General features: G+C 46.2%; 3 long non-coding RNA genes across 3 annotated transcripts; 2 read left to right on the top strand and 1 right to left on the bottom strand.

Annotated features, from left to right (window-relative positions):
* Positions 1-20,164: 20,164 nt before the first annotated feature.
* LOC146062649 (uncharacterized) lies at positions 20,165-26,424 on the bottom strand. The gene is made up of 5 exons (XR_014471445.1): positions 26,206-26,424; positions 26,042-26,107; positions 24,921-25,028; positions 24,567-24,632; positions 20,165-20,250 (listed from the first exon to the last, which is right to left on the bottom strand). It is a non-coding gene; the product is annotated as an uncharacterized LOC146062649 (long non-coding RNA).
* Positions 23,875-24,962, top strand: LOC146062650 (uncharacterized). Its single transcript, XR_014471446.1, has 3 exons — positions 23,875-24,077; positions 24,576-24,644; positions 24,941-24,962. It is a non-coding gene; the product is annotated as an uncharacterized LOC146062650 (long non-coding RNA).
* Positions 26,425-33,615: 7,191 nt separating the features above from the next.
* On the top strand, positions 33,616-66,162 carry LOC146062648 (uncharacterized). The gene is made up of 2 exons (XR_014471444.1): positions 33,616-33,768; positions 65,860-66,162. It is a non-coding gene; the product is annotated as an uncharacterized LOC146062648 (long non-coding RNA).
* Positions 66,163-72,089: the final 5,927 nt, after the last annotated feature.

Below are 72,089 nucleotides of genomic sequence, written 5' to 3'. Positions count from 1 at the left end.
TGCACCCAGCAAAATGACAGCACTCAAAAATGCCCAGTAATTGCTGGGTGGCCGGTGTGAAAGGGTTTGCACTCTGCAGTCTGAGGGGTTTTTTTGTGTATGTGGATCTGGCTTTATGTGGGTGGGCCAATTGATGCTCCACCCACATTGTAGCTTCCCTCTCAGTGTCCAATGTGAAGAGTGATAAAATCGATGTTTTCTTCCCAAAAAAGTAGGCTTGGGCTGGCCCTGGCATGCACACATAATGGTCCCACTAGTGCCGCTTACACGTATAATGCCCACTGAGGGGCCACTTGCACACATAATGCCCTGCCGCTTGCATACATAATGCCCCCTGGGGTGCCACTTATACATAGAATTCCCCCTGAGGTGTTGCTTACATGCATAATGCCCACTGAGGTGCCACTTATACATAGAATTCCACCTGAGGTGTTGCTTACATGCATAATGCCCAATGTGGTGCAGATTACTCACATAATGCCCCCTAAAGTGACATTTTTATACACACGGTTCTGATTATACCAGTGGTTCCCAAACTGTGTGCTGTGGCAGGTGCCTCAGGACACTTGTAGGGGTGCCTCAGGTTGGTGGTCCAGGAACAATTCTAATTATATACAGTATGGTCAATGTAAGAGGCAAAACCAGTGCTGGTGGCTGCCAATCATAAAATATGTATATAAACAGAAGCAAATCTTATCCATCCCCATATAACTGACCATAAAGGTGACATTTAAACACAAGTTACTTAATTTAATATTTGTTTCAGAATCTTTCAAAAAGAAATGTTTGGCCTAGGGGTGCCTTGACAAAATTTTGATGCTCTAGAGCTGGGGTAGCCAACCTTAGTCCTCGAGAGCTACCAACAGTGTATGTTTCGCAGGTCTCCTCACAAGGGGCCTTATTCTGGTCGGTGCGGTCGGATGCGTATATGCGGACAGGACCGAGTGTCCTGAGCCCCGCCTTCCGTACAGACCGCTCACTGCGTCAGAATGCGGTAAGCCGCTGACCGCACGGAGCATGAGTGGATTTCTCATGTGTACACCTCCTCCATCTCTGGGAACCTCCCCCATCATTCGATGGTCACAGACCATGGAATGCAGGACCGAGTGGTCAGGCAGCACCGAGTGCTCCAGACCACTCGGGCATTTCTCCATGCAAAAGCAGGGATATGGGCGGGCAGCTGACATCCGGCTATGTCATATGTCCGCCCCCCACACGTGCGTCACGGCCGCATTACCATATGTACGCCCAGCGTTTTCATGGGAACGCCCATGAAACTCTAAGCGTACACATATGGTAATGAGCCAAAACAGCCCTTCACGCCCCTCTCCGGAGTGTAGAAAATTCATGCGGTATTTGGACGTGCCTGCCGTTCGCACATGCGCAGATATGCCTCTGCACATGCGCAAACACCAAACATCGGCGGACCGACCGCACGCGGACAGAACCGCACCAACCAGAATAAGGCCCAGAATCACAAGTGAGCTAATTAGCTCCATCTGTGTATCTTTTAAAATGTGTCAGTATTTAATGAGTGCAGCTGTGCAGCAGCTAGGTTGTCTGGAAAATGTGAACTGTTGGTAGCTCTCGAGGGCTAGGGTTGGCTACCACTGCTCTAGGGTGCCGTGGTTCAAAAAAGTTTGGGAACCACTGGTTTATACATAGAATCCCCCAGAGGTGCTGCTTGAACACAAAATGCCCCCGCTAGTGCTGCTTACACACATTATGCTCCCTATAGGCAACATCCCACCTTCAATAGAACTCCCATCGTAGTAAATTTACTCCCTGCCCTCCTTAACTGCGTCTGTCAGTATACGAGCTCTGATTGGCTGGTGGCCACAGCCACGTTTGAAATGCCCGCCGGCCACTGGAGGGGTGGCAGTAATGTGTCATTCTCTGTATAGAAGTGGCCATCCAAGGGGCAGTAGCTAAGCTTGTGCTATAAGTGACTTTTGAGTCAGCTCACAGTCAGCTGCGTACTGGTGTTCTGTAGCGCAAATTGCCAGTGGGGGTGTGCAGACACTGTGAGTGGTGTCACCCCAATGAAGGGTTACACACACCCGCACCCTCCTATGTACACCACTGTCGGGAGGTAAATAGTAGCTATGGACTACATGCAAAAGCAACCAGTATTTACCCTGCATGCAAATAAAGTAAATGTATATGCACACTTTGCATTGCAACATGGTTAAGCCCTGGGGCACAGTTACTGTTGCTTTACTTCCAATTTAGAATCAGGCCCTAAAGGGGTAAATTTAGTAATGGTTCTAAAAATTTAAAGAAAGGATGTTGCCCGTAGCACCTGATCAGATTCTGTCTACTAGTTTCTATGATAAATGATAGACAGAATTTGATTGGTTGCTACTGTATGTGTAACATCACCTCTTTTCAATTTTAGAAGCATACTGTATCCCTTCGAGTGAAGTCAACAGGTGTGGTTCTTCTGCAGCAGGATTTAAAACATAGGTGCCTACTTTCTGGCTGCCATCTCCGGGAGAGCGCAGCCAGTACAGGGAGGCAGGGGGGGGGGCAATGATGGGGTGGGAAAGGGGTGGGGTCTGGGTGATCGCGCCTTCATGGCCACGCCCCCCGATGTGCAATGCCATTAATTTACGCATCATTTTCTCCAAAAAACTCCACCGTCGAAGGGGTGGGAAGGTGGAGATTGCTCGCATTCTGGGAGGGGGACTCAAGTCCCTTCCGGGAGGGTAGGCAACCCTGATTTAAAACTGTATTTGTGGAAAACAGGCATGATTTAGTCCATATAAAAATGTTGGTTTAAAAAAATCCCACTGCAAAATAATCACAATAAATATATAATGCACTTTTGCATAGACCCTATGGCTTCACCCACTCCCAAGTCTTTGAGAAATATTGCCATCTCTATTTTAAATATGTATTTTTCAAAAGTATAAAAAGTAGTTTTTTTTTCCCGTTTCTTTCTTAGCATCCATGTATTACTTGTAAAAATAAGCAGTACTGTTTCTGATATTGTGATATACTGTATAGTGTAGTAGTAATGACTAGTATGCAGTAGGACATCATTTAGTGTCATTACAAGGGGATAATTGTATGCATGTCACTGAGCGGAAAGTGCAGCTAAGCAAGATATTTTCTACTCACAAAAGCAAACAGCAATTACCTTTCTGTAATTGCACATTTCTGAAGTAGATTATTTCACTTTCACATGTTGATAAATCAGTTTAATAAAATACAAACCAGAGAAGTGTTTATGAAAGAGAAGGTGATGGTTGGTTCCTGCAGGTCTCTTAAGGCCCCCATACATTAGGCCGACTTGTCCTTAGGACAAGTCGGACCCAATTCTCCTGTGAGCCGCCCGGCAGCTCCCCGGGAGGCTCACATACAATTTGGCACTTGATGAGCCAGTTTTTACATGTGATAAATCGCTTGCGATTTATCACATGTAAAACAAATGGGGAGCTGCAGGGCGGTGAGGAGCAGTGGGGCGGGCAGCGACAGTAGTGGGGGCGGGCGGCGGCAGTAGCGGGGGCGGGCGGCGGCTCTCAAATGAGTTTCCGGCGGGTGCCGGGTGCGGCGAGTGATGCTGACCTGGCCGGGCATGCTGTGATCACAAATAGCAGCGCTGCTGCTACGGGACGGGACACACAGTGGCGGCTATTAGATTTTCAAAATACCTGTCAAATGACCGGCCGTTCTGTAAAATGGCTGAGAGTGCTCTCAGCCAATGACGTTCTGCCCACGCCATCTTCACTCCAGTCTAATAGTGGGTTGGGAGAGAGTGTGTTGTTGGTGCTGCTGCTGGGGCTTAAACTTGAGCTTGACCTTGAACACAATATTTTATTCGCTCGGGCTGTCTCTCTCTGTACTCTGTTCTCCTCTCTGCTTAGGGTGGGATCACCCTAGCAAGGAGGACAGTCCAACTGTGTACTTGTAGTACTACTGTCTCCTCTGTGCTGGGGCCTACCTCTGGTGCTGTGCTGTAATATTATATATTATATTAATAATTCATTATATTATATATAGTCCACTGGTGCTGCCTGCACTGAATCTGCCAGTATTATTTACTTAGTCCACTGTTGCCACTGGCAGTGCTACTGCCTAAGAGTAACTACCTAGTACATACTAGGCTGCTATATATAATTTAACTAAAAAATAATACCTGTGCTGCGTGTGACTGTAAAAAATTATTCCATGCTGCTGGTGCACTGACGTGTGCCACTGAGTGCCACTGCCAAGCAGTACCTAATAATAAAATTGATTATTATAAATTCTGCTGGTGCATAATAGTCTGCTGCTGGTGCTGTGTAACTACCTTTTGTGGTGGCCACGGGCAGTGCTACTGCCTACCTACCTAGTAGTTTTGTTTCTCTACCTACTAGGCTGCTATATTATTAATACTTAATTAATTTAATTATATATAGTCCACTGGTGCTGCCTGCACTAAATACTGTGAATAGAGGTTGCCAGTATTATTTACTCAGTCCACTGTTGCCACTGGCAGTGCTACTGCCTAAGTGTACCTACCTAGCACAACTACATACTAGACTGCTATATATAATTTAATTAAAAAAAAATACTTGTGCTGCCTGGGACTGTAAAAAATAATTCCATGCTGCTGGTGCACTGACGTGTGCCACTGAGTGCCAAGCAGTACCTAATAATAAAATTAATTATTATAAATTCTGCTGGTGCACATATACTAGTATTGCTGACATATCTACCTGTCTTGTGCCTAGTACTGTCTTATCTACCTGTCTGGTGCCTAGTACTGCCTTACCTACCTGTCTGGTGCCTAGTACTGCCGTATCTACCTGTCTGGTGCCTAGTACTGCTGTATCTTCCTGTCTGGTCTGGGGCCCACTGCCTAATACTGCCGTATATACCGTCTGGTGCCTAGTACTGCCATATCTACCTGTCTGGTGCCTAGTACTGCTGTATTATCTACCTGTCTGGTCTGGGGCCCACTGCCTAATACTGCCGTATCTACCTGTCTGGTGCCTAGTACTGCCTGGTCTGGGGCTCACTGCCTAGTACTGCCTTATATATCTGTCTTGTGTCTAGTACTGCCGTATCTACCTGTCTGGTGCCTAGTACTGCCGTATCTACCGCTGCAGTGCCACTCTTACATGAGCCACGTGTTTGTGCCGCACACTTGTGTGGCTTAGCATAGTTATCCAGCTACCTCGGTGCAACCTTTTGCCCTAAAAACAATATTGTGAGGTGTTCAGAATAGAGTGGAAATGAATGTTATTGAGGTTAATATAGCATAGGAGCAAAAAATACACAAAATTCTGAGATTTTAGCAGTTTTTATGCTTTTTAAAAAAAAAAAACAACCCAAAACCAAAAAAATCCAAACACAAAACGTTTAGGGGGTGTTTTGGCAAAACCCATAAGAACCTAAAACCTCAAGGTAATCGGAACCCAAAACACGAAAAGTGTCCGGTGCACATCCCTAGAAATTACCAGAATGGTCGAAACTGACAGGCAGTTCTTACAAGCATGTGTGTTAAGTCCCAGTGCAAATCACACCAGCCAGTGTCTGGTTACTCAGGCACTTGGTCAGGTCCACATCCAGGGTCCACCTACTCCAACAACGCGTTTCGACTCACACCTGAGTCTTTTTCAAGGTTAGGATAATACTTCCTCATCCTCGGCACCTTTTATGCCTGTAAAATCATTGTAAAGTACCGCAGCTGTGCGCTGTGTACACATAGACTACACTCCCCACAATCCCCTGTCCTGGAAGTACCCCCGATCACGTGGTTAGAACCGCGTGAGTTCATTGGTTGCGCTCTGGCGCATCATTTTCAGCTCTAGTCACTATTCAGCTAGGACGGACTGCATTGCCCAGAGTTCTCCTGTGTGTACATTTGTGGTCACATGACCAGCTTTATCCTATGGATGTTGTTTCTCCTTTGCTCTATTATTTACTGTTTCTCTGCTGTTCCCGGTTGCTATGGCAATCATCCATCCGGCGGATGGATTAATCTTGGTGCATTCAGTTTTAAATTTGACTGCATTACATCCTAATATATAAAAGGTGAAAATCGCAATATCAATGACACTTATGGTGTGTACACACTTGTACAATCATGACTATATTACAATTTAGACTATCTGCATACAATATATACAGTTTAGACTATCTGCATACAATTTAGACTATATAGTGCAGATCTGCACTATATAGTCTATGCAGCCAAGACTTTCTGGGGAGCACGCTTTGGGATCGCATCGGGAGCGCAAGGGTTAAAACCAGTGCGATCTGCATGAGATCCAGATGAGATTTTGCCTATATAGTCAAAATCTCATGCACATAATACAAGTGTGTACACACCATTAAACTTAGATGTTTAGAATCGCATTCTATGCAAAACATTTGATATACAACATTTAATATACAACACTTGATATAAAACAGTTTGATGTAAATAAGTTTATAAATAGAGAACAAAATAACCTGTTATAAAAACCATTTCAATTTGTAATCAATGTTTAACCCTTTCATTTCCATCCTCGCTAATTGGCCCCCCAAATCTCATTTTCTCCAATGGCCCTTTACCCATCTTAAACCACAAAACTTTGTAATTGCTGATACATTGCTTTGGTGGCATTTTTTAAAATGGTCTGATAGGGCGTGTGTGCAGAGGCCTTTTGGTACTTGTTTCCCATTTCCACATCTGCTCTGTTTTTCCCCATTGTTGCTCCACTTTCCACCTTCTTTGCAGGTTGATTCCAACTCTAGTATCATATAGCAGTAGGGTTGTGACCTCTCCTGGATTTCCTGGATTCTTCCTGAATTGGTGGCAACCCTCCAGGACATTTTTGCAGTCTCCCGGATTCAGGGAGTCTCCTGGAATCCGGGTGACTGTAAAAGCCTTCACAGCCTCCCAACTGAGTGTGCACACTGTCAGGGACATAGGGAGGGTGTTTCAGAGGAGCGTGAGCTCCAGGTGCCAGAAAGGCCACAGGGCATGCACAGTGTGTCTCCAGCACTTGCGAGTTGCTGCCCATCACACAGCTTTCTTTGCCTACAGAAATATTTAAATGAGACTGCGGGAGAGGAGGGGATGGAGGAGCACTGTGCAGCCAACATCTTAGGATGCTGCAGCAGCGCTTCCTCCCAAGTTGAGCCACAGAGGAGAGATAAGCCGGCTGCTACTTTGTGGAGGATGTATGAGGTATCTCTGTGAAGGAGATGTCAGTAGGGCAAATGTGTTATTAACTGTAACAATGGGGACTTTGTCTGTATTAGAGGCCATGCCCACTTTCACAAAGAGGCCACGCCTTTTTTACAACAGGTGGGGGGATCTCCAGGAATCGAAAAAGCCTGAGGTGGCAACCCTATATGGCGGTCACTGATGCTCTGTATTATATGGTCGACACAAAGTTTTTCTTGTTATAGCTCCACTTTTACGTGATTGACGTTAGTCACTAGCTTTGACCTCCATGCAGATAGCCACACTCTGGACATAGTCCGTACTCCCTATTTAGACCACATCCATACATCACTGGTCACATCACAGCATCACTAGTCACAACTGTAGCGCTTGTCACACCTCCTGCTGAGGTACACAATAGGCCTTTCATAAAATTCAGCTCCATGCCCATGTGGACCTTAAGGTGCATACACACTGGGCGGTTCATCACCAATATTGTTAACGATATTGGCAGTGCCGCCAGGAGAACGATATAGCACTAAGCGATATTGTTAATGTATTGTTCAGGGACGTCACTGGGTCTCAATGCTGACCATGCAGTCATTTCACGTCACGTCAAATTGAGCTGCATGCACAGATCATGAGGGTGACATTAATGACCAGGGAAGGTTTGTGGTTGTTTGTAGCATACACACTGGGTGATATTTTAAACTCAGAAGGGCCAAAATGAGCAATATTGTTTAAATAATCACCCAGTGTGTACGTACCTTTAATCTGGCACCGATTGGGGGGAAAAAACGTGTTTTTTTTTTCTTTTAAATGTTTTCTTTTTTTTCAAACCATTATATGAAAACAAAAACTAGTGCTAAAAAAATAGTGCTAGTAATACTGTAAAAATTCGCTATATATTAGAAACCTTGATTCTTTCTAACATTAGCAAGCCAACATTATTAGGCTTTCATATGATTTATTTTGACATCTTTGAATAAACCTTTTGAAAGCTTATTATTCATTTTATATCAGAATATATGAAGATAGACTAAACATATTAAAACATACAATGTACACTAGGAGATAGATGAAATTGAAAATAGGAATAAGCTAATGTGAAGCATTACAGTGCACACACATAGCAAGATTTTATGTGCAATCCAATCTGTCACCCAATTTCCCTTTAAATCCAGGCCAATATCCTGGCCAAAAGATATTATATGTGTATATATATATATATATATATATATATATATATACATATACACACATACATACATACACACACACACACACACACACAGTGATTGTGTAAATGATCAGGGGATTCGTTGGGTCATTTTACGACTGCACATCATAACACATCATTAGCACATTGCTCATCATGACTACACACAGACCGATGTGTGCTTGATCTTGCAAGACAGGTCGTTATCTTTCTGCATGCTGAATTGTTATCTTGCCCACACATGGAAAGATTTTAGACGATACAGTAGGTCCTCCAATTGGTCAAAAACAGACATAATTTAAAAAAAATCTATCCGTGTGTGGGCTCCTCTAGTCTACTTACTACCTATCATCAATTGAACCTGGATTTATATGATTTTCCCTAAATTCTAACAATGAATAATAAGCTAACAATAACAATTGATGGTATGCAGTAACCCTGATTTAAATGGAAGGGTAATAATTGTAGCAATGGTGCCCCCAAGCATTATATCAACAGAGAAATAAATTCAGAAACTATGGGTGCTGGCATTAGCATAAGGTAATACATCACACTGAAGGGGTAACTGAGACGGCCGTGAATTCACAGTGGCCAGCATATAGTTAAGCTGCCACCCTCTAGAGTGAAATGTCGCATTGGGAATTATTTTGCTTGCTGTGGGAATGGCTACAAATCTATTCACAGCTGAGCTAATATGTCCAAAATCCATCGTAACAGGTCACACTCCATCGCAGGCGCAGAGTAGCCAGAGACTTGCTTGGCGGTGCGATGGCATAGCCGGCCTGGAGCTGATGTCACACACCCACCCCTAGAACATTTAGGCTTGCCTGGGATTTTCCCGGACACGCTTAGTGTTTTATCTGGCACGCCTGCATTTTTCTTAGCACTCCCATTAAATGGACGGTTTCCACCCCCCCCCCCCACACTTCATGTCAATCACTTAACAAACAGCTTGTGAATAGAAAAAGTAGCAGGATTTCACTGCAGGACAGCCTTGTGCTATGGGCCATATGCATGTGCAGTGTATCAATAATCGGAAGATGCGCAAATTTGCAAGCCTTGTGATCAGGTCTGAATTACCCCCTAAAGCTGGGTACACATTATAGAGAAAACAAATAGCGTTTTCTGTGTTTCTCAGAGGAGATTTTCAGTTACATATGCACAGGCACCTTGCATCCACCTGATTCTAAGTCAGATGCAAAGTGACTGTGTTAGCGTGATGCTGCAGAAGCCTGATTTATTACCTTGTGCTAATGCCAGCATCCATAGAGCTAATTTGAGAATCTGTGGGGCTTTGAGTAGGAGCAGGGCCGGCAACAAAAAAACATGGGCCCTGTACACTGATATGTCCTGGGGGCCCCCACCCCCTGCTTATATATATTGCCACCTGTAGTGCTCACTCACCACTTCTATCTGTGCCCCAGGCGGGGCGGGAGGGTGCGCGCCCCGCCGCACACCCGCTCCATGGGGGGTGGGCCGGCAGGCTCCACGGGGGGATGTGTGGCTACCCAGTCACCTGCTCCCCGATGCGCCCTGCTGCTCAATAGGGTGGGAAGGGGTTGGATGCGGCCACTAATCTCCTCAGGGAGGGGGACGGGACGGCATGGCCACTACCTGCCACCTCCAGAGGATGAGAGGGATGGATACGCTGCCGATCAGCGGTGTCCTGAGAGCGGTGTTGCCGGCACCTGACGGAGTTCTCCAAGTGGGGTTACGCCTGCTCATCGGATCCTGGTGTCTGGGTCCTGAGAGCGGGGTTTCTGAGTCTGATGGGGTCCTGGGATGCAGCAATGCCACCCTCCACAGCGATGTACCTGGGTGGCGGGGAAACTGTCCACCCGGGGAAGGGGAGTGAGCTGGGGCTGCAGAATGTTCCTTGTTGTACTTTGTTGTATCTCGTTCGGCCGCAGTGTCTGTGCTTCTGGTCCTGTCGGCTGTTAGAGCAGGCTGATAGCGACTTCCGAATTAAATACTCAAGGCTGTAGCCTTGCTCTGGGGCCCCTCAGATCGGTGGGACACGTCACAGCTGTCCCCCTTGACCCCCCCTGTCGCCGGGCCTGAGTAGGAGGCCTCTCTACCCAATGTTTTTCATCAACAGCTGCACCCAAAATCTTTAGTAATGGTATTTGCACCAGCATACTCAAAATGCAAGAGGTCTGTCTTACACAGGCTTCCCTTATTTATACATGAAGCTCGGAATAGCGCGGAACTCAAACTACACACCCACAACATGACACTCCCACCAGAAAGAACAGCTCTGTGCAATCAAACTGTCCCTGTCCAATTCCTCCACAAATCACCCATTTCATACAAATACAGATTGAGCCAAGTGCCATCTGAATCATAGAGGGGTGGAGATGAGCAAAAATGTCTATAATTTGCATCAGTGTAAAATTATTTAACAGTTTACACCTAAATTTAGGGCATATGTACTACCAACAATATCAGTAAAACCATCAGCCTCATGCTGGCTACAAAGAACAGGGTGAAACAGAAGTCCCATTTCCATCCATAAACTATGACTGAGGAAGATGACTTACACAAGAACTCTGTGCGATGCCATGGTTACCATTCACGTATTACCTAGAAACACCCATTTTACAGACATAATCCTATGCGGGCAGATGGATAAAGCGCATGCACCAGAGCTTATTTATTTCTTTGACACATGTACTGAGATCGGCTAGATTTCATGCTCGCTACAACTTGCATTTTAGGCCCAAAGTTGAAATTGACCCTCATGGTATAGGATATAATTCATTTTATTTATTAACAGTTTCTTATATAGCGCACACATATTCCGCAGCGCGTTACAGAGAATATTTGACCATTCACATCAGTCCCTGCCCCAGTGGAGCTTACAATCTATATTCCCTACCACATGTACACGCACACACAGACATTCTAGGGTTCCTTTTTTGGGAGCCAATTATCCTAACAGTATATTTTTGGATTGTGGGAGGAAAACGGAGCACCTGGAGGAAACCCACGCAAGTATGGGGAGCATATACAAACTCCACACAGTAAGGGCCATGGTGGTAATTGAACCCATGACCTCAGCTGTGAGGCAGTAATGCTAACCATTACACCATCCATGCTGTCCATATACTTACATTCTTTATTTAGGGGAAAGATGGCGAATAGATGATATTTAGACCAAATATTGGGTATAATTCGGAGGGCACATACAGTATGGAGGTAATTACCATTCTGTTTTTTTATTTTATTTTGCAAAACACTGTATTGACTTCTTTATTACGTTAGGAATAAAGCATACCCCGCTACTATATACAGAATTGCTTCATACTTTTGTATTCAGTGCACTACAATCTCTTGGCTGGAATTGAAGGCTTAGGAATCAAATTGCTTCTCGCCTCTTGGGCTTACTGACTTAAGTCCAATAATTTGGCACAATGCTTCAGGCATCATGATATCACGGCTTCAAGTGAGGCTGATCATTGTTATTACTGCAAGGATCTTAAAATCCATCTAGGCAGCCCTTATACTCTCTGAACAAGTACCTACTACCACATCCTTGTTATACCAATATTAAGTGACTTCATTTGCAAATAAATTTATATGTATGGTATGTGAATTACATACCTCCCAACTTTGATGGAGGAGCAGGCGGGACAACGCTGATGCACGCCAAAGGCGCCCCGGAATTTTCGGGGGGCGTGGCCAAATTTCGGGGGCATGGCCTGTACTCGCGGCTCCCCCGCGAGGCCACGCCCCCATTTTGCCGCTATGGGGGCATGACCCAGAGGCTCTATGAGCCTCTAGCCATGCCTCCAGCCCCCTGGCTGCGGGAATAGACGCTGTGCGCATGCGCACAGCGTTTATTCCCCGCTGCTTAGCAGCCGACAGGGGGGACTCCCAACAGCCCCCCCTCACCGCGGGACACTCCCGGCCGCGGGAGGGTCAGCGGGACAGGCCCTGATAATCGGGACTGTCCCGCTGAAATCGGGACTGTTGGGAGGTATGGGATTATACAACATTATGATTTGCAGTCCTATCAATTAAAAGTATGTTAACTGCTGAATTTGTGCATCTGTTAGTGAGAGTACAGATTGCAATGCCTTTGATACAAATCCCAACTGTGACTTGATAAATCGGGTTTATTGTCTCCTGAACCATAAGCAGGGATGTATACAAGGCCATGCCACTTATAACATACGTTTATCTTTTTCCCCCTTTATGTTCTCATAAAATCTAGAAATGGTCAAAGTGACAACTGCAGCAATATTCTATGTCTTACATTACAGTCTGGAAAAGCAAATGCTACTGTAGGTTAGCATGGTGTTCTAAATTCTATTCCATTATGTGTACAGCATGTGAGGGTCATTTTACCGTGCTGTGGATCAAGTTATGTATAGATCCAGTAGGTGTTATATATGACACAGTTACTAATCGATGACTCATATCTGCAGTATGTTGTAGACATTTAATGAATAGATTTATTATGTCCATGGTATGTGGAGAAATAAAACATCATTTGTGTAAATCAGATGCCACTTTAACAACAATCTTATCTCTCTCAGATGTAATCTAAAGTCCCTCATGATGGACATTCAAAAAAAATGTTTCTATTTTTTGTAATTGATGTCAGTTTTTTCTCCCTTAACTCTTGAGTCCATGTCATATCAAAGCACTGCAGATGAAAGCAGACAGATTCTGTCAGCAAGGGTCTGTCTCATAATGACATAGAGGTTATTTAAATGCAGTCGTTCCTCAGAGGTAGTTGAACTGTGTGATCTGTGGGGATAATATTAAATGTGCCATCCACTAGCACATAATCAGCAGACAATACAGAGTTTATGCCTCCTAGAACATCATTATCTCAGTTTTTTTGCTGCAGAAGATCACTAAGGAATCATTTTATATTCTAGCTGCTTTTCAGAAGTCTGGTTGAATTTTATGGATTGAGACATTCAATATCATATAAACGTCTACCTCATAGCTAATTTAGCTTATCTATCTAATCAACAGTACCAGCTAAAATATCATCAAGATTCCGGTTTAAAATATACACTTCTATTTACCCTTTTTTTGTAAAGGAATGGGCTTAAAATCTAAACAGATCTGTCTGGGTATGGGTCATATAGGGTCGACTGTATGAAGAGCGACATGCCTTAGATCAGCCGCTAAATATCAACAGGGTCAGAAGGTCGACACAAGCAATAGGTCGACAATGGAAATGTCAACAGTCAAAAGGTTGACATGAGTTTTCGCATTTTTTGATGGAATTTCGACATAAGTCGACATGGATACTGTATCAGTGTACCACATCCCCTCATATGGCCCACAGCGCTGGCCATGCACCGGGTACACTATTGTATTCTCCCTCCACACCTTAGTATAAAATACCGTCTGTCAGCACAGGTCGACTCAAATAAATGTGAAAAACTCATATTGACCTTTTAACTGTCAACCTAATACTTGTATCAACCTGCCAAACCTGTCAACCTATGTCATGTGTCGACCTAAGCCCTGTCAACCTTTAGTGGTCGACCTGTGGTATTTCGACCTTCATTGTGTCGACCTAGCAATCGTATCCCATCTGTCCTAAGGGTAGGATCACACAGATGGGTTACTTTTGGGGTGATATGTTACGCTATTGCTGTTTACCCAGCGTGAAGTAATAATGACTCCTAGGGGGAGATTCTCTAAGCTAAAAATGCGGTAAAAACCCTGTTATCGTGGTTTTTACCGCATTTTTGGATATTGTAAGCATCCCCCGCCGAGTTACCGCGGCGGGGGGCATCGCCAGAAAAATCTGGCGATGCCCCATAGAAGCCAATCGGCTTCTACCGCAACCCTCCGCTGCCCCGCGCTGACCCCCCGCATCGCCCCCTCACCTGTGTCCGGGCAGCACAGCGCAGTGCTGCCCGGATCTGTGACCTCCTCCCTGCACTGATCCTCTTCCGGGTGGAGGGAGGAGGAGAGCCCTGTGCAGCAGTAGCAGCGCCGGGTGTGGGAGGGAGGGGAGAGCCGCCGGGACCTGCTGGGACCCGGCGACTCTCACCGCAAAGCAGGGCCGGCGCTGCCCACTCAGCAGAGCCTGCAAAGCAGGGAGGCGCTGGGCTGTAAAGGCGCTCTCTCCCTGCCCTGCAGCTCTGCCACTGTGTGCATTGATGTAAGGTGCTGCCAGCTGCTGCTGCGCCTGTCAGTGACAGTGTAGCGCAAGCAGCAGCACCGGCAGCAAAGGGGAGAGAGAACTTACGTTGTGATATACAGTACTACAGTAGCAGCAGCAGGGGATGTCCCTGAACCTTCCTCACTGGTGACTGCGGTGCCGAGCCCCTCCCCCTTCATGTCATCATCAGAGCCAGGACAGCATGTGCCAAGCTGTGATTGGAGGAGCTTGGCACATGCTGAATAGAAGAGAACCTGATTGGACTGGAGGAGTTCCTCTGATCCATGAGACACGGAGGATCTGACTGTCAGCATGGACCTGTCTGTGAGTGTTGTGCCCTGCCTCCACTGTCTATGCAGTTTTTCTCTCTCTCTCTCTCTACCTCTACCACCCCCTCCCTGTCCAGCATCTGTCCCCCTCAACTCTCTGCCCATCATCTGTCCCCCCTCTCCCTGCCCAGCATCTGTCCCCCTTCTTCCTGCCCACCATCTGTCCCCTTCTCCCTGCCCACCATTTGTCCCCCCACTCCATGCCCACCATCTGTCCCCCCACTCCATGCCCACCATCTGTTCCCCTCTCCCTGCCCACCATCTGTCCCCCTCTCCCTGCCCACCATCTATCCCCCCCACCCTGCCCACCATCTGTCCCCCCTCTCCCTGCCCACCATCTATCCCCCCTACCCTGCCCACCATCTGTCCCCCCTCTCCCTGCCCACCATCAATCCCCCCTACCCTGTCCACCATCTGTCCCCCCTACCCTGCCCACCATACGCCCCCCCCTTTCCCTGCCCACCGTCTGTCCCTTCTTTCCCTGCCCACCGTCTGTCCCCCCTTTCCCTGCCCACCGTCTGTCCCTTCTTTCCCTGCCCACCGTCTGTCCCTTCTTTCCCTGCCCACCGTCTGTCCCCCCTTTCCCTGCCCACCGTCTGTCCCCCCTTTCCCTGCCCACCGTCTGTCCCTTCTTTCCCTGCCCACCATCTGTCCCCCTTTCCCTGCCCACCATCTGTCCCTTCTTTCTCTGCCCACCAACTGACCCCCTTTCCCTGCTCAGTACCTGCCCACTCTCCCTGCCCACCAACTGTCCCCCTTTCCCTGCCCCTCTATCTCTGCTCAGAATATCTCCCCCTCTCTCTCTGCCCAGCATATCTCCCCCCTCTCTCTGCCCAGTGATCGCCCCTCTCTCCCTGCCCAGTATCTGCCCCCCACTCCCTGCCAAGTATCTTCCCCCCACTCCCTGTCAAGTATCTGCCCCTCCTTTCTCTGCCCAGCATATCTCCCACTCTCTGCCCAGCATATCTCCCCCCCTCTCCCTGTCCAGCATCTGTCCCCCCTCCCTGCTCAACATCTGACCCCCTTCTCCCTGCCCACCATCTGTCCCCTTCTCCCTGCCCACCATTTGTCCCCCCCACTCCATGCCCACCATCTGTCCCCTCTCCCTGCCCACCATCTGTCCCCCTCTCCCTGCCCACCATCTATCCCCCCTACCCTGCCCACCATCTGTCCCCCCTCTCCCTGCCCACCATCTATCCCCCCTACCCTGCCCACCATCTGTCTCCCCTCTCCCTGCCCACCATCTATCCCCCCTACCCTGCCCAACATCTGCCCCCCCTTTCCCTGCCCACCGTCTGTCCCCCCTACCCTGCCCACCATCTGCCCCCCTTTCCCTGCCCACCGTCTGTCCCCCCCTACCCTGCCCACCATCTGTCCCTTCTTTCCCTGCCCACCATCTGTCCCCCCTTTCCCTGTCCACCGTCTGTCCCTTCTTTCCCTGCCCACCATCTGTCCCCCCTTTCCCTGCCCACCGTCTGTCCCTTCTTTCCCTGCCCACCATCTGTCCCCCCTTTCCCTGCCCACCGTCTGTCCCTTCTTTCCCTGACCACCAACTGTCCCCCTTTCCCTGCTCAGTACCTGCCCAGTATCTGTCCCTCTATCTCTGCCCTGAATATCTCCCCCTCTCTCTCTGCCCAGTGATCTTACCCTCTCTCTCTGCCCAGTGATCTCCCCTCTCTCCCTGCCCAGTATCTGCCCCCCACTCCCTGCCAAGTATCTGCCCCCCACTCCCTGCCAAGTATCTGCCCCTCATTTCTCTGTCCAGCATATCTCCCCCTCTCTGCCCAGCATATCTCCCCCTCTCTCTCTGCCCAGCATTTGTACCCCCTCTCCCTGTCCATCATCTGGCCCCAATCCCTCTCTGCCCAGCATTTGCCCCCTCTCCCCACATCTGCACCCCCAATTTGCTTCTTTCCGGCATCTGCCCCCCTCTCCCCAGCATCTGTCCCCTTCTCCCTTCCCAGTATCTGTCCCCTCTCCATGCCCATCACATTTTCCCCCATCCCTTTCTGCCCATCTGTACCCCATCTTCCGGCCCATAATCTTTCCCCCCTATCAGTATATCCCCAGCACCTGTCCACATTTCCCCACCATCGGCCCCCTCTGCCAAGTATCTGCCCCCTGCACATCATCTCTTCCCCTCTCGCCACCCATCACATTTCCCTCCATCCCTCTCTGCCCAGCAACTGCCCCCCTCTACCCAGCATCTGTCCCCCCACTTTCTCCCCAGCATCTCTCCCCATATCTGTCCCACATCTCTCTGCCCAGCATATGGCTGCCCCTCCCCCTCTCTCTGCCGAGTATATGGCCCTCCTACCCTCTCTCTGCCCAGTATCTTTTATCATTTCTATTCTTTATCCATTTTCCAACAGCAGCCACTTTTCCTTTGTTCCCCTGACAACTTACTGTTCTACTTATATTTCCCCTTCTCACGGATCCCCTTTCTTATTCCTCTTATGCTCTCTTCACACCTTACATCACTACTATTGTGGGCATTATGTGTACAAGGTGCATTACCACTGTGGATTTTATGTGTAATAGGTGCTACTGTGGGCATTATGTATAAGGGGCATTATTGTAGGTGTTTTTAGTGGCACCACTGTGGGCATTGTGTTTAATAGGCACTACTTCTGTGGGCTTTGTGTACAAGGGATGCTACTACTGTATGTGGTGTATTATGAATCATGGGCACCATCTGCAGTGTAATGTAAATAAGATTGTGCTACTGTAAGGTGTAATTAAAGTGGGCTATGATCATTCCTTATGATACCAAACTATTTATTTGTGTGCGCTGTCCCTTTAGGAGAGGGAGGGCGCAAATATAGATTTTGCAGGAGGGCGCCGGACACCCTAGCACCGGCCCTGCCCAGGGGCGCTGGAACGTTTTTAGGTTGGGGGGGGCAAGATATAATCTCATTTTGGCGCCCCCTAAATTGCTATATGTTACCCCCGGGCACTATACACACTGGCAGCGGCATATACACGTGGGCATTATACACAGGGCAGCGGCATATATGCATGGGCATTATACACAGGGCAGCGGCATATATGCGTGGGCATTATACACAAGGCAGCGGCATTTACGCATGGGCAGGGGCGGATCCAGGAGAAAATTACAGGGGGGGCACCAAGATAGGGGAGGGGGGTGTTAGTGGTGCCAGTGTCGAGAAATAGAGAGAGAGATAGTGAACGAGATAGATAGATAGAGAGTAAAAACAGACCCTGGCATTTAAAGTACACAGGCCCACCTTGGCGTAAATAGTGAAGGATGTAGGTGTGTGAGTACTGAAGGCCAAAATTCACATAATGCTACACGTTTTGAGCCAAAATTCACATAATGTTACATGGATTAAGCCAAAACTTCAGCGCATGTTCCACAAACAGAGAAATTGCGCGCCGTATGCGCGCCAAAATTTTTGCACCATGATTCCCATTACACCTCAAGCCACACACCATAATGTCCATTACGTATTATGCAAAACTATCAGCTGGCCGAGTACACCTTGCAGCCAGCCCCTCACATGCCCGCCACTGGCATTAGGCAGGGAGTGCAGCACGGATGCGGGAGTCGGAAGATAAGAAGCATATGCCAGGTAACTGGGGGCAGTCGGCAGGATGGATGGGGGGTACCCTGTGTGCACAGAGGTAGGAGTGTTCGGGCACCCGGGTGATTGTGACTCAAGGAAAGGAGGGAGGACTCTTGTGACTCTAAGGAGATGTCATATCTGACTTCCAGAAACACCACAAACACACCTCAGTCATGGGTGGATTTTCATGTACACACTGTGAATGGTAGATGTATAGTACAGACGGGATATAACTGATGTCAAACTGAATAGTACTAAAAAACGTACTTACAGTTTAAATGATGGCACCAAGGTAAGTATGGTTGCAGGGGTGAAAGATGGCAGCGTTTGGAAGTGGATCATGCAGACAAGTCCCTTGCTTAGCCGCGGCTGGGACCCTCTCACTCTTCAGCCTGCACGCCAGCCACAGGCTGCAGCTTCATAGTCACAGACTGAACCGCTGCAGCCCAGCGCCGGTGGCTTTGACGGCTGCCACAGTGAGGAGAGCAGAGTCGCGGCTCCCGGCTATTTTAAATTCCGTGCTGCCGCGCCCGCAAGCCAATTGGGGCTTGCTCGTGGTCCAGCAGCCAATCAGGAGTGGTGACTCCTGATTGGCTGTCGGAGCGCGAGCAAGCTCCAATAGACTGGCGAACCCGGCATGCGGCCGCAGTAGCGAAAGTTTTAAAATACCAGGTCGGGTGCTAGGGCTGCTGCAGTAGGGATTCTCACTGTGAATACAGCCGGGCAGCTCACCGTTCTCTGCCCGGCTGTGAATTATTTCTTTCCGGCGGCAGCTCAAATAAAAAAAAATGTCAGAAATGACAGGGGGGGCTGCTTTAGCGCCTCAGTAATTTTGGGGGGGGGGCAAGCTGCCCCCTCGCCCCCCCGTTCCGGCGCCACTGGCCCTGCCGCAAAGGACAGCTCTTAACGCAAGAGCTGTCCTTTGCCTTAATTATCGCATATGTTACAGCATATGCGATAATTAAATATGCGATGGGCGACGAGGGGGGGCGGAGATTCTTAGAGAATCTCCCCCCTAAAGAGAAAACATCCAAATATAGATGAAATGGGCCGGGATGCCGGCCTCTGCATTCTGACCGGCAGCATCCTCACCATATGCACCGATGAAAGCACATAGCAAACAGATGAGAACATAGTAGGGATGGGATCATAAGTCATAAGATCATAAGTGGTGCAGCTCTATTCAGTTACAGTATAATGATTACACAGTGTATAATTCACAATTAAAAAACAAAAACAAAAAAACAATTAATATATTCTAAACACAATAATAATCCGGGTAATAATCATAATCATCTCAGTAGTATTTCTCCAATGGCCATAGATTGGTGTGGCAACAATTCCTTGTTGGTGTATAAGCAGTCCCTTGTGTGGGGTATAACTCCCCTCCTTAGATTTTTTAACGGACTCCACACACCTTTAGTAGTAGAGCCACGGCCAATTTTTCTGGAGAACCGGACCTCCTGATATAATGGTGTCCCAACAGCGGTTCAGGTGAATAAGCGGTGACCGGACTATGCAGGGCTCACATATGCATTTCTCCACCTGAAGGTGCATCGGCAGCTTCCTCAGATGACAGATGAGAACATATATGCCACGTGCAATATTTTCTTCAGCTCATGGTGACGTATTTACTACGTATTTACTACTTGCTTGTGTGAAGTGGGTTAATTCTGTTTCAACTGACTTTTTATTATCCATTAAGAAAACACACATAGTGGCTAGAAATATCTGTATCATGTATTTATTGTCAGACTCATCAAGACATTAATGACATAACTGCCGTACTCATTATGGCAACATGTGAATTTTTATGTCATCTCTATCCACTGTTTCTGTAATGCAAAGAAAAGACAAACACTTTAGGGTTATATCATATAAGACCAGGGCCGTTTCTAGAGGCGGACAAGCCGTGCAGCAGCCCGGGGCGCCGCACGGCTTGTCCACCTCTAATAAAGCTCCCCCCAGCGCTGCCTCCCTTCCTCCCCCCTCTACGGCTCGCCTCTCAGCGCTCACCGTCCACCGCCGGCGCCGCTGATTGATTTCCATGGGGAGGGGAGGGAGCGCATCGTGCGTCTCTCCTTCCCCTCTCTCACTGTGTCACTGGGCTGTCAGCCAATCAGGAGACAGCCCGCGATGTATGGATGGCTGACAGCTCAGTGAAGGGGAAGGAGAGACATGCGGTGCGCTCCCCTCCCCTCCCCAAGGAAGATGAACAAGAGGCAGCACTGCAGCAGAGGCGATGGCAGCAGGGGGAGGCACGCACAGTGAGTTACTGTATATGCTGCTTCCGGCACTGTGGGGCATATTGGCACTGTGGGGCATATTGGCACTGTGGGGCATATTTGGCACTGTGGGGGCATATATCTGTGGCACTGTGGGGGCATATATCTGTGGCACTGTGGGGGGCATATTTGGCACTGTGGGGGCATATATCTGTGGCACTGTGGGGGCATATATCTGTGGCACTGTGGGGCATATTTGGCACTGTGGGGGCATATATCTGTGGCAAAGTGGGGGCATATATCTGTGGCACTGTGGGGGCATATTTGGCACTGTGGGGGCATATATCTGTGGCACTGTGGGGCATATTTGGCACTGTTGGGGCATAGCTGTCACTGGGGGCATATATGTGTGGCGCTGTGGGGGCATATGTGTGGCACTGTGTGGGAATAGCTGTCACTGTGGGGGCATATATGTGTGGCGCTGTGGGGGGCATATCCAGCACTGTGGGGGCATATATCTGTGGCACTGTGGGGGCATATATCTGTGGCACTGTGGGGCATATTTGGCACTGTTGGGGCATATCTGTCTCTGTGGGGGCATATATGTGTGGCGCTGTGGGGGCATATATGTGTGGCGCTGTGGGGGCATATGTGTGGCCTTTGAGGGAATAGCTGTCACTGTGGGGGCATATATGTGTGGCGCTGTGGGGGGCATATGTGTGGCACTGTGGGGGCATATGTGTGGCACTGTGGGGGCATATCTGTGGGGACATATCTGTGGGGGCATATTTGGCACTGTGGGGGCATATGTGTGTCACTGTGGGGGCATATATGTGTGGCACTGTGGGGGCATATCTGGCACTGTGGGGGCATATTAGTAAATGGCATCAGTTGTGCGGCAGCGGCTCGTGGGGCATAATGTGTAATGGGCATTACGGTGTGGGGAGTATTGCGTAATTGCCATCCCAGTGTGGGGTGTAATGGGCATCACGGTGTGCAACAAAAATGTGTCATTTTTATCACGGTGTGCGGCGTAATATGTAATTGGCATCACAGTGTGCGGCATAATGTGTAATTGTCATCACAGTGTGTGACGTAATGTGTAATTGGCATCACGGTGTGCGGCGTCATGTGTAATTGGCATCATGGATAAATAGTGTATAATGATTTAAGTAGCCTGTCATTGTTTGGCCTTGATCTGTGAGGTGTACTAGGTAACTGTGTGGGCCTTTATGTTTTTTATGTCACTGTGTGGCCTTCAGCCCGCCAACTTAAGTGCAGGAGGACAATGACAACTCCTGCGGTAACCAATGTCTGGTCACGCAGGTCGCAAAAGTGTGATGTAAGGTAATTGTTTTCTGGCTAGGCCACGCCCTTATATTAAGCCACACCCCTTTTAAATTAAGCCACACCCCTATTTCGGCGCGCGCCTCCGGCGCGCTCAATTTCTTCTATACCATGTTATGTATTTGGGGGGGGGGGGGGGGGCGCATTTTTTTTTTTTCGCCCTGGGAGCTAAATTGTCTAGAAACGGCCCTGTATAAGACAAAATACGTTTTATTCAGCTAAATAAATGCATTGTGTCAGACAGGTACAGTATCAGTATTTGGACCGCTGCTCCCCACTGCAGGGCCGGCAACAGAAATCTGGGGGCCCTGTACAATGATATTTCTGGGGCCCCCCCACCCAATCCTAAATCCATCAGGTGTGGACTTCTCTCTTTCACAGTCCAGCTGGCCTGGCTCCTAACTGCTACTTCCTGCTGGCTCCCTCCTGCTGCTGGCCTGTTACTTTCACAAAAGAGAGCTGAGCACTATGAGCAAGCAGGGCAGGTCGTTTGCAGAGTGCAGAACAGACGACCCGCGTAACGTATGCGCAGTAAAAGTACAAGTAACAGAGACTGCAGGCCCAGGCTGTGCGCACACACAGAGTAGATGACTCTGAGCGCTGTGTAGACGGCAGTGGCACACAGCGAGTCAGTCAGACTCAGCCACACACAGATGGTGCACCGGACGGGCCGCGAGGGTCACTGACAGGCCTGCTAGTACAGGCAGCTGTGGTCCTGGGGTCCTTCAGATCGCTGGGGCCCGTCACACTTGTCCCCCTTGACCCACCCTGTCGCCTGCCCTGCCCCACTGTCAGAAGGTACCCTATCCAAGGCACCCAGAGGATTTCTAGAAGAGAAGAGAGGGACAGGGGGGCGCCCAATAGTGCAATATCGTTTTTTATTTTTAAAACATAAATATAAAACAAATGGACGTTAGGGGTGACATTCTATGGGATGTGATAAATGCGCATGTTATTTTAGCGCACCACATCGCCGCTATTCGCCCTTTTTAAAATCGCATTTTTTAGTAATAATTCGCATATTTAATGTGATGCGCTTTGGAGGCTGAAAAGTGCGAAGAGGTGCGAGTTGCGGCGAAGTGGTGCGATTTTAAGTAACAAAAAAGTGCGAATTCTTCCGCCGGTCATGTGCGAGTTTTGGACCAACCTGAGTGCGATTTACAAAACTGTCTCCGCATGACTAAGAACCCCCCCAACCTATTGGCCCACCTCTGTCCCCTCCATTATGCATCACACCCCCTATATAAAGGGGCATTGGCGCCATTTCACTCTTTGATAGAAAGTAAGGAGCATGGAGAGGAGCAGTGGCAGTGTGAGTAGAGGAAGAGGTGTTGGTGGCAGAGTGAGGAGTGGCAGAGGGAGCAGTGGCAGAGTGAGGAGTGGCAGAGGAAGCAGTGGCAGAGAGAGCAGTGGCAGCAGCCAGCCAAGTGGGAGAGCCAGCAGTGTGGCAGGCAGCATGGCCAGCCCCAGACCAGGCCCTGGGCGTCCAGCCCCAGCAGGAGGAGGTGGAGGATCCGCTGGCATCCCCATCCTATAGCCAAGACCTTGACCATACCCCACAGCAGCTGCAGGAGGGCCACATGTCAGAGGTGGAGGAAGATGGAGGTGAGGAGGAGGAAGACACTGGCATGGAGGAGGAGGGGTACATGGCTAGAGTAGAAAATGAGGAGGAGGAGGTGGAAGCTGGCCGCACCAAAAGTGGCCGAAAGGTCAGATTCTCCTATGAGGAAAATGCTGCACTTGTCCGGGCTATCATGCCTGTGTTTGACCGTTTACTTGGCAAATCTCACCACAAGACCACTGCACAGCGCAACAGGCTATGTGGAAGGACATCACCCAGGCGGTGAACGCTATCAGTCAGCACAGGCGCCTGGTCCGCAATGTAAAAAAGAGATTCAACGACATCAAAAGGCAGTTGAAAAGTAAAATGGCCATGGAGTTGGAGGAGGTCACCAAGACTGGAGGAGGAAGCCCCACCACTGTGTGCTACACATCGTATGAGATGAAGTTGAAGCGCATCATACCCCCTGAGGTCCTGCCTGGCATGCACGTGGCGGATACCGATAGGCCGCAAACGCCATCCAGAGCTGGTAAGTGTGACCACATGCAAACTTAAACATACACGCCAATACTTTCTAACTGTAATGTTCACTAGAATTGTTATGCTAAGTAAAGTGCTGCTGTGGAACTACATAGCCCAGCAAGGTCATGCACAAGAAATTGCCTGCTCCTACTTTCAAATTGCTCATAATGCTGGGCCTTGTAGTTCCACAACTGCTCATATTGATCAACACTGTAACATTCTTTCTAGCAGCCTAACATGCATGTGGCCAAAAACACAGAGGTGTACTGGTGGTTTACCTGCCATGACTACATACCACAGATTATCCAATAGTTGTCATGTGTCCACTAATTTAATAATAAATTAAAAAAATCATATTGTGAAAAAGAAAAAAAATTGGGGGGAATAAATAATGTAGTCCTTATCCAAAGGAAGTACTGTCCATTATTGTCATTTGAATGCATGGTTTATGAAAATGCTTAACCATTGTAAGGTCCATAATGGCTGCCCATCTTACCTTGCACAGATTGTCCATCCCGAAGTGCTGCGGCATCCAAGAAAAGAAGGCCCGTTGCTGCAGAATCTGTGGAAGCAGGTAAATGAACAAAAAACACGCCATTACACATACAGTACAAACACCCATGTCACATCAACAATATCGCACACTACATTCATCTCCTGCTGCTACATTGCAACGAAAATGAATGTAATCTGAGCAAGACATGTGACTTATTATTAATGTCAATGTTACATGCTGTATCGGGGTACATGTGTAAGTACATAACACCCCTAGGTATGTGCGTCCAGCATCTCAAGCCCTTCCTAAAATAGTATAGATGACAGTCTGGCCTATATATGCATCAGTACTTACCTCTTCATCTGTATCCACAGGTACTATACAACTAGGGACAGACCAAACAGATTCTTCAATAATAATGGTGATAGACGAAATGGACATCATTCTTGAACCCGTGGAGACCTTTGCGGCAGAGGAAGAAATACAGACCTCATCACAGAGTGATCTTCCCCCAAGTGGGGTGTCTCCCAACCCACCCCCGCCCACAAACACACCCCATACAGCAGCTTCTGCTTCTCAAGTAGCTAACTCCTTGGTCAATTTCAAGGACAAACAGATAGAATTCATGGCCTCCCAAAGCCTGCAAATAGGTAACATCCAGGGGTACATGCGTGACACCTTTCTTCAATTACGCAAAATTGCACGTAGTGTACGGGTAGGTGTAGGCACGCATGTGCGCATTGCTAACAGCATTGACACTCGTTTTGCAGATTTAACTTCTGCTGTAAGGGAGCAGAATAGCCATATTGGCAGCCTTGCGCAAAGTATAGCTGCACTAAGCCAATCATGCACAGCGCAGACCAATGCCTTAATAGGTATGCAGGCCCAACTACAGCAGCTGGAAGCCAATGTTGGAGGTGGCGCAGCATCAACCCTCAGCAGTGTATCCAGCACCCCAATAAGTGGCTCCCCCACTTCCCCACCCCGTCGGAGTATTAGGACCCGTGGTGGGCTTGGTGCAGGTTCTAGAAGTGGTGTAGGGTTGCCTGATGCTGGGAGAAGGTAGCTCATATGTTTGTTAGTTTTGTAATATCCAATACATCTTGTAATATGCCCCCACAGTTTTTATGTTTCACCTGCAAAAATGCAGATTGCGTCTGACAAAGTAGCCTGAAGTAAAATGTCTAACCGCATACCATTGTGTTTGTGTATTACTTTTAAACCAATTATTGTGTGAATTATAACAATTACAATATTGTAATGGTATATGACTATGGGATTGCACTAAAGTAGTGTGGGGTAACTCCTGGCCCCTGAAAGGTTGTGGAACTACATATTCCAGCAAGCTCTGACACTCATGGTTTGGACTGTAATGGTTATAGTGTGTCAGGGCATGCTGGCACGTGTAGTTCCACAACACCAGTGAGCCATGTTTTACTGCAAACTTCATTCATACATGTATCAAATGTACTTACAAGCTTGATACCAGCAAGGGATAGGTCAGCACCACCAGCTGCATCCGTTGGGCTCTGTGTATTAGGCTAAATGTGGGTGGAAACAGATGGTATTGGTCACAAATTTGTTTATGAGTACACTTACAGCACAGGTACATTTTGGAGTACAGGGCACATGTGCTTACCAGAAAAGTAACGGCTGATGATGTGTGTGCGCACCAGATTCCCCCTCTGCGTACCCCTCACTACCCGAGGTGTGGTAGGTTGGGCTTCCTGCACGACTACTGCATGTTCCTCCTCCACATAGGCAGGTTGGGACAGGGCTATGTTGTGCAGCATGCAGCAAGCCTGGATGATCATCACTACTTTGGCAGGGTGGTAAAGCAGTGTACCCGATGACCTGTCCAAACACCGGAATCGACTCTTCAAAACGCCAAATGTGCCCTCCACCACATTGCGGGTTGCAATGTGGGCTTCATTATACCGGTGCTGTGCAGGGCCCTCTGGGGAGCGCAAAGGTGTCATGAGCCAGGAAACACAACCACATCCTGAGTCACCTAAAACACAGATAGGAAGTGATTGCCTTATATGGTAAGGTATGTGTTTCTTTCAAACAGGACACACTGTTATAAGAGCAATATGCTTGTGAAACAGAAAACACACACATTAGAGCAGATACAAATAAGGACAGACAGGGTAATATGAAAAAGGTACTTACCTAGTAGCCAGCCCTCTGGCATTTGGTGGTCGGTAAATCTGTTCCAGAGGGCTGAGTGTCTCAGAATATAGGCGTCATGGTAGTTCCCAGGAAAGCCTGTGACAACACTCAGGATTTTCAAGTGAGCATTGGATACAAACTGCACGTTCAGGGAGTGCCGCCCACGCCTATTGACGTAGACGTGGCCCCGCACGTGCGGTGCCCTAATCCCAATGTGTGTGCAGTCTATAGCTCCCAGCACGTGAGGGAATGCTGAGAGTCTATAGAAAGCCAACTTGTGGTCCTGCCACTCCAGCTCAGAACTGGGGAATCTGATGTATGTGCGCCACAACTTCTTTAAAGCAAGTAACACTTGAGTAAAATGCTTAGAGAAAGTGTCCTGTGATACCCCCAAGGCCCATGAGGTCACAGACTGAGTGGAGCCTGTGGCCAAATAGTAGAGGGCACACATTAATTTGTGCAGGCCAGACACTGCATAGTTGCCTCCCCCAAAAGGGTCCAAATCATCTCTCACCTGCTCATATAAGTCCAACAGGTTAATGCGGTTCAGCCTAAACATCCCCACAACCTGTTGATCCGAGAGGGAGTCCAGGTACAGCCGAGCACGATACATACGTGGGGTACGCAGTAGTCGGGGGGCTACCTGGATCTGGCGCGCAGCTTCCTCCCTCCTGCGCAGCTCCTCCAAATGGGCCACATCACAGATAAGCAACTCCAAACCACTCTGCAAAATCTCCATGTCTCAAACCCTCACAGGTGTCCTTAATGATGTTGGGGTTTATGTAGGGGTGTTTGTGAGTGAAAATGAGGGCAGCTGTGGTGAAATTAACCATGTGTGCACTTGACCAAAATGAGTTCTGGCCCAAATCGCCAAACAGAACCTTGTCTGAAATAAGTGCGATTATTAGACACCTAAAAAGTGCGATTTGAGAAAACGCATTGCATTAAATAAGCAAATTGTATACTTTTCTGTACGAAAACATCTGGATGCGATATAAATGCGAATTAATCTCGCACTTTTGGTCCGCATGCGTTAACGCACATAATATGCGATTTCAGTCCCTTAGCGCATCCTATTAAATAGGCGATTTGACGGAAAAATGCGATAGCGCCATTTTGTTTACTAATTAACGCCAAAAAACGCAAATCTCATCCCATAGAATGTCACCCTCTATTTGTACAACTCGTACCGAGTTTATCGTCTGGAGTGGGCTGGTTACCACTAGATTCAAAACATTCCCCTCTGGCAATACAGCATACACAAGATGTTTTAGTCACCGCTACAGTGTGGTTGATAACTCACGGGACCTCTTCAGCTGAGCAGGCTTGGGGAACGCCGGCGTCTCCGATCACTGCAGATCAAGCTGGCAGCGTGTACTGGATACCAGAAGCTTGAGACACGCCACGTTGGCCATACCCCTAAGCGTTTCGTCAGAGACTTCGTCAGTGGGGTGGCCAGCGTGACGTTGAGCAGTGGTCTTAATGAACATGGGGTCCAATCAGCTTCCCCGCATTAGCTTATATTAGCATATCATGCTGGTGCCGCCCCATGCCTTGGAGCAAACGAGTGTGCCGGTCTACTAGAACTAGGTCGACATGGGTGTAGGTCGACATGTCATTAGGGCGACACAAGCATTAGGTCGCCTTGGGCAAGGTCGATAGTCAAAAGGTCGACATGGGGTTTTTCATTGTTTTTTGAGCCGACAGGTGGTATTTCATGCCCTGATTTGGCCTAGGGAAACTGAACAACTGTGCCCTGGTCTACAAACACCCAGGGTGGCATCCGGACTGGACTGCCACTATATTATATATACATTAACATACTCCCAACATGACCCACTCCAGGAGGGACACAATGCTCTGTTTCTGGACTTCACTTTTAATTTTTGATTGCTATCACATGTGGTGAAACAGCTTTCTTATCCATAAACCTCTGAGCGTCTGATGCTCCCGCCATTCTTTTTACCGTAACAGACTAAGCAACCCACCCTTAAAAACCCCCCTTCCTTTTCCCTTCACCTGGAATAATCAAACTGAGTCATTTATTTTTGGCGAATTAAAGGTCACATTTATTAATAAGATTGCAAATATAATCGTACTCGCTTAGGTGGCAAAGATAGCACTGCGGTTCACCAGCCCTCCAACATATCTGACTCAAGCCGCCCGGGGAGGGGGGCCCCATCTCGCAACTGAAACCTGTAACCGCCCGGGTCCCCCCAATTGCCCCCCTCGACGCCAGGCCTTGGATCTTGCACCCCCTCTTCTGGGGTGCCTCCGTTTCCTGGCGCCAAACTTTGGCTGGCCCGCAGTACTTCCGCCAACGCTAGGTTCCTAGAACCGTAGCCCGCCACCTCACCGTGACCATCCCTTGCCCTATAAATCTAAAACCTGCATTTAACCCTCTGAACGCTCTTCTCTGCTCCTGGACTGAACTTGATAACGAGTCATTCACCAGCTTGTTCACATCCCTTTTACAATCTGCCATAAATGAGGTGGACATGTTAACCCTTGCCGCTGTGCATGTGGTGCCGCTTCCCTAAAGGCTTCCCACTTTCCCCTTGAGAGGGCATCAGCAATAATATTATCCACTCCCGGAACATGCCTGGCGCAAAAGTTAATATTGTGCCGCAGGCAACCCAATACCAAATGCCTGATCAGATTGATCGCTGGCAGGGAGAAGGCACTCTGCTTGTTGACCGCCTGAACCACTCCCAGGTTGTCGCACCAGAAGGTTATTTCTTTGTTGGCTAACCTGTTACCCCACAACTCCACCGTTACTATGATCGGGAACAGCTCTAGCAGCAGCATGTTCTTGGTCAGTCCTGGTTCGTCCCAGCTCTGCGGCCACTGCGATGCGCCCCATTCTCCCTCGAGGTATGCCCCAAAACCACAAGACCCTGCTGCGTCGGTGTACAGCTGCAGCCTCTTGTTCGACACAGGTGGTGCTGGCCAGATGCGAATACCATTGAATTCCCTTAGAAATGCTTCCCACATCAACATGTCTTCTCTGATTTCTGTAGTCAGCTTAATCAGATGGTGCGGCTTTCTTACTCCTGCTGTGGCCCTTTCCAGTTTACGGCAGAAGATTCTGCCCATTGGGATAACCCTGCATGCGAAATTCAGTGACCCCAGCAATAATTGGAGATGTTTTAGGGTAATCTTCTTTGCTCTGGCATGCTCTCCAATCTGCCTCCTAATGCCAGAGACCTTGTCCTCTGGTAATCTACACAGCCTGTCGTTGGTACAGATGGGGCCGGGCTCATCTTTGCAGGGGATGGCGATGGCGACGCCATCGCCATTCCCTGCTCCCGCGCCATCTGTGTGTCGGAAGGGGACGCGCGCGCACGAGGTGCGCGCGCGTCCCCTTCCGACGGTGCTGCCGTCCCCTTCCGACGGTCGCCCGGTGCCCACACCGGGCGCCCGCACCCCCCCACAGCCTCCTCGGGTCCCCCCAGCCCCCCTCGAGCGGGAGGCGGACAGTATTGCGTCCGCCTCGCCGGCCGGCCGCCCGGATACTGAGACGCGCGTGCGTGGGGGACGCACGCGCGTCTTAGTCAGATGGCGCGCCGTGTTGCTGGCGGATCGCCAGCAAGCATAAGGCCGGCGCCGTCTGTATCTATTTCTATTCCCAGATATGACAGTTTGTTCGTAGGTCCCTCTGTCTTTTTCGTCGCTATGGGAACCCCAAAAGTGTGGAAAAGTGCCTGCGTGGATTTTATCAGTTGCTCGCATGTGTTGGTGTTCACCTGGCCGACCATTAGAAAATCGTCCAGATAGTGCGTTATTGTCTTGCACCCTGTTCCCGTCTCAACGCACCAGTGCAGAAACGTGCTGAATTTTTTCGAAGAAAGGCATGAAATGGCGCAGCCCATGGGTAAGCATAGGTCAACATAATAATTACCTTAGAACTTTAGACCCATGAATCGGTGACTATGGGGGTGAAGGGGGAGGAGCCTAAAAGCGGATTCGATATCTATCTTCCCCAATTGGGCCCCTGCCCCGCAGCTGCGCACTATTCTGAGTGCGTCTTCAAACGACTGGTAATCCACGCTGCACTGCTGCTTTTCCAAGGCGTCATTCACTGATCTTCCTGATTGGTAAGACATGTGTTGGATGAGTCTGAATTTTCCAGGTGCCTTTTTTGGTACCACTCCTATGGGGGACACTGTTAACTGCTGAAAAGGGGGTTCTGGGAAGGGTCCTGCTATGCGCCCTGCTTCCAACTCCTTGCGGATCTTCTCTCTCACTATGTGCGGGAATTCGCTGGCGGACTTTAAATTTTTTGCCTTTACTGCACCTAGGACTTCCCCTGCAATGGGCAGTTTAAACCCATCTCTGAAACCCATTTTTAAAAACTCTGCGTCCTCCTTATTGTGGTACCACCCCAGCCATTTTAGCATGCCTTCCAATTTCACTGGAGTAAGGGCCTTACTTAAACCGCTGATCTCCTTCTGACTTTGGCCCATGGAAACCACCTGCCCTTCCACTGCATTCCTTCGCTGGGTAAGCCTTCCCACATTGAGTGCATGCGTGCATGAACCTGCATTGCTGGCCTCTTGTGCACTGGGTGCGGTTGTACGCGAAGCATTTGCCACTTGTTTTCCCCTGAAAACTAGGCCTCCCTGTCCAATTTCCCTGTGCACTGGGCGGTTCCTCTTCCTTGGGTTGTGTGACATACAGCCAGATCTCTACATCCTTCTCTCCCAATGCAAGCACCTTCCGGCCACTGTGCTTCTTGCGGAAGGCTTCATCATAAGCCCTCCATGTGTTTGCCTTGCTGTTCTCCACCATGTCATGTATCATGTTCATATATATCAGCACATTCATGTTCTCCCCAGGCCTGGTTTTTAGATAACATGCTGCAAATTTGTACATCCCACTTAGCCACCTGTTGTACGTCTTGTACGCGGCTTCGGCTGCTGGCCCCTTGTTAGCTGCCAGCTCATATGCTTTCTTCGTTTCCTTTGTCATGGCGAAGATGTCCACGTACTTCCCAGTTTTTATGTCCTTTGACACTGCGCTACGCACCCCACTAATTGTGGAGGCACATGTAAGAGATTCCTTCTTCTCTGATTCTTTGGCCTTAGTTTTCTTACTCTTCTTCCTGCTGTCCTTTTCCCTCTTCCTCATCTTTCTAAACATTTTAAAGAGTTTGGCCTGGCCTGGGTTGGCTGCTTCTGCCTCGCTATCAATGTCTGCTGTATCAGAATCTGAGTCTGATGACCCTGCATTTGACTCACAACTGCTCTCGTCCACTCCTGAGCTGCCTTGTGCATTCTCCGGGGAAGTGCTTGTTGCGGCTGCCTCTGGTATCAGGTTTGCACTTGCTGGCATGGTGATGCTTACTGTCCCTTGCTCGCCGGCAGGTATCCTGCTTGAGCTTGCTGGCGTGGTGTTGCTATCCGTTGTATTGCTTGGCTGACCTTGGGGTGGGCAATTTATGGTTGTAGTTTCTTCCTGCTGTGAGTGCCTATTACCTTGCTGTGTCTCTTGATGCTGGGAAGGTGGTGGTGCTGTTTGCCAAGAATGTCCGAGTTGGGGGTAGTGCCACTGGGTTGGCATTGGGGTATAAGACCCGAGTTAGTGGCCACCTGCCTAAGACTGTGCCCAAACCCCTGCTGACCTTGGGGTTGAGGCCCTGCGTAGTAAGCTGGTTCTATGGGTGCATTTTGGTGCATGGAGAGCACGGGTGTGAATTGCGAGGGAGTGGTCTGTGGCCAGTCATTTGCAGCCATGCTACCGGGTGGTCCTGCGCCTGTTTGTGCTGGTTCAGGAGGGAAGGACCATGCATTATTGGTTGGCCCGTATGTTATATGGCTGGGTGGGTGCTGTGGGTAATGCAGCCCTGGGTAGTTTGCGTGCTGCGGCGTGTGGCCCGACTGGGTGTAATGACCAAATGCCCCGAATTGGTAGGGAGCGCAAGGCGCTGCCTGCGAAGGGGCTCCCTGCCTGAGCCATCCTGTGGAGGGGTGGCCAGGGTGGTAGGGAAGGTTGTGTGCGGGCTGACCTAATGTGGCTAGCCTGCCTAGGTGTCCTGGGTTTGAGATTGGTTGTGTGTTTGCTTGTGTGCTTGCGGGTGGTTGCTGCAACCCCCCTTGATCTATTTGAGGGAAGCTGCTCTGCATTATGTGGGGGACCTGCAATGCTGCTGTTTGGCCACTAGGGGGAGCAGCTGACTGTGCTGCTGGTTGCTGGTATTGTAATCTGCCGGGGAGTGGATGAAAGGCAGTGGGAGGGGCGGGCTCTGAGCACACAGTAACATGATTGCCTGGCTGCTGATTGGGTAGCGTGGCTGTGGCAATGCAGCTGGGGGGAGGGTGACGATTGTGCTCCAGAGGCACGGACGCCATGTTGGGCGCCCTGATGGTGTGGAATCCCCATCTGTGTACTCACCCATGGGGTGAACAGCTCGGGGGAATGATTTATTGACCCGCCGGGGGGGGGGGGGGGGCGGACGCCGGCTGGGGATAATGGCTGGCTGGCAGGGGGGATGCCGCCGAGCGCTGGCCACCGGTGCATGGCGCTGCCTCCTCCTGGGGGTCAGTCGCCGAGTCCTGAGTGCGGCTGGTCGGCGCTGGGCAGTAGCGGGGGTCTGGTGCAGGGTGCTGTCCCTGTGATGCCAGTGGGAGCCGGGCATCCTATGTAGCAGGATCAGGGGGAGGTGGAGTGCGGGGGGGACACACCGCTCCGTGCCCGCTGTAGCTGGGAGTCGGGTAAGGAGGGGATGGGCCACACTCTGGCTGTGAGTGCGGCCCTGGGGATGCTCCTACCCGACTCTGTGTATGTGCCCCGGCTGCTGCTGCTTCTCCCCGGCGCCGCTGCTGCTGCACGCTGCCTGAGTCCTGTCTCCCATTTATTTCCTCCTCTAGGCCGGCTCATTCCACAGCTCCTGGTGCCGATCTCCGAACTCCTGCTGGTGGAGCCCTCCTTGCTCTCTTCGGCTGCTGCTCCGGTCCCCTGAATCTCGCTGGCACTCCTCTGGATCTCTTAGGACGGTCCATTGCTTCTTTTTTGAAATTCAAAGCTGCTGGTGAGTAACAAAGACAATCCTTCCGGTGTGCACTCTTTGCCCTCTCTGATCCTCCCCCCATACCTGCCCTGTCCTTAAATATGGGTCTACTCCCATGGGGAGGCGAATACTACCTGTTTCTCTCTTTCCATCCCCCCCTATACTGTTCCTGCTACCTCCCTGCCCATATCCTGATAACAGTGAGACAATGGAGCACTTCATGGCCTTGGGAGCCCAGCCTTATAGTTTACGGTCTCTCCCGGCTAGAAAAGAGCATTGTTTAAAGATCATTTGTTATTTGGAAAACATTATACAACCACAGCGAAAAAGGTATTTTTATCACCGGAGCATGTCCTTTAGTCTTGCTGCAAGTCACAAATATGACAAATTACGTCAATAGGTCCATAGAAGGCCTCTCTTCTGTTTAGTGATTGGGTCCATTAGACTGTGAACACTGTGGGGGTCCATTAGACTGAGAAAACTGGAGCTGTGAACAACCTCTCAATTGCTGCCATCTACAGTACCCACTATTTATCAGAAGATGACTCTGCAGGCATTATTAGTGGTTTTATCAGAGGTGGCCTTAAGTTCTGGCTCGGTGATTGTGCTGCGTTTAGAGACAGCTGATTTATAAAACTATTCTGTTGAATATTACATTAGTTCAGCATTTTGGTACGAAGTGTTGCACTATGTGTTGGCAAACTTTGAACATACTTTCTATGTATACAGTACGTAATAAATTTCACAAAGTGTAACAAATAAATACAGTTAAAAATTAAGACAAAGGCATTGGCAGAACGGGATATGGTCATTAGGTCGGCCCAAGAAAGGTCGACACTCTTTAGGTCAAAACCGGAAGGTGGACAGGCAGAAGGTCGACAGGGTCTGAAGGTTTACAGTGTCCTTAGGTCGACCGGCGGAAGGTTGACAATGCAGAAGGTCGACGTGGGCTTTTTGATTTTTTCCCCACTGGCAGGATTTCATGCCCTACCATCCACTAGGGCATGGAGGGAGAATACAATAGTGTGCTGAGCGTAGCGAGGCACCGTACCCGAAGCATCACGAGTGCAGCGATCGATGCGAGTCAGTGTCCAGAACTAGACGTCTACACCTGCTGCATTGCCAATCTTCTGCCGGTCGACCTAAGGACACTTCACCTTCAGTCCCTGTCGACCTTCCGGTGTCGACCTAAGGAGTGTCGACCTAACGATCCATACCCGGCAGAACTTACATAATATGGCTGGACATTCACACTGTTGCAAAATGGTCTGTTTAACTGCAAAATTTGTTTAGTGAATAATGTAGTTATAACTTTGCTCATTTCTAGTTGTATTCTGTAGTTTGCTGGGAGATGAGAGCTGTTAAGCAGTTGGATACAATGCAAAAACTTCCTTTTGGATTCATGGCCTTATAGTCAGGAAAAACAGTTGCATTTTTTTGTAGCACCTGAAATATTTATCTTAAGTATTACAGAAAATTTCTCTTACCCATCCCCTTCGCCCCTTCATCCTGTTACCGTAAACCCTCTCCCTCCATATCATAGCTTGTACCTTGGTCATCTCTTAAATCTCTCCATCTACAGTGGCTCATTCCCTTCCATCTTTAAACATAGGCTCACCTCTTCTATCCTCAAAAAAACCATAGGACATATGTCATAGGGTCCGAGCTTAGCGGAGGTTGGTTTTGAGTTTTAAATGATTGCCGCTTTAAAAAACTCTAAGATCAACCGGCATCTCCCACCACCAGCAAGCTGGGACCCAATTATATATGCCCCATATGTTTACCCACCTTCTCTATTTGTTCTGGCCCCATTTCTCTCCTCACATCTCATTCTGAACTACTTTAGCGGCTAATGTACTACTGTACTATCTAACCCGCTTACTCTCATCTTTTTGACCATCTCCAAACGGTTTTCTGCCATTTTTACTACATTGAGATTGCCCTTAATAAAGTAGCAATCACTCTACTACTCTATTCACTCTCCTTGACTTCTCTGCTCCTTACAATACAACTAGACCGGCTCATACTTTTAGACCTAAGGGGTGCTGCAATATAATTTGTACTATTATTAATAAATTCCTTTTTCATATAAAGATATAGTCATAGTAGGTTAGTGTTCTAAAATTATTCTCCTTACTAATGTTATAAAATAAATTTTGCAGCTGTCTGCAATTGAACTTGAATACTATAAAAGGCTTAATTACAATTTATAATTAACTGTCTTATAGAGTTCAAAAAGATAAAGCTTAGTATCAGTTGCTGACAGGTGGAAATTAATCCTATAACATTTCTAATGAAATCATTTCGGAACACTAACTCACTATGAGTATATAAAAAAACAATGCATTTATAACACAATCGACATTTAATTGGGTTTTCCGTGATTGACAGTGATGCTGAGCGAGTATACCTTGGGATGTACCATGTGATGATTGCTGTTTGAGTCTGACCATCATTCACACTAACTTCAGATGGCCACCGCCAGTGCCAATTCATTTTTATGCATGTGCAGCAGCACTGTAGCGGCTTCTAGGGACTGCATCTCTTTAAAGTAGAAAGCTACACACTTCAGGCACTTGAAAGCAGACTAAGGGAACTGAACATAACACAGAAGTATTCACCTTACTTCTCATACAAATATACAACAACAACAACAAAAAATGTGGTAAATATTCAAGTCAAAAGCGCTAACATAAAAAAAGAGGTACTTTTCTGTCCGAGAAGTTGATCATCAGGAAGATGCTGGACCTTCTCTGGTATTTTGGATGCATGCAAGACATTGTATATAAATAGAACAAATAAAACATAATTGTGTAGTATGTCCAAATATTTTTACAAATATGACCACCATATGATCAGAGGGGTGTTAGTAGGGGGCCTTCACCACTGTGCAGGTATCTTTCACACTCTAATTAACGTTGTCAGGCATACCCCAACTCACAATCAAAAATGGAGAGTTATTCATATAAAAGGTATCTTTTGAATGTGTGAATCCTTTAGAAGCATACCATAACTCACAATAAGGTAGGTATCGATAGGCGAATAAAGGTTTCTTTTCTGCCCTTCACCAAAGACAAATAGAAGATGATATTACTTTGGAATGATGGAAAGTGTACCGCTACTCATGATAGAGGAACACATGTATAACAGGTATCTTTTCCTTTTTGTAATAAAAGATGAGTCACTCCAAAGCTGGTCACAAAAATAATTTTATTTCATAAAATAGGTACATCAAAGCTCAAAACATCTGAGCATTAAACAATGAAACAAAACAAGGGGAGTACATAAAATAATCCAGGAGGTAGGACAGATGGGAAAAAAAGGAGGGAAAAAACCTGATCAAAAGGTCAGGAACTCTGAATGCTGCAATCTCAAACTGGAGAGACTGTGAAGAATGTGTGCTCCCCTCGGGGAGTACATATTCTTCACAGTCTCTCCAGTTTGATCCGTTCTGGACCTTTCCCCGTCAGGACCGAAGCTTTTTGCGAAGTGTGCGCCGACCTCACACCCAGTGTGTTACCCCCATACCCCTTCCCCGCATACAAATGTAATTTTGATCTGTATTAGAATAGCGGTGTATCCAAGGGACTCCGCTGTACAAGGATTCCCTCTATCAGTGGCGCGGTGTCTGACATTTGTCACCACGTCCGGTCTGCTCTGGCATTTCCCAGCTTGAGGTGATGTACGCCTACACACCTCATCCTTTGCCCCACAGCAGGATTAGGTTAGGGATCGTGGCAGTTCCGGTACCTGGTGGCCAGGCTGAGAGGCGAACAACACTCGCACTCGGTGTGAGCCGTTCCATACTGAGGGGTAGATTTATTAAGCTGGGTGAAGTGATAAAGTGTCTGGTTTTTATCACCGGCCAATCAGCTCCTACCTGTCATTTTTCAAACCAAGCCTGTAACTTCACAGTTAGTAGCTGATTGGCCGGTGATAAAAAATAGACACTTTATCACTATACCGAGCTTAATAAATCTGCCCCTGAGAGCCCAAGCAGACACCCTGTACTCTAGTAGAGACACTAAAGTCATCGGCCCATACTGTGTGTCGCAGATGCTAACCATTGCAAAGATTGTGTCAGTTATTTCTGCAACAATTGTATCCACTGACAAATATTAAAGTGATAACACGGTGCTGGCCAACAGCAGACCTTAGGGATATTATCCCTCAATAAGTAGAATACCACTGTTTATTCACTTACAACCTATGTGCATACACACTTGGGGAATTTTCAATATATCAATAAAAAAACAAACAAAAAAAAAACATAGGGAACCTTTGTGTGGGGGTACCACTGGGTGAGGATTTCATCCTTTTTAATTCACTCTTTGTGCTTATTTGTGTATGTTTGTTTGGTTTTATTTTGCAACTTTTTTTAAAAAGTAATTGACTAAAAGTTACATTTTATGAGTCTAATATATCAGGTGCACCATCTACGGACACTCTTTTCCTGTCCTCCAAACTCTTTTGACTATTGGACCTTAGTACCATATTATGATAGGTGCTTTTCTGAAATAATGATGATCCTAATGTTGATCCATCCTTGAATAGAGTCACATCAAGGAAGTCCATTAAATGTAAATCAATGTTGTACATATACTTAACAGGCTCAATCAGTGCATTAAATTGCTCAACCATATTAATGATGTTGTGTTTGGTGCCTTATCACAAGATGAATACATCATCAATATATCTAAAATATTTTATAATTTTATTGCCAAACATTGAGTAAATATAGTGATGTTCAAATGCCACCATAAAAATATTGGCATAGGATGGGGTGATATTCGAACCCATCGCTGTGACATTTCTTTGTTCAAAATACTTAGACCCATACATAAAGAAGTTTTTCGTCAAAATCAATTAAACAAGCAATATAAGAAATTCAACAGGTGGTTTACTTTGTGCAACCCCAATAAGATTATGCTTAAGTGGTTTAATTCCATGTTGGCGAGAAATGATTATATAATTGAACATCAAAAGTACATAGCCAAATGTCTGAGGGTAAATTCGTCACATCCCTGATCTTAGCCAGGAAAACTCCTGTATCTCTAACATAACTTTCAATATTGTAGACGATAGGCTGTAAGAATTTGTCAAGTGGCTGGAGTAATGAACCCGTGGCTGAAATAATGGGCTGGCCGGGGGGGGGGGGGGGTTCTCCAGTAGTTCGTGCATTTTAGGCAGCCTATAAATAATAGCTACAATATGGTGATCTACAGTGAGATACCTGATGATCTTCTTGTCGATCCAACCAGACTGTAATCCCAATTCTAATATTCCATGGTCTTTTTAATTACCATATTGGATCTTAACCGATTGTAAAATGTAATTTCAACATCATATAGCATCCAGTCCTGAATGAAAACTACTGCCCCTCCTTTTTCAGCAGGGCAGATTACAATGGTATTATTTTTCAAACCTAATGCGCCTCCATGCTAAAAAAAAAGTGGATACATGGGTTGTGTTTGCTCTAAAAAAGACTCTCTTTTAGTTGTATTGGTACAGGGTGAATTGTCACTCTCAGAGGAGGAAGGAATGGAGGACAACTCTGTGTGGGTATGGCCTGTAGCATAAGTTCACCCCAGTTGCCTGGAGGCAAGATAAATATTGGTGTCACCCAAATAGCTCAATCAGTAAGGGGTCTGTATCCAGTAAGACAGGTCATGGGTTCTAGTACAGGGTGTGACATTTGCAAAAATGTTGTTAAGAGGAGGAGTCAGCCACAGAAGCGATATTGGTGGCTTTTAGTTAACTGATTTAAACTGGCAGGGAAGGAGAGGTGCCCCTTTGGGAGCAGGAGCCCTGCAGCAGATAACTCCATTGCCTCCCAGAGTTACACCTCTGGGTATGGCATTAGGGGAAGGCATATTTCTCTAGTCTGATTGTGGCATGCTCCGATTAGTTAGATAAATATTCTAATTACTATTTCGAAGTGAATTAGGTTTGGGTCAGTAGCCAAAGCTGCTCCGCTTGTTTGCTCAAAGCCGGACTCATTATGTTATATTAATAGATCTAAGGTATAACATTCCTTTTTGTGTTTTTCTCTTTCTATGCCACAAGCTCTGCCATTAACTCTTCTGAGTTCTGTAACAGGGTACCTCTGTAAACCTATCAATCATCCTGTCTAGCAGTTTCTTCTGGATCACTGGTGGTTCTACATACGCTGACAAACTGGGGATATGAAAGACCCTTTATATTGGACAACGGGTGGAAACTGTTGTAAAGCAGGATCATATATCTGTCTGTAGATTTAACATACAGAGAGGTTGATATTTGGTTGTTTGGTAATTATATTTTAACGTCATAGAAAAGTCGTGAAATCAGATTTCCGTGGTGTGCAAAGAATAGTTTTATTGGGCTAGAAGAAGAATTTTGTGATTCTATAAGGTAGGGGAATACTTAATGCTTGGAATACAATACATAAGAAAGCTGGCATAATACTCAGTAGGGTTCATGTACGAATACATACCTATTTGGCAATCCTGTTTCATGGACATGGGAATAGATTATAATAACCCACGTGCCACTGTACAATATACATACATACATGCACACATGCCTTCATATATTTATATAAGGAGGTGTGTGTATGGAGGAGGCACCAATATTTATATTGCCTCCAGGCAACTGGGACAAAGTTACGCCACTGTTTCTAGAACGCCAGATGAATGAGTGGAGGTGGTGTCTAACTAATTTAACACTGTTTGCAATAAGTTCAACAAGAATGCCTCTCTGAATTATCCTTAATTTGGCTGGCAGCTCCACCCCCTGTGTGTGACATCATATTTTGGGGTTGGGGTATGAATTAAGCCTTAGAGAGAGATAAAGTGGAAAGAGATAAAGACGGTCATTCTGGTTGGCTTGCTAAGCAGCAGTAGATCGCTGCTTAGCGAACCTTCAAATGCCGCCTGCCGGCCATGCGAATGCCTGCCCCCGCCGTCCAGTGAATATCCCTACCGCACTGCGAATGGATGTTTTGCATAAACATCCTTTTGGAGGGTAGTGTGCGGGTCCAAAATCATTTGATGGTCGCCGACCATTGAATTATTTCTCAGTCTCTGCTGACTTAGACTTGCGACGTCCTGGTCTGAGAACTGGGCGGAAGCCTGCTGACTGCCATTGTTCGCATGGGAACGCCCCCAGCAAAGAGCCCCCCCATGTGAGCGCTATGCAAGTCGGGGAAGGCGCCGCACAGAAGCCATGCACATGTGCATACGAATATGCACATGCACAGGATAGAAACATTGGCCCCCAGTGTAAACACGCCAGACAACGAATCAACCAGAATAAGGGTCAAAGTACCAACAAACAAGTGTCTCTTCTAGGGTTACCACCACCAGCCCGGGAATACTCCAAACAGTCTGGTAATTAAGACTGGAGTCTAGAGGGGTGGTGGCGTTCCCGGACTATACAATGTCCGGGAATAGGCAGGACATTGTATAGGCCGGGAATGCAACCCCTTCAGACTCTGGATGCCGGTCTTAATTACTAGACTGTCTGGTGTAATCCCTGATGGGTGGTAACCCTAGTCTCTTCATGGGAGAGAGGGGGAACATGGCCTGCAGCTCCTGCAGCACAGATAATGACCCCATAGTGACGAAATATGTTAGGCTCATGGACTCAGAATTCCTGCAAAGTCATGCCCCCTTCTGCTGAAACCACACCCCCTCTGAACTGTGCATCTTTAATGCAGCACCAGTATACAGAGTCAAATTTATAAGATGATGGCGGTATGTTAACAGTATACATATACAGTACAAACATTCTCATAAAATTGCTCTGTATTCTGATGATTTGAGGTTGCATGATCAATGTTTTTATACTTACATTTTTGTGATGTTTTATATGAAGAATCATGTTATAATCTTTTGTAATCAGGGGATTTGTAAACATTTGTAATTGTGTTTTGCAGTAGGTTTTGTTTTCCAAATGACACAAAAAGAAAACACTATTTTCTCAAATTTAGTTTAATTGGTTTACTTCTAGGAGATGAAAGTATTATTTCTCTATTACATATCAAGACCATTTGAGACAACATAGATGTAGCTCAAGTAGCATTGCTTTTTGATTTATATGCCCTGGGGGCACTTTTTGTGCTATATTGTGTTGCAAAAGAAAATGACAGAATTTTTTCTTACCCATAGCTTTAATCTTCATACCAATTTTAAATTCAGGTACTTGTATATTATTTACTGTGGGTCACAGGTGTGTGTGTGTGTGTGATAGATGCACACAGTAGCGATTCCACCTTTCCGGAAGGCCGGGAGGGGGACCCGATTTTCAGGACCCTCCCGGCCATTCCGGAAGTAATCACAAAAGTACCTGCACACGTGCACAGTCCACTGATGATCGCTCCATTGTGAATAAATCAGCATTGCATAAAAACATGAATTAGGCCCTTGTCAAGACTATGATAATCAAAATACAAGTTACACAACACACATAATTTGATAGCAGATAAGAACCATATGGCCCATTCAGTCTCCCCTTTATTTTATTTTAGTGTGTGGGTTGCTGTCTATTTTCTTATTCAAAGTGTTTTTCATTTTCTGCGTGTTATTAAAAGTTAAGCAGGAGTTACACAGGAGTAAACATTAGGGCAATGATTTTCAACCTTTTTACCTTGTGGCACACTAAATATGTTTTAAAAATTGCCAAGGCACACCATGAGATCCCCACAAGGCAAAACACATTGGACCCCACAGGAAAAAACCAAACCTATTGGCCCCCATATAAAAAAACAATCACAGTGGTCCCTACAGGCAACAAAAATAGATACATTGGCCCTTGTAAAGAATAGACAAATAAATAAAAGTTGAACTGGTGGTGAGTGTAAACTGGTTTCGGCATCTGTAGTTCTGGGGGCACACTTGAGAACACCTCAAGGCACACTAATGTGCCAGGGCACAGTGGTTGAAAAACACTGCATTAGGGTAATGTCTACCTGAAATATCTGCTACTGTAAAACTACTTTGAGGAAGCTGCTTTTGTGGTCCCCATCCAAATAAAACACCTGGGTACCCTGCTTGGACATCACAAGGAGATAACACTTGCTTGATAAAATAGTCTTTCCCTTATGGCTCCTGTAGTCCATCCCAGACACTCTCCCCAGCTGGATCTCAGTAACTTGGCTGTGAGTTTCTGCCTTACGCTCTTCCTGATGCTACTGTAGGCTGTACCACTGTTCCCTGCACCACAATGGCCAACAGACGTCCAAACCCTAGCCCCTGACAATAACCCCAAATCTCTACTTATCCATAGCCCTATACCTAATACATTAACCCAAACCGCTAAACCAACCCTAATATCTTATTCCTAATACCCTAACCCATAACCCAATCCCCTAAACTAACCTTAATTGACTAACCCTTAGTTCAAACCACAAATCCACCCCAAATACCTTATCTCTAATACTATTACCCAATTCCCTAATCTAACCCTAACACCCTATACCAGTGATGGAGAACCTTGGCACGCCAGCTATTGTTGAACTTCATATCCCAGCGTGCCATGCAAAAGTTTTGCTAGTTGCCCATGCTAAAACTGATGCAGGGCATGCTGAGATGTGTAGTTCAACAACAGATGAAGTGCCAAGGTTCTCCATCACTACCCTATACCCTAACTCTAATACCCTAAACAACCCCACTAAACCAACCAAAATATCCTATCCATAATACCCTTACTCAAACCCCTACTCTTTCCCTAATAAACAAGTATAGAGAGAGAGCGCAAGAGACACTGAAAAATATCACTGTATAAAAATACTATTTTATTTAAGCTTCCTTAAACACAGATATTATATTTAATAAAAAAATACATTGTACATTAAACCCACAGATAAATTAATAAACATAAAAATATATAAAATGACTGTGTCCCTTTGCCAATTTCTGCCAATATTTATTTTCCAGAGAAAACTGATAATGTGGATTTCAATAGCCAGGTTAATTGTGTTATTTCAGATGATCATATCCACAGAGTTCAAATGTTTCCAATTGATACTGTTTAAATAGCTGGAGATGGAGCAAGTCCAGATATAACCAGATGTTTTGAGGGTCAATTGGACCGTAATTCTGGCATACCGATAGATATCAGTAGTCAGTATTATGATTGAAATACGGAGGCACCTGTATTCTCACTTTTAGCCTTTGGTTTATACACTGTCAGTACAGGTAGTGTGGAGACAGGCAAAAACGCACTTTCACAGTTACCTTCCTGGATTTATATGCCGTATAGTTCCTCAACCTGACCACAGCATGGAGACCTGCTCGCTGTGTCAGGGAGCCGACCGCCGGATGACGGACGCTGCAGGGAAATGGATGTCGCGGCAGTTAGAGGGTATAGCTACCTCAGCTTCCAGCAGGTGATTGGCGGCTTGTGCCGTGCTCCGCTTTGTAGCATATGTGTGTCTTGCAGTCTTTGCAGTCTCTGTCACTTTAAAGAGGGTTCCTTTGGCGCAGTGAGATACAGGCAGGCAAGGACAAGGGCATCACAGGCAGGGAGAGCTCTTGACTAGTTTCTCCGTCGTACTAATCTGACGGTTTCCTCAGAAGATACTCTCTTAGTTTCCTTGTGGGTATTTAAAAGGCTATTCACCAATCAGAACGGCAGAATTGCAAGAGGGAACACCTGTGTTGTGTTCGCAATTAAATCAACAGGTGTATATATTAAAAGACAATCCTATATTGCTTCTATGGTATCTCAATGGCAAGTTTATAGCTATATTTTATATAGAGAGACAGTTTAGTTAATAACCAAGGGGGAAAAGTGATTACAAGCATGGAATAATGACAGCATAAATCTAAGTTTTATACATATGTATACACAAATAGGAACAATTGTTTCATTATTTACTTTTCATCATTATCACCACATTGAAATATTTGTTACTGATAAGAAACATGGTGTGTCTGTTGTGGCGCAGCAGCCAGAGTCGGATCAAAGCAGCCTGGGAGACCCGGGTTCAAGACCAACTCAGATCATCCCGCGCACAGCCCACACAAATATGTCTAATTATTTTCATATTTTTATATTTTTATTTCACTTATAATCAGCGGAACATATTTATTCTATATTTGCAGTAATGGTCTCTTATAGGTAACAAATCAGATCATTTTATTTATTCATTCATTCGTATGTGGAACATCAAGTATTCCCAGAGATTTACGATTTTAATTTAATCCATAACGATCATTTAAGAAGTATCATGATAATAATCGATAGTGGTAAAGAACCAGCAAGGAGGAGAGAACTATATAACCATATATCTCATATAACATATACAATAATATAATACATTTAATAAAGTGAAATGAGGAATAATATTGTAGACAAGGATAACCCCACATTAATACTAAACCTACACATCTAAGAACAATATTTTTATATCGTTTAATCAGTTACAGTCTAATTTATCTTTGCAGAATATTTTCATATAATTATACACATATAAACCAGACACTTGTTTGACAGTATAAGTATGGTGAATCTAATTAGACCACCAATTTATCTATGCATATATAAGAGGGGGAGAGAGAGGACGATGACACAGCCAGCTTCATACTTCTATATTCAATTCTTAAACAATTCCAAGAAACCAAAGACGAAGGACTATAGGGCAGGGAAAGAGATACATTTTCTCCTCCAAATAATAGGGGGGAAACATGAATTGTCTTTCCATGTCTTAAAAAACAGTGCACATGTACATATATAAACCTAATTCCCTAAATTGTTAAGTTCAATGGACTCATTAAGTCCCAAGGGAGTAAGGGTGCCTAAAGAAAAAATCCAAAACGCTTCTCGTTTGCAGAGAGTGGAGAATCGGTCACCCCCTCTTCTTGAGATTGGAACCCCTTCAATCGCCTGGACCTTGAGAACCTCTACATTGCCTTGGTGTTTTTCTTTAACATGTCTGGATATGCTATGGGTTTTTACTTGATTGAGTACATTTCTTCGGTGTTCAAGGAACCATATATTTAAGGAACGTGTGGTCCGGCCCACATATTGTAGACCACAGACACATGTGATCAAATAGATCACATATGTAGAATTACAGTTAAAAAAACTATTTATTTTATGAATGGACTGATTGGAAAAAGAAACAAACTGTTTACTTTTATCTATCAAAAATTTACATGTTATGCACTTCGTCCGGCCGCATTTATGGCAGCCTATAGTTTGTATGGCATTTTTAGAGGACCCAGACGTTTGTTTAAAATGACTAGGGGCTAGTGCATTTTTGAGATTGAGGTTCTTTTTAAACACTATTTTCGGTTTGTCATCCAGAATTGATGCAAGGTGTCTATCGGTTTTTAGAATTTTATAATTTTTATTTATGATTTTCTTCACCTCAAGAGAGTGAGAGTTGTATTTAGATACAAAGAGTGGTTTATAGTTAAAGTCATGGCTATTGTCATCAGCAGTGTCCGGGACATTTTTGGTTTTGTTAGGGAGAGCTGATAAAAGAGATTCCCTGTCAACTTTTTTGACTTCTTCTAAAGCAGAATTTAGGACCTCAAACGGATATCCCTGATCTAAAAAGGATAGGATTAGACTATCAGCTTGTTGTTCAAAGGACAGGGGGTCGGAACAGTTTCTTTTGATCCTTAACAGCTGACTTTTAGGTATATTGTTCACCCAGGGGCGATGATGGCAACTCCTGTAGTCTAAATACCTACTACAGTCAACTTCTTTTATGTAAGTAGAGGTCACGATTTTATTATTATCATCAATATGAAGAGCAATATCCAAAAAAGTAATGTGCTCATAATTAATAGTGTAAGTGAATTTTAAACCAAAAGTGTTGTGATTCAAGTGTTCAATAAATTTTAATGCTTCTAATTGTTCACCCTGCCAAACAAAAAACATGTCATCTATGTATCTGCCATAGGACACCAAACTCGCCCCGAACGCCCCCCCCCCCCCCAAATGTACTGCTCCTCAAACAGTCCCATATAGAGGTTGGCAAAGCTCGGGGCGAACTTGGTGCCCATAGCAGTACCCAGAATCTGCAGAAAGAAAACACCATCAAAAGTGAAGTAGTTGTGAGAAAGAATAAATGCAACCGAATCCAGAATAAATTTTCTCCTACTGTCACTCAGGTCCACATCAACCAACAAGAATTTTTCTAGAGCCCTGATCCCTTGATCATGCGGGATGTTGGTATAAAGGGACTCTATGTCACAGGTTAGAAACAGATAGTTCTCCTGCCAATTACACCTTTGAATGTTAGTCAAAAAATGGGTGGTATCTTTGATGTAGGACCTGAGTGACCGTACATGTGACTGTAAAAAAGTATCAACAAAGGCAGAAAGTGAAGTTGTGAGAGACCCAACACCAGAAATTATTGGGCGACCAGGAGGTGAAGAAAGTGATTTGTGTATTTTTGGCAAGTGATAATATGTGGGGATAATAGGGTGTGCATTATATAAAAAAGAGAATTCTTTTTTGGTTATTGCGCCATCATCAATCCCCTTGAGCAGAAATTCCTTTAGGCGACAGCAATATTCATTTGTAGGATCTTTTGAAAGTTTTTCATAAAATTTAGGATTATCTAATTGCCGATAGGCCTCTTTCATATAGTCTGTTTTATTTTGAATGACTGTTCCTCCACCCTTATCAGCCCCTTTAATTATAATGGACTGGTCTTTTTGTAGATTTTTTAGGGCCCTTCTCTCGTTAATATGCAAATTATCATGTCTTTTTTGTGATTTTGAATTCTTATTACTTGAACACATAGAAGAAAAATCATCAAGAGTAAGTGAGTAGAATGCCTCTATGCAGCCGCTTTTATATTGAATGGGATAAAACTCGGATTTTTTCTTTATTAGGGTTTTATTTTTATTTTTATTTTCATTATCTAGATTGTAAATCGGGACGGGATCATCCATTAGGGTACCACCCTCTTTTTCTAAATCCTGTAATATATGGACTGCAAGTAAATCATGTTGGTCCAGTACAATAGAGGCTCCATTAATCTCATTTTGTTTTAGATGTTTGCTTTGGAAGTACTTTCCTAATACCCTAATACCCAATCCATAACCTTAATATTCTAACCCTAATACCAACACTGTATCCTGTATATGTACATGATTAATGTCAGAACCATTACAATGTATTGTATGCATCGAGCCCTTCTAGCCACATTTGGGGGTCCCAGATATCTAACTGTTGTACTGTAGACCTAATATTACTAATGCTGCTTTCACACCGCAAAACCTGCTTAGAACAGGTATTTAAAACATTTTTTAAAACGGGTCAGAGCAAGTTTAACCCCTTTCACATTGCATGTAAATACCTGCTCTACAGCAGGTTTGCAGTGTGAAAGCAGCATGAAAAGCATGGTCCCCCCGGCCTACCCATTGCCTGATGCACCCTAAATACCTCAATGCCCGCTGTGCTGTGTGTGGTTTCCTCCCGTCTCCTAGCAACAGCAAACGCTGATCACGTTGTGGGAGGTGCGCAGCGTAAGGTGGTTCTTGGGTGGCTTCAGGCAAATCACACGTTAAAGTCTGTGCCTGCTGATACAGGAGCTGAAATCCACCCGATTTCCTTCTGATTGTTTGCACAGGCTTCTACTGTATATATAAAATATCCGTCGGTTTTTTTCTATCCCCATATTGGCTACTTGCTAGTCACTGTGTGCAGTAATGTGGGCAATGGCTGGTCCCCTCTAATTAAGCGCTGTGAATATTTAATGAGCCGGTCGCTCATTACATATGTGCATATGTAATGAGCGGCTGGCTCATTAAATATGCACTGCGCTGGGGACCAATAGTGCTCACTGTTGCCTGGGTACCGTTTCAGACCCGTTCAGACAGCAAAAGAAACGGGTCTGAAACGGGTAGGACCCTATTTTTTTACCGTTTTTAAATACCAGTTATTTTAAAACGGTAAATTCATTCTGGACCTTTCGGACCGCACATATTACCGTTTTGAAACGGTAAAAAAACGACAATATACCGGTTAATATGTGCGGTCTGAAAGGGGCGTAAATGAAGATCCTCCTGTGCTGCTGGTTTAGGCGTAGAAGGCCATGTACATGTGCAGAAGCATTAGCTGTTTGAACAATATTTTCATGTGTATTTTAAACCTTTTACTGGTGGCCCCATAAAGAAAGAACATATTGTGATTAATGCCTTATACAGTTCTTGCCACCCTAACCAGTAGTATAAAAAATGTATTTACTCCTGGCCATGCTAGTTACACTGAGCTGTAGAACATGTCTAGAGAGGGGAGTTGCTTGTTGAAAAATGAACAAATACTTTAGGTCTTTTACAGGAAAACATCTAAAAATAATTACATACATTTTGTTAATAAAATAATAAGAAAAAAATAAATAAGGTTTATAGTTCAAATATATTTAAACTTGACTCCAAAAATAGAATTGGTACTAAATCTCGGTGAAATTAAAACCACTCAATAGGATCTCCCCCATTCATTCTCGTAGTCTTCTGTCTTATTTATTTAGCACAGTGCTTAGATTACAGCAGAAAGAAACACAGAAGGCTGAATAAGCCTGAGGTGACATAAACCACTGAGGGTTCTCCCAGGGTACACCCTGCTGTTGATCACATGCTATTGTAATGAGGATGGGCACAAGGCCTATCAGAGCAGGGGGAGGGTTTAGACAGGGTAGGAATGATCACGAGTTTAGAGTGACCACCCTCTGTTCAAGAAGCTGGTAAGGCAAGAGCTGCATTTGCAGCACTCTCTCTAAAAAAAGTATCTTATACTGTCTCTCTATCTTTTGCTAAATCTTTCTAAAATCTTTCACCTTCTCTCTCCCCTGTTAGATTCTTCCTTTTCTGTCCTTCTCTTTCTAGCTGGGTGCAAGCCCAGTGTAGCACACAGACAGGCAGATCCCAGTGTAACACACAGACAGACAGAGCCCAGTGTAACACACAGACAGACAGAGCCCAGTGTAACACACTGATACAGAGCCCAGCAGCTACATAAGGCTAATTTACTGCATCTTTAATTACTGAATCTATAGTTAAATGTACAGCAAAGCCCAGCAAATACAGATCTAATGAAATGAAAGTATGCACTGCCTAGCCAAAGTCTATGTGTGGGGTGTCTGTGAGTGAGCATGTGTGCTCATGCTGCTCACCTTTCTGTGATACTATCACTATACTATTAGTCCAGAACAGATGCCCAAACACTTACTGCTGCTGCTGTTACTGAGTCCTGAGCATACTGCTGGGCTAAATCTTCTGCTGGGATCAGTGTAGGTGCTTTTTCAGCAGCAATGTTATTCAGCTCTCATTATGTAATATACAGGAGGCAGTGCATGTTAGCTACCACAGGTGGCAGTGCAGAGCTCAGACATGGTCTGGACTCTGCGGATCTACATTGTCCTGATGACTCATGAGTCATGCAAATAGTTCAGTAGTTCAATTAGTTCACTTCCTACAGATCCCTAAACTAATCTCTGACTCATACAGCCATAATGAGACTGTACAGTGCCTCTGGGCTGCCATGTGTGGCACTGCCGTGCTCAGGCACATGTATTGTGTGTATGGAGCAGCACTATAGTATGCACTGCCGTGCTGCCTTCATATTTGGTCATGAGCTACACTCCCAATCATGTATAGTATGTTATATACTGTAGCTCTGTTTACTCCACAGGACAAAGAGGGATATGTATGAACCTTCATAATACATAAAGTGGAGCAGTTTCCCCTAGCAGCCGATCGGCTTAGGTCACATTTAGGCTGTGGAAGATAAATGACAGAAACTGACCGGATATTTTGCAAACTCTTTACTTTATCTCTCTCTAAAGTCAGTTGCATTGGGGCAAAGGGACATATTAAATACTGTATTTTAAAAGCAAAATAGTGACAGTATATTACTCTGAATTTGGGTATTTTACTTGCATATTATGGAAGTTAAAATAATAGCCAAAATGGGATAAATATTGCAGAGCTAAACAATGAATAGGTCCCTATAGAGCCGCTTTCGCCCTTCCTAAACATTTTAACAGAGCTGTATTTTAAGGCGGTATTCAAGACGGATCTGAGCCTTGACATTGAAGTAGATTGCCGTTTTGAATGCCATTTGAATACCATTCACATCAGTCAACCCGTTTTGATCCCCTCAACACGTTTCAAGGCAGAATGCAGGGGGCAGGTCTGTAGTCTGTTGTTTTTGCTAAATACCGTTTCGAGACATTCTCACTGCATAAAAAAAAAATGTCCCATAAAACGTGTAGGACTCTGCTTTTAAACGTTTTGAAATATCGGTTATCTTTAACTGGTAAATCAACTCTGGCACTTTCCGTTTGCCTTAAACGTGTTTGAAATGTGAAAGTGCAGTGTGAAAGGGGTAAAGGGTGCTGTATAATTTCTGCTTTTCTAAAATGAAAAATAATCTGATTTATTAAACCTATCTGATCATTCTAACAAGACCATTACTCCTCCAAAGAGCTAGTATTAGAAATCCCTGCTCTGCGTGTAATAATGTAGTCTGGTTCATCTAGTTCTAATCGCCCCTCTCAGTCTCTGAGTTGGTGATGGAATAATGAGCCAGACAAACTGCTGTATATATGCTCGAGTGTAGGTCGACCCGAATATAAGCCTAGGCACCTAAGTCTACAACAAAAACCGGGAAAGCTTATTGACTCGAGTGGGACCCTCACTTGAGTATAAGCCGAGACGGGCATTTTCAGCATAAAAAATGTTCTCAAAAAGTGGGCTTATACTCGAGTATATATATGGTAATCTTCTGAACTAATCTTTTGGGTGAACTAGATCATAATGATAATAATCATAATAGTCACAAAAATTAGCTAGATTTCCCATCACTAAGGGGTAGGCCGTGGCAATGGCGCCTGGACCTCCTTGTAGCCTGGGGGGTCGGACAGAGCTAGTGCCCATGGCGCAACTTCCCGGGGGCGCGGCAGAGCCACCTGGATGATACCACTGCCCAGTCCCCGCCATTGCTCCTGCCACAGGCACTGCACGCCCCTCTGGCCAGCGGGGTGGCGGGAGACGGGGATGTAGGGCTGCTAGTACAGGCTACTGGGGACGGCCACCCCCCTATTGTGGGACCCCAGTCACTCCTGTCCATCCCCGGGGACATGCCTCCTGCAGGACCGGCCAGGCGACAATGGCTGCAGAGGACCAGGCTGGTCCCGCAGCGCTAAAGGGGGGTCTAGGGTAGTTCCCAAAAATACTTCCCCTCTGTTGGCTGACGCAGTGCAGGGCCCCTGCCACCTACTTCCGGTAAGGGAGTACAGCAGTTTATGGCCCTTCTGACTTCCTTTATGGACCGCATGTCTGGGCTTTCCCCTACTGGGGCTCTGCCAGCTCCCAACCCTGCCATTTTGCCAGCCCCTACTGAGCTGCCTGGGGTTACAGCTTCTTCACAGGTGGTGCCCGTAATTGTGTCCCCAACTAGTGCCGTGGCCCGGGAGCTCAGGCCGGTTGCCACTTCGGCCTCGCAGGGCAGGCCGGCTCCTCCTCTGGCAGTTGTTCCTGGAACCTCGGCTATCGGGACCCCTGGCGTGTCCACGGCACTTCAGGTGATCAGCCCGGAATGGAGGGGCTAGCTATGCGGGCTATCGTGCCCAGGACACTGTGGTGCTATCAGGAAGGATGGCACGAGGGGGAACAGTTTAGGCTGTCTGCCCCTTCTGCAGGTAAGACACCTGGTGCGGCCATGGGGTCCTTTGTCTGGAGTTTGTACTCCTTGGGGTGTTCTGTTGCCTCAGTACGCAGGATGCTGGCAGGGGTGTCTATCTTTTCATCTCTGCATGGTAGGGCGGACCTGTCCCGGTCCTTTCTGGTGTCCAGGGCGTTGCGTGGATGGCTGCGCACCTCGCCGGCGCTCCCAGACTGCAGGCGACCAATTGATTTGACATTGCTCCCAGCCTTGCTGGGTGCCCTGAGGGACATTTGCTGGCCTGACTATGAGGTCCTGTTGTTCCGAATGGCGTATGCAATGGCTTATCATGGTGCCTTCAGGATCGGGGAGCTGGTGGCGCTGTCAAAGCGAATGCCCTCACCACTGACCGTGGATGACCTGGTGGTCCATGTGGATTCGGTGCTATGTCACCTGCGCCGTTCCAAGACGGACCAGGCTGGTAGGGGGTGGTGGCTGTCTTTGCTCCCATGTGCAGTGGAAGGGGTGTGCCCCGTGGCGTTGGTTACGGCCTTCGCACAGGTGCACCCAGACCTACCTGGTGCATGGTTGATGCATGATGATGGGTCACCGCTCACCAAGTATCAGTTTTGCCACGGATTGGGACGGGCGCTGGAGGCCACGGGTCTCGATCCAAAGGAATTTGGGTCGCATTCCTTTCGGATTGGGGCTGCTACCTCGGCGGCTGCGGAGGGCCGCTCCTATTCAGAGATTCAGTCTCTGGGTCGATGGCGCTCGGCAGCATTCCGTAGGTACATTCGGCCGACTTTATCTATCACTGCTCACCATGGTCGACTGGACGCATAAGCGCTCGCCAACTTCCAGTGGGGGCCTTGAGGTGTGTTTTCACATCCGCCCGGGGGCACAATTTGGCTTAATTTACAATCTGACATGGCGTACCTGTTAGTTTACTCCGGGCGGTGTGTTTTGTGTCTCAAGAGCTGGTCGGCCACGGTTTTCTCTTCCCTCTCTCTCTCTAACCTGGTTGGTGTGTGAGTGCTGGTTGCAATTGAGTCCCCTACTAACTAACCTCTTGTGTGCATATTTCAGGTCGACAGGACGTTAAGTCCGTGTGGATGTTGGGCCATTCCTTTGTGTACTGGGCCTCGCAGGCGGATCTCACCTCTGATGTATGCATGTTCCCACAAGCTGAGGAGGTTAGGTGGCTAGGAGTACGGGGCATGAGGTGGTGAGCGCTGCAGGCTCAGCTGATGCTGGCCGTTAAGCAGTTTGGGGTCCCGAAGGTCGTTATATTCCACTTAGGCGGGAATGACCTTGGGCGGGGATCCGCTCTGGAGCTGCGCTCAGTGATTATCCGGGACCTCCACATCATTGCCCAATTTTTGCCATCTTGTGTGTTAGTGTGGTCCTCCATGATCTCAAGGAGAGTTTGGAGGAACGCTAGATTGTGCCCCCGCCTGGAGCGTTCACGTAAGAAGGTGAACTCTGCGGTTGAGAGATACCTGCTAGTTAACGGCGGGGGTGTCATGACGCCATCGACTTCCAGTGTCCAGAGCTGTACAGGAGCGATGACATTCATCTGAGCACGCAGGGCGTAGCTCAGTTTTCTAGGCAACATTTTCATGGTTATCTTCAAGGTGCTGAGCGTTATTAGTGGTGGCGGTGGCTGCGGCCTAGGGCCTGGCTGTGGCGGTAAAGAACGGTCATTCTTTAAGAACTCTGTATGTGTGTAGAGATAGTGGGGTGCACTCTCCCTCGACATCGATTGTCATGGGCCATGCTTCTGTCCGGGGAATGGCCGTCACCACCAGGCCTGGTGGCTGACCAGGGAGAGTGGTCACCCAGCGTTGTATGTATGCTTAGTGATCTTTAACCCCACCTTTCCTATAGTGACCGTTCTTTAGTGCCGCCACCATTCATAGTCTTAGTTAATTGTCAAAATAAATTTGACATTCTTTTTGAAACGCCAGCACTTTGTGTCGTGTCTTTATTTTAAGTTAAGTTATATAAGTTTAGAGTTAAGTTTGTATTTAGGTGTATCAACCGTCGGGGTGGGCCAGGGGGATACCCGATGGTGAGTTTAAGAAACACAGAAGGCTGAATAAGCCTGAGGTGACATAAACCACTGAGGGTTCTCCCAGGGTACACCCTGCTGTTGATCACATGCTATTGTAATGAGGATGGGCACAAGGCCTATCAGAGCAGGGGGAGGGTTTAGACAGGGTAGGAATGATCACGAGTTTAGAGTGACCACCCTCTGTTCAAGAAGCCCCACCCACCCTTCCCTATTTCTCTTCCTCTTCGGCGGCGGTAAAGAACGGTCATTCTTTAAGAACTCTGTATGTGTGTAGAGATAGTGGGGTGCACTCTCCCTCGACATCGATTGTCATGGGCCATGCTTCTGTCCGGGGAATGGCCGTCACCACCAGGCCTGGTGGCTGACCAGGGAGAGTGGTCACCCAGCGTTGTATGTATGCTTAGTGATCTTTAACCCCACCTTTCCTATAGTGACCGTTCTTTAGTGCCGCCACCATTCATAGTCTTAGTTAATTGTCAAAATAAATTTGACATTCTTTTTGAAACGCCAGCACTTTGTGTCGTGTCTTTATTTTAAGTTAAGTTATATAAGTTTAGAGTTAAGTTTGTATTTAGGTGTATCAACCGTCGGGGTGGGCCAGGGGGATACCCGATGATGAGTTTATAGAGTTATTTTAAAACATTGCCCCTCTTTGGCCTTTTGAAGTACAGTATTGGGAGATAGAGTTCAGCCAAAGACAAAAGGACTCTCTGAGCCATTGTACAAGCACAGTGCACTGAAAAAAGAAAGTTATTGAGGCTGACTATATTTCAGTCATAAATTAGATTAGGACTGTTAAACTCTGAAATGATAGGTTACCTTGGAAACACTGGTTAAAAGATGCATTTCCCCTCCTTCTGGTGTCATTGTAAGGTCCATTATTATTCTGAAATGGAGGATAGCATAAAAGAATCCCAAAATGTTTTATGTTACATATAATGTTCAAACATATTTTCATTAACTGTATGCGTTAAATGTGCTCTTAATTATAATTTTAAAAGTAAACATTTATTAACATATGTTAAATGTTTTTCATAAAATAATATAGAACTTAATTTAAAAAAATGTTTTTAATATAAACTATGCATATTTTTCATATTTATATTAATTGCCCTATTCTTATTATTATTATTATTATTATTATTATTATTATTATTATTATTATTATTATTATTATTATTATTATTACAGGGACAGACTCAATAGTTCAATTAGCTTTTGTAGAGCCACCATGCTCACTGCACCATTTCTATCACAAATATTGTCTGGAATGCACAGTAAAAAGTGACTGTACACTTGTGTTTTTTCAAATGCTTAGCTCCAACTTTCCTTATTCCAGCAGGACAGTACCACTATTTGGACACTGTCCCGCTAACCCACCAGCGGGGGCAGTTCCCTGTGGGTAGAGGGGGGGTGGGTGGTATGGAAAAATCTGTGCAGTGGTGTAACTAGAAATTTAGCTCCCCCTGCAAAAAAAAATCTGTCTCCCCTCCATTTTTGGTAAAACAACACACTGACAGCACAGGCACATGCTGACAGTGCAGGTACAGAATACACAGTTCCCCTACACACTGCACCGGGTACAGCCCCCTACACACTGCGCAAGGTACAGCCCCCTTACACACTGCGCCAGGTAAAACCCCCTTACACACTGTGCCAGGTACAGCCCCACTACACACTGCGCCAGGTACTACCCCCCACACACTGCACCAGGTACAGCCCCCCTACATACTGTGCCAGGTATAGCCCCCCTACACATTGCACCAGGTACAACCCCCTTTCACATTGCTCCAGGTATATAATCTGTAATGTAAAGAGGGAGTAAGAGAGAGGAGGGCTAGGACATAGGAGAGAGAGGGAGAAGCCAGAGAAAGAGAGAGGAGAGAGATGGCATTACCTGACTGGATCCCTCAGTTATGCCAGGAGCAGAAGAGGACTCTGATGGAGCTAGTTCCATCCGGCATTAGGCCACGCCCCCTAGTGACCCGCGAGTCACGGAACTCAGAGACCCTGCTGCCCCATTTAAAAATTGGTCTGAAAATGAGGTACCCTCCATTGACCAGTGCCCATAACCTGCAGCAGCACCCTGTGCCCTGTCCAGTGTCCATGCTGTACATGTTGGCAGTTACAGGGGTTAGACTCCAGCACAGTCCAAATTTCAAAGAGAGGGGTCACATCAACTGCCAGTGAGTCCAGGACAGTGATGTTTGGAGTGGCATTAGGTGTGGCTCCCCTTTTTGAATATTGAACTGTGCTGCAGCCCCACCTCTGCAACTTCCACTGGTAAGGAATTCCAGAAACAGAGCATTTTGTACCTAATGGACTGGGCCATGTTGGAGGGTATGCAGATGCAGTACATGTGTGCAGAGTATCTACTTATTGCATGGAGGTTAGTCTGGGATGTCTGGGATGCCAACTGTGCTGGCCATGCCCCCAAAATGATTAAAACAAGGAGGTGCAGCAAGACCACATCCACACAGCTGAGAGCTCGCCCTCCAGTCCCATCTTAGGCCACACCATTTTCCAGGCTGTGTTTTAAAGAAGTCAAGAGTTGGGAGGTATGACATACAGTATATATTGAGAAATGCAAGTATTGAGCAAAAGAAAATACAGGACATAGATACCTGAAGAGCAAACATGCCAGCCATCATTATCAATGTGCCTCTGGTGTTATAGATGCATCCAGATGAAACCTATGGCTTATATTAAGGTCCATACACCCTAGGTAATTTTGGCCAGCGTGTATTGACAACGATGATGGGGAAAATCCCTGGTATGAAAACTGCTCAGTGCATGGTAATACCAGCAGATGAGCAGTGGCCAATGGTGATGATGAGGGAACGCGTAGAGCTGGCCTGTAGACACTGGGCAGCTTTTGAGCTGAAATGAGCTCTCACAACAAAATTGAGCTTCAGCTGAAATTCGCCCAGTGTGTAATCTCCTTGTTATTATGTGTTACACATAATTGTACATTGTGGTACAGTGTTGTGTCAGATCATTATGAAGCATGATTGGTTTGTTTGTGACACATACAATGACCTTTTGATGAAACCAAACACAGAAACAAAAGTAATTAATAGTGATGAGTGACCAGTGCAACTATGGTCTCTGATCATTTGTTTAGAGTTTCTATTCATTTCTGCTGCGTTCTTTTAATCATATGCATTCCTGGTCTGTTTTTGTAGGATTGCTTATTAATGTTTATTCATAATGGTAAAAATGTAACATGTTCAATTGCAAAGCTCAATAAGAGATTCTTAGTATAACATTCTTCTTCCAAATACACCCTGTATACTTTTGAGGCTGAAATTTTATAATGCACAACAATATTTCAAATGAGAAATGTACACACATATACATATTGTAACATTTTGGGCGGGATGTATCAAAATACATCGTCGCCCCTCGCTGCCATATCAACATATGCGGCTAGCATCGCAGTGCGGTGACAAAGGCCTCCCGTGATACCAGTGATGTGATGTGTGGGGGGTCTCCGTCACCTCTCTGGGCACCTCCTCCTCCCCTCACTCCGGGAAGCCTAAGCAGGCTGTCCCCGGCGCGTCCTCCTCCCCCCTGCAGCTGGAAGGACATCCGGCTGCGTTGCTAGGGGGAGGAGGGTTGGTATCTGCGTCGGGAGTTGGTGGAGGTGGTGGGTTTGCGGTGGGTGGCGATACCCTGCCCAGCAATGATGCGGCGGCCAGGTATTAGTACATTAGAAAATGCTGTAAAATCCCTGAAAACTGGGGTTTTACCGCATTTTTAGCGTAGTACATCCCACCCTTTATCAGAAAATATGGGGGTATAGACTTACTTTTATCTGCGAAGGGAGGAAAAATCATTTGATGGTGAGCGAGTATAGAATGTTTTTTCCTCCATGCTGCCGAGCGGATGGGTAAGTGTACACATCTGCTCAAATGGTAGCATGGGGATTCAGGAGGCGGGGGGGGGGGGTGCACGCGTACTGGCTCGCTAGGCAGCGAATATATGCAGCTTAGCGAGCAGTTCTGAATTTACCCCTATGTGCTGGTACAGCGTGGCACTTGATGTTGGCCCCACCTTCGTACATAACATGTTGTCACTCCTAGGAGGTGGGACCACTGACTGGTAAGTAGAGCACTGCATGGAACATTCTTAGCCTCACAGGCTAGCATTTGCTAGCACAGAGCATCCTGCTGGCTGCAGAGTGCCTTGGAGCAGCATCGATGCCGCCCTGAGCTCTGAGCGACTGCACCCATAGTTACAGCCCTGCAGGAATTGCCTAAAGTGTCATGCATGCAAAAATAAATGATTTCAGTTATAACAGGTAATATAGAATATTCATGTACTTGCGTCTCGTACTTTCCATATGCTGTTCTGCATCTGCCTTAATGCAGTCTAGTTCCACCCGCACCAGCTTGTTTTACAGCTACTCTACCTACTTAGGCCCTTGCTCCCCCTATGCACATCAACAGCACCAAACAGTATAGCACAATATATTATCATTTCCATTTTGCATTTCATATGTGTAACACATGCTCACCTGAAAATGCTACATGATTACCAGAAATTCTTAACTGTTAAGCTGGGTACACACTGTACAATATCGTATTGCCAACATCGGTATATGCTCAATATCGTTAATAAACCCCCTGTAATCTGTACATGCAGCTTAATCTGACAATATTGTCATCTACTGCATGTATAGGGGGCGGCTGACATCACTGACAATCAGAGTGTATGCATTATATTGTTCTCCTGTATGTAAAAGTGTTATATTACTGAGCAGATACAAGTCTTGTTGCATGCACCTGATTGGTTCCTCCAAAACCGTGAACCCTGGATGTGTAATGTTGACCCAGACAGAGAGAGATGATATATAGCCCTCTTAACGTCTCAAGCACAGAGAGAGCCCATGTGAGATACTGGAAGAATCACAGAAGCCAGGACTGGTGATGCGTGCAGGGTCAGTGTTAGGGATGGCCATCGATGGCGCTTCTAAAACCAGCCATGGATAGTTGTAAACTATCGATGGTCATCCATTATCTTTGACTTAATGGCACGTGGATCAATGAGAACTTGGGGGTGGGACTTCCAGGTGTCAGGGGCAGAGCGATGCTCTGTGTCCCGGAAACTTGAAAGAAAAAGTAAACATTGGTTCTCCTTTGCCATCGATGTAGGGAAAACATCTGGTTCTCCCACATCGAGGGCAAAAGTATTCAATATCGGCCATAAACCATCGATGATTTCAAATCATCGTTTTGAGACAGCCCAAGACAGAGTGCTGATAGCATTGTCAATGCAGCCATCTGATTACACACTAAAGAAGTATGGAAAGCAGCGCAGGAGAAACCCCTGTCTCACAGCTGGTGCAGAGTGGGAGGTCCTGTTCAGAAAGAGGAATCCTACAGCCGGATACAGTTTTGTGTGGGAGACTGGGTGAGTACTACCAATATTGTACAATAGAAGTCTATGATCCCTGATCAAGCCATTTAAAGGGAGTGTTTGGACCAGCTACAGATAAACCAACCTATCTCCAACTAGAAGAAGACTTGCACACATTTGTGGAGGGGAGATTGTGTGATTATTGCCCAAGATTCTAATTGCCATTGTGTTTATTTCTACACGTGACCTTAAACTTTGGGGATTTATATATATGCATATATATCCCTACTTCAGCCACTTTTTACATACATTGGTGACTCTGATATAGTCCTTTTGCTGCAAAGTGCCCCCTATTGTTGACTCTGTTATATTGCTTATGTTCCACAGCAGCCCCTATTCCAAGCGCCCTCTATTGGTGACTTCTGGTATAAACTGACTGACTACACTCAACAGCGCCCTCTATTTGTGGAACCTGGTATAAACTCCCTATTCAGACTTCACAGCCATTTCTATTTGCCATTGCTAGTATAACTGGACAATACCTGAATACAGTACCGTTTATGGGATTACAAGTAACTGTGCACAGTTTAGGCCCAACCTATCAGTCTCCTTGGAGGACATTAAAGAATGGGACAGTCCATATTCAGAACAAGTTGAAGGCAATAGTCAAATCGCTACACCATGCATAGTATAGATAGTATATTAGTACAGTGATTATCTGCATGAAAGATTAGGTGTTATATTATTTACAACCAAAGTTTTATAGAATCTGTGTTGGTGTAATTGAAATAAGTTGTTTCCAAATAACCTTAATTGAACTGTCTCTGATTGCATAACTTGTGATGACTAATTGATTCCTGCATATTAAATATTATTGTCACCATCACTGTGTATGCTGATTATTGTGTGCTCTTTGGGGTGTTCAGTCTTCTGCCACAGGTTCCCGTCAGGAAGAAGAAGCCATTGAGTGGTACTGAACCCACCCGTCATCTGGAAAGTTACAACGCTTCACCATCACAGGGGTACTGTTACACTTGCCTACCCACCCGAAATGGCCGTGAGGCTCCTTAAAATTGGGTCCCCTTCCCAACCCCCCAGGAAGGTGGGCAAGTCTCCTGCATGTCCGCCAAAGCCCTGCACCCCCTGGAGAAATGCTGGAATTCGCAAGTCTGCGAGAGGCGGCGGGACAAAAATGATGCGAAATGCATAATTTTGCATCATTTTGACTTTAAGAGTCAGACTTGTTTCTGCCCCCGATGTGCAGATTTGGTTGTCCTCTCCGGGCTTCTCCCGGAGAAGCAACCGTAAAGGTAGTCCATTCCTAACTGTATTTTTTAAACGCAGCTGATTGACTGGTGCATTATCATCTTCCACTTTACCACTTTAGCAGGATCAATATACATCTGCCCCACTGTTATATCACACCACAGCATTACATTGTTGTGCTTCTACCTCACACATAAGCCCCAGAGCATGGGATACATTTATGTGTGTACACTTATGCAAGTGCAGTCTGTGTTCCCTGGTGAGACTACAATTTACACTTTAGCCTGCACTTTGGAACTTTGCTAATAAATTATGCTTATTTGATTTGGAGCCATAGCTCATTGCCTATAACTTAGTTGTAGGTTCCAACTAAGAGAGACACTCCTATATTATATTTTCGGACATAGCCCTTTAAAGACAGCCTGGAGTCAGCTATATACATTCCACAAGTTGATTGCAGTAAAACAGTAACACATGTAAACATGTCGTGCTGCCTATTTGCAAGGTAAAGCACATCCCAGTCCCAACATCAATTATTACAGTTAAAAGGGACAGCGTCACTATTCATACAGTGTAAAGTGATCTGTTTAACACTAATTGATTATAACTCCTATTACCTGGGACAGCATCATACTGGTCCTCATTGCTATTGTGCCAGATACAATTAACACTTTAATATCAGAAATTGCGGAGAAAAAACCCTAAGAACAATATTGTGTGACACTACCTGCAAGGAAGATTTCAAGGTTGTTCCATTAATAAGGGGCTCTTTATTGGAAAGTTATTTATATTTTGTGGAACCTTTATATTTTGTGAGAATGTTATAGCTTAATTCATTAAAAAAGTTAACCAGAGCTTAAGTTAAGACAGCCAGCTCCAGGAAGAAGGGAGCGGGGGGGGGGGGGGTTACGCAGCAGGGGCAGGGCCAACAAGGGAGTTCATTAAGGGACCCTTGAGAGGGGCATGGTCATTGTAACTGCATCATCATGCCCATGCCCCCCATTGTGCAATACCAGTATTACAGGCATTCCACAGCAGGGGCAGGGCCATTTCGGGTAACTTGCCCATTTTTCAAGGAGTCTGGGAGGAGGTCCTAATTTTCAAGCGCCTCCCAACCATTCCAGGAGGGTAGGCAAGTATGATTTAACCCTTTTTAAAACATGCCACTTACTTCTAGTCCAGTAAAGCTAAAGCTCATACAAATAGTTATTTTTGTGAGGTCCTGGTGTTTTGTTTAGGTCAGGGTGCTGCCACTGAAGAGGGCACATGTCCACAGAAAGGGGTGTGTCACTTTGAGCTGGTGCCCAATCCACCCCTATATCAGACATTACCTAACCCTTCATATAATATTATTTCTGTGACCACAGTTCTATAGTGTGATTCCGGCAACAGTGCTATCACCACCAGCAGCTTTTACACCAGGCTAGTTATATATAACAGACGCTACAGGCTACATACATGTGGTAAGATTTTACCACCACCCATTCAGTGCAGTATCCAGAAATTTGATGCCACCATAGCAAATAAAGGCACTGTGCGCGCTGAAGGAGCGTGTTGAAAATTAGGGGCATGGCTTTATAGGGAAGGGGCATGGCCACATGATACCAATAGCACCATAATGTCCATTACGCATAAACCCTTCAGTGGTGTTTTTTTTTAAGGTAGCGCTCCCCAATGGGCAAATTTTTTAGGGGGAGCGCTACCTAAAAAAAAACACCACGCTGTGTGTAGGGTTCGGACAGCTCCATTGCCCAGCCCTGCACCCCAGTGTGTCAGTAGTCGGCGCAGCTGGCTGTAATACAACAGCCAGGCGGCAGGGTGAGGAGGAGGCACGGCGGTTGAGAGGGAGCCAGCTGAGTTCAGCGATCAACTCAGAAACGCTGCCCGGTGCTAAAACAGTTGCAATCCTGAAATTTTTCTGGGTTTGCTAGTCTGGGCACTGAAACATAGCCTGGAACATTCTCGGGATTACCACTGAAGGGGTTAAACCGCACACCGTAATGTCCATTACACATTATGCCGCACACCGTAATGACCAGTACACATTAAGCTGTACACTGTAATGCCCATTACACAATATGCTGCACACTGTGATGCCCATTACATATTATTGTTACATGTAATGCCCTCAGTTTATAAACGTATATGTCACCAGTAGTGCACCTTAAACAATGCCCCTAAAAGTCCCACTTACATTATGTTCGGAGTCCAGTCAGGCCGGCATCATCTGCCTTCACTGCTGCTGTGGTGAGAGAAGGAGAGCAGAGCAGCAGCGGGAGATGAGCTCGTGGGGAGGGGGAGAGGAGGTCTCCCAGCGGTGGGGCGTCTGTCACCAGAGGGATGGGGTTTCAGCAGGTGAAAGGCAGTTTCTGCTCCCAGCTGGGGTGGTTCTGTGCACTCCAGCAGCCCGGGTGGGATGGGGAGGGGCAGATGTGCACACAGGGCAGCAACAGACCGTGGCCAAGAACAGCTGCTGCTACCCCGGGTCCCGCAGGTTGTTTATTCTCCATCCTTGCAGCGACCGGTACCTACCTCGGTACTCTTTACCTAGAACGGCGCCCATCGCGGTGATCGCGACATCGCGGGCAGTACATAAACGGCCGCGACGCGATGCCCGCGATCACCCGATTTTCCCATAGGGAACAATGTTAAAAAGCACAATTGACCGCGATTTTGCATTCAATGCCTCAATGCCCGCGATTTTACCATAGGAATCAATGTTAAATGGGCTACAGAGCCCAAATAGCCCCAATTAACCCTTAAATGTCACCCCAATTTTTGTACGCCACCCCACGATCCACGCCAACCCGAAGCGTGGCGAGCGCAGCGAGCCCGCGAGGGGCGGCGGTACGCGTCCTCCGACCTTTTCATGCCCTACTATCCACGTCGGCGTGGAGTTGAGAATAGAATAGTGTTGCGAGCGCTGCGAGCCACCGAGCCCCAAGCGTGGCGAGCGCAGCGAGCCCCGCGAGGGGACGCGGATACCTTCACAGTTATACGCGTCCCCTCGCGGACTTCACAGGTGTCCGTGGCGACGCAGACACCTGTGAAGCCCGCGAAGGGACGCGTTTACCTGTGAAGGTATCCGCGTCCCCTCGCGGGGCTCGCTGCGCTCGCCACGCTTCGGGCTCGGTGGCTCGCTGCGCTCGCCACACTATTCTATTCTCAACTCCACGCCGACGTGGATAGTAGGGCATGAAAAGGTCGGAGGACGCGTACCGCCGCCCCTCGCGGGCTCGCTGCGCTCGCCACGCTTCGGGTTGGCGTGGATCGTGGGGTGGCGTACAAAAATTGGGGTGACATTGAAGGGTTAATTGGGGCTATTTGGGCTCTGTAGCCCATTTAACATTGATTCCTATGTGAAAATCGCGGGCATTGAGGCATTTTAAAGTAAAATCGCGGCCAATCAGGCTTTTTAACATTGTTCCCTATGGGAAATTCGCGGTAATCGCGGGTACCCGATTTTGATGTACCCGCGATTTACCCGCGATGCCCGCGATGACCGCGATTTTTTACCCCCGACGCCCGCGATTCTGATCGCGGGCGCCGTTCTAGGTAAAGAGTACCCCTACCTCCAATAACTCCTTTCCATGTATGAGAAAGGCAATGGGGATTACACATGTGTTCATTTTTTTTAAATGACATTACAACCAGTATGTGCATTGTGCAATGGAAAATGCTAATTATTTATTAATGCATTTAATATGGATACAAATGTGTGCATTGATTACAAATTATTCCCATTCAGATAATAATATGCATCTGAAATATGAATAGAAACATTTGTATTACAGTTACCCATATTTTATGGAAATCAAATAGTTAATACTGTACATGAACTAATGATATATTCAAAATTCCACATTATAAAAAAATTGTCATTGGCAATGCATAACAAAATCAGATCCCATTTTCCAACACTAATCATGTGTTTGCTGAAAACATCGCAGGTATAAATAGAAATCTGCCATTTATATTTCTTTCTGTTTTGCATTTCAATTGGAATGTGGCTACCAGCTGATTATTCTGCTACATCAGGAGTGTTTTTTTATTTTTTATTTTATCTTTTCAATTTGTAACAGCTCATTGCTTTTTTAATTTGGTGCAGATTAAGGTAGTCAAGATCAATTCATCATTTTATTTGACAAGTTTTAATAATTCTTCTTTTATTCAAATTATATTTTCCTACATGAAAATACATATCAATATGATTGGAATGGCGTGCCTCACAAGTGATATAGGGGGTGATTCTAGTTATCTCTGACACTTGGTAAGCTGCAGTGTTCTTGGCCTTGCGTGATCTGGGATTTTTGCAGATCTGCAAGGCTTTTTGAATTAGCCCCATAAACAAGTTAGCTGTTTCTTAGCTATGCAGATGTAGGACACAACTTTTGGGAAGGGAACCCCAGCACAATTTCACCCCAAAAAAATAAATTTTAATTCTTTGGGAAAAGGTAGAATTGAAAATTGAGGAAGCAAAATGACAAATGAGTTATAGTAGCAAACCACAATATGCATTAATGTTGTTGCTTCAATATTACAAACATATATTTTGGGAGCAGCAGATGCAACAGCAGCACAGGTGGGGGATAATGACAAGCACTGGAGCCAGGGCCTCTTGGTATAAGAGCTATGTCTTGTCTGAACCTAAGGTATTCATGGAGTAGTCACCAGTCCACATCAATGCAGGTAATAAATGTATATAATTATCTTATACGCACATTATCCACTATATAGTGAGTGTAAAAATGCTGCACACGGGGTGTTTCTAACTGTCTTCTTCTCTTTTATTTCCATAGACAATGGAAAGGAATAATGAAACTGAAGAGGCACAGCATGAAAGCCACTCAATAACATACGATGATTAGCCTCATGAGATATAGGCATCTGCAAGTGAAGATGAAAGAGTCAGCCCCTCCAGGCTAACAGCTACAGCTTCCACTACAGAAATGATCATAAACCAGATGTGGCAGAGAGAAGAAAAATGCTAGCATGTGTGCCATGTTACATATTGCAGAGCAAGAAGTGTCTGCAATGCACTGTGGCAGGATGACTGAATTCAATGTACAAATCAAAAATAAAGTAAACCAACTTCCACTTAACATGATAAAAAAGGAGACGCAGCCATCTGGAAATAGTAGATGCTAGTTCTTAGTGGATCTCTAAAGGACCTCTGATGATCAACCATGTGACATGCAACGCCAGAGGGAGGAGCAAGGTTGGTGGCTTAACATTGTCACTATCCAACTATTGCCTTTAGTAACTAGGTGGCGAGCATAGCGGAGCCTGCCACCATGAATGAAGCATAGGCAGCGGACCAAGCCCACAAGGGCAAATTTGGCCTCCCATATTTGGACCTTGCTCCTCCGTCTCTTGTGCCATGTCACGTTCCAAGAACACCATGGGTCCTTTAGCTCACTAGAATTTAGACTTATACATCTGGAAATAGTTAGTGCCCTCTACTGATTCCATTCATAAAGAATCTGTTGTAGAGGTGATCACAGTAACTACACTGTATCATCCTCACATCAACCTCCTATGAGAAAGAGAAAAACACACATATAAATCATATTGTTTGAAATATAAGAAACATATCTCATTCTCAAATGTATTTTTTTACAAATAAAGCTACATTAGTTTAAATTAGTTGAAAAATAGCTAGCATGAAATGTTGGATTACATACATTGCAGAAAAATCTACACAGGATGTGCTGTATACTTAAGGACTAAAAATGTATAAGACTTTAAGATCTTGTGGTTTTGGGTCAGATATGTTTAAATTTACATTTTTAAGCACAGCGTAGCTTAGATTAACTTTTCTTACTATCAAAATCATTCTAAACACGTTTCACTTGCAGATGCATGGGTGGTAAGGACGAGATTGCAGGTAGGGGAATGATAAAGAGTATGTTGTGAGTATGTATTGTAATTGCAGCAATCTGTTTGATTTCAGTGGGATACCTTGCACCATGGCGGTTATTCTGATTGCATCGCTCCCCTGCGTGTTCGCACAGGAGAGCGATGTTTCGCGACTGCACATGCACATAAATTGTTATGCGCATGTGCAGCCGCTTGGTGCGAGCAGTGTGGACAGGGGGGCATGGGGCGGTGGTGAGGTCTCCCTGGATGCCCCAGAACATATGTGGAGGGGAGGGGGCTCCCCGGGACCCAGGCAGCACAGGCTGCCCCCCCCCCTATAGCCAGCGGGGGACCCAGTATTCACTGCACCCGATCGTGCATATTAACGATCGGGTGCAGTGAATATATGAATATCTAATGAGCGGCTCGAGCGCTCCGGCCCCCTGCTGGCTGCACTGTGTAAAAAAAAAAAAAATTTAAAAAAATATATTTTTTTAATTAAATATATATTCATGTGCTATAAGCACATGAATAAAAATAACATGCCCCTTCACAGAAAAAAAAACCTGATTTTTTGACACCAAAATTAAAAAAAAAAACCTTTTAGTTTAAAAGTTCACATTCCAGCTCTCCATCAAAAGATGGAGAATTTCTACACGGAGAGAGACGGCGAAAATCACTTAGAAAGACGGCGAATATTTCACATTGAATAGGGTGGTTCACTTTTGGAGAGCAAAATGCTCCGTCCAAGGCGAAAAAAGCAAAAATTCTCCATAAAACACGGAGAATTTTTCTCATTGAATACTGCCCAATGTCTGATGGGAGGGCCCAGTGGGGGCCCCGGGCCCCCTCCCCTTAAGTGACAGCAGCAGCTGCAGCTCTTCTCCTCTGCCCAGCACACACTGCTTTGTGCTGGGTTGCAGTGTGGCTATGGAGGTGGTTAAAATACAATATTTTCTCAGGATTTTTTTCTAAGGGTATAATGTGAATAATGTGAGGAGTAATGTATATAAGGTAAAGTGATACTACAGTGTGATGTAACGTGAATAGGGGACACCATCGCATGATATAATGTGAATAAAGTTGCACTACTGTGTGGCATAATTTGAATTGGGGGTAAAATTGTGGGGCCATGCCCCTTCCCAGCAAGAACACACCCTTGTTTGGGCTGCGCACCAAATGTGTGCACTGTTTGTATTTAAAATATTGCGGGTAGGAGCACCAAAATGATGACTGATATGATGAGGGTTGATGGTGCTGGGAAAGGGGAGCAGGGTCAGAGGCGGAACTAGTAGTGGTGCTAGGGGGCACCAGCCAAATTCTTGCCTAGGGCGTCATTTAGGCTAGGGCCGGCTCTGGTCTGCTGACTACACATGTGATGTGATGGCCTTCTGCAGTAACTTGCTGGGGTCCTGTCATTACTTTTATTGTTTGATGGGGTCCCAGAGCAAAATAGTTTGAGGTCCCCTGAACTAGATGAACTAATTTTCGGAACTAATCTTTTGTCACGATCCGAGCTGTCAGACAGACTTTCTTACCGGCTAAGAGCCTCCGCAGGTTCAGCTTGCGGTCCAAGTGTCATCCCTGCTGGCGTCCTGTCTGCCGTGCGCCATCATTGCTGCCATCCTCCAGTCCTCTCAGCGCTGCTGAGTCCGCGGCTGCGTGGCGCACCGCTCTCCTGTCTCCCAGTGACAGTACTCAGTGCACGGCAATCCATCTGTCCGCCGCCATTGCTCCCAGCCACAAGCATGGCGTGCACAAACACACTTTCCCGCCATAGCAGACATGGGGGCTGCCATGTTCTTCCCAGTCAAATGTCTGTTCTGTCCAATCCTGAGGGTTCTGATCTCCCAGTCATACCTGCCCGGCCAATCCTTGCCACTCAGTGGGTATAAGTATGCTGGGAGCTCTCAGAACCTTTGCTAGTGCTTCAGTTGTCTCCAGTGTATGGTCAGCTGTCCTTGTCTCCGTGCAAGTGTATTTCCTGCTGGTGTTGTCTCTTCTCTGCTGCAGTGTATTCCAGGCATTCCATCTCCTGTGAAGTCCAGGTTATTCCATCACCTGTGTTCCTGCTTCGACATCCCAGCGATCAAGCCTAGCTCCGGGACTCTGGTCCTTCCGATGTTCCAACATCGCCCACCATCGATGCTCCGACATCATCTGTAAATCCGATACTCCGGATCTCCAGCTTCCAAGCTTCCGTCCGTCATTCCGGACCCACAGTCTCCATATCCGATACTCCGGATCCGATGTTCCACCATCGATACCCTATCATCACCATACAGCTGTAAAGTATCGCTATCTGCATAGACTGTACTATATTTCCTGCATACTTTACTGCCTGTGTATCTACAACCATCTGTTGAATAAAATCCGGTTGTATTTTACCTACTGACTGATTATTGGCTTCAGGGTGCACTCCATGCGCAAGGGTCCTCTCCAACCTCCCCGGTTCAGGTACCGGTCCAGGTCCCCACCAGAGGTCTCAGTCTCGTCGACTCAGACCCCTGGTGTGACATCTTTTTAGTGAACTAGATCATAAGGAACTAGTCTCCAAATTGAACTAGATTTCCCATCACTACCCCACAGTAAGCTTCAGTGGCCGTTCCAGCTCGTGCCTCTGCAGCCCTTTTTCTCAGTGGCATTTTTCTCTTGCTTCTCTGGTCTTCAGAGTCTCTTTCAGCCTTTCTCCAAGCTCAGCATGTACAGGCTGAAGACAGGCTAGGAAGGATCTCAGAACAGTGGTGGAGCAGGTGAAACGTCTCACATTTCTGAATAGCTGTCTCCGCAATTAAGTAAAGGAGACAATAAGAATGCCCCCAATACTTACATTGAAATTGCTGCATGTTCAGAGCTTAATTTCATTATAATGAAGAGGCCCCTAAATGAGATAACATATCAATGAAGATATGATGTCCTTCCGGCTGCAGGGGGAGGAGGAAGCGCCGGGGACAGCTTGCTTAGCTGTCCCCGGCGTGAAAGCAGCAGAAGCCGGCTGGGAGGTGACGGAGACCCCCCGCAGACCACAGTACAGGTATCGCGGGGGGCCTCCGTCACCGCATCGCGATGCCAGCCGCATATGTTAGTACATATGCGGCGGCATCGCGGCGGGGGGGGCGCGAAGGGCGGCGATGTATTTTAATACATCCCGCCCTAAAACAGTGGAAGGACAGTTAATGCATTCACAGTTAAAATATGTCGGTTGATCATAGCTATCACTTCTATATCGCAATACTAGGCAGTTGCACAAAGCTCTAGGTATCAGCTTACATACATGGCAGTCACTGGTAGCACTGTAAAGCCCCCCATACACGGTCCGTTCATTGGATCCGTTCTGTGCTTAAACAGCACACTCAGGGGCAGATGTATTAAGCCTGGTGAAGAGATAAACTGGAGATAAAGTGGAAGTATATAACGCACCAGCCAATCAGATCCCAACTGCCATATTTCTAACACGGCTGATTGGCTGGTGCGTTATCTCTTCCATGTTATCTCCACTTTATCTCCAGTTTATCTCTTCTCCAGGCTTAATACATCTGCCCCATTGTATCGGATCGCATTCCTTGTGCATGCAGTGTGCATGCACTGCGATCCGGTACAATGTTTACCTAGTACAAAAGTATGTGCAGCACATACTTTTTGTACCGTAGTATGTGATGCGCGGGAGCGCGCATCGCATAGTACAGAACGGAGCCGGTCCACAACTCTCATTGGAAGCAATACTACATTTTTTTATTTTTTTATTTATTAACAGTTTCTTATATAGTGCACACATATTCTGCAATATATGAATAGCCCCAGTGGAGCTTACAATCTATGGGGTAGATTTATGAAGCAGTGATAAGGGAGGAGAAGTGATACAGTGCCTGGTAATTTATCACCGGCCAATCAGCTCCTATTTAAACCCAGCCTGTAATTTAACAGTCAGGAGCTGATTGGCCGGTGATAAAGTACCAGGCACTTTATCACTTCTCCTCCCTTATCACTGCTTCATAAATCTACCCCTATATTCCCTACCACATGTACACACACAGACAGACATTCTAGGGTTAATTTTGTGGGGAGCCAATTAGCCTACCAGTATAATTTTGGATTGTGGGAGGAAACCGGAGTACCCGGAGGAAACCCACGCAAGCACAGGGAGAATATACAAACTCTGCTCAATTAGGGCCATGGTGGGGATCGAACCCATGACCTCAGTGCTGTGAAGCAGTAATGCTAACCATTACACCATCCATCCAGCTGTAATACCTACCTCTAATGCAAGAGTACAGTAGGTTAATTATTTTAAAGTTTTACAAAAAAAAAATCAGTATAAACCATCATTAAACCATTTTCTGCATTTATAAGTAACAGAGGTATTTAATGTTAATACTAACAAAATGGCAAAACCAGGATTCAGTGAAAGATGTAAAACAGAATGATTTAATGCAGTAAATGTGACCCACACGTTGCTATGCCAATGAAACAAATTGCAAGCAATAATGAACTTCCACTAGCACGCAATATGTAACCATTTGCATAGCATTTCTCAATGACTAATGATTCAATTAAACCTTTAAAATCCTGATTCTTAAATTGGAATTGGAATAAAAGACACTTTCTGAACTCAGGGTGAAAGTATTTTATGACCAATATAAGGCAACCTTTTAATTAAATATTACTGCAACACAAATAATAGGACAATAATAGGGACTTATGTTTCATATATACTATTTCTTTAGAACAGCTTCTGTCTCCAATGTCCCAATTAAAAGCAATGCTGTATTGTCTTTCAAACAAGTATGTGTGTGTGTGTGTGTATATATATATATATATATATATACAGTGGTCGAAGTGGGGCGGTATACGGGGGTATGGCATACCCCCACTTTAATCTGAAGATAAAAAAAAAAGTTTTTTTTCCCCCTCAGGATGCTCTCTGATCACTCAGCAGCACATATTGTGCTTTTGTAATACCCCTGTACAACGGGGCAGTCTGGCAGGGGACGTTGATGGACAGGGGGGTGTCCGAAGGTGCGCACTATATTCACTCTTTACTTTTCCATACCCCCACTTCAAAATTTCCATACCCCCACTTCAAAATTTCCACTTCGACCACTGTATATATATATATATATATATATATATATATATATATGAGGAAAAGCAGCATTTATAATATAAAGTT

This window comes from Crinia signifera, chromosome 3 (genome assembly GCF_055691185.1).
Source record: "Crinia signifera chromosome 3, ASM5569118v1, whole genome shotgun sequence".
Taxonomy (NCBI): domain Eukaryota; kingdom Metazoa; phylum Chordata; class Amphibia; order Anura; family Myobatrachidae; genus Crinia; species Crinia signifera.
Note: the sequence above shows the minus strand (reverse complement) of the source record. Positions and strands in the feature narration are given on the sequence as shown.